General features: G+C 34.1%; 6 protein-coding genes across 11 annotated transcripts; 3 read left to right on the forward strand and 3 right to left on the reverse strand.

Annotated features, from left to right (window-relative positions):
* The first annotated feature begins 2,521 nt into the window (after window positions 1-2,521).
* Window positions 2,522-14,146, forward strand: LOC139864556 (uncharacterized). The gene is made up of 4 exons (XM_071853138.1): window positions 2,522-4,112; window positions 4,776-4,859; window positions 5,463-5,568; window positions 14,086-14,146. The coding sequence occupies exons 1-4, from the start codon at window positions 2,522-2,524 to the stop codon at window positions 14,144-14,146; spliced, it is 1,842 nt and encodes a 613-aa protein (XP_071709239.1).
* Window positions 14,147-16,436: 2,290 nt separating this feature from the next.
* On the forward strand, window positions 16,437-20,663 carry LOC139864816 (uncharacterized). The gene is made up of 3 exons (XM_071853387.1): window positions 16,437-16,605; window positions 18,229-18,266; window positions 20,364-20,663. Exons 1-3 carry the CDS (start codon window positions 16,533-16,535, stop codon window positions 20,475-20,477), a joined length of 225 nt encoding a protein of 74 aa, XP_071709488.1. The 5' UTR covers window positions 16,437-16,532; the 3' UTR covers window positions 20,478-20,663.
* A 16,555-nt stretch (window positions 20,664-37,218) lies between these two features.
* On the forward strand, window positions 37,219-38,717 carry LOC139863030 (uncharacterized). Of its 2 annotated transcripts, none has more exons than XM_071851676.1 (6): window positions 37,219-37,461; window positions 37,652-37,740; window positions 37,808-37,849; window positions 37,957-38,035; window positions 38,143-38,181; window positions 38,311-38,717. In XM_071851676.1, exons 1-6 carry the CDS (start codon window positions 37,286-37,288, stop codon window positions 38,375-38,377), a joined length of 492 nt encoding a protein of 163 aa, XP_071707777.1. In that variant the 5' UTR covers window positions 37,219-37,285; the 3' UTR covers window positions 38,378-38,717. The 2 variants fall into 2 exon arrangements, with proteins under 2 accessions (XP_071707777.1, XP_071707778.1); XM_071851677.1 differs by having other exon boundaries at window positions 37,655-37,740.
* A 683-nt stretch (window positions 38,718-39,400) lies between these two features.
* Window positions 39,401-48,159, reverse strand: LOC139861882 (PH, RCC1 and FYVE domains-containing protein 1-like). 2 transcript variants are annotated; one of them, XM_071850409.1, is made up of 9 exons: window positions 47,878-48,159; window positions 45,993-46,079; window positions 45,486-45,575; window positions 44,326-44,406; window positions 43,960-44,151; window positions 41,733-43,769; window positions 41,097-41,243; window positions 40,099-40,490; window positions 39,401-39,900 (listed from the first exon to the last, which is right to left on the reverse strand). In XM_071850409.1, exons 1-9 carry the CDS (start codon window positions 47,953-47,955, stop codon window positions 39,780-39,782), a joined length of 3,225 nt encoding a protein of 1,074 aa, XP_071706510.1. In that variant the 5' UTR covers window positions 47,956-48,159; the 3' UTR covers window positions 39,401-39,779. The 2 variants fall into 2 exon arrangements, with proteins under 2 accessions (XP_071706510.1, XP_071706511.1); XM_071850410.1 differs by lacking the exon at window positions 44,326-44,406 and having other exon boundaries at window positions 43,960-44,075; window positions 45,548-45,575.
* A 3,545-nt stretch (window positions 48,160-51,704) lies between these two features.
* Window positions 51,705-57,619, reverse strand: LOC139862506 (uncharacterized). Of its 4 annotated transcripts, none has more exons than XR_011764208.1 (8): window positions 57,347-57,619; window positions 55,814-55,921; window positions 54,725-55,366; window positions 54,449-54,528; window positions 53,445-53,864; window positions 52,993-53,108; window positions 52,409-52,580; window positions 51,705-51,836 (listed from the first exon to the last, which is right to left on the reverse strand). XR_011764208.1 is itself a non-coding variant. In XM_071851119.1 (8 exons), exons 1-8 carry the CDS (start codon window positions 57,351-57,353, stop codon window positions 52,511-52,513), a joined length of 1,383 nt encoding a protein of 460 aa, XP_071707220.1. In that variant the 5' UTR covers window positions 57,354-57,619; the 3' UTR covers window positions 52,243-52,510. The 4 variants fall into 4 exon arrangements, 3 of the variants coding, with proteins under 3 accessions (XP_071707220.1, XP_071707219.1, XP_071707218.1); XM_071851119.1 differs by lacking the exon at window positions 51,705-51,836 and having other exon boundaries at window positions 52,243-52,580; window positions 54,725-54,892; window positions 54,953-55,366; XM_071851118.1 differs by lacking the exon at window positions 51,705-51,836 and having other exon boundaries at window positions 52,243-52,580; window positions 52,993-53,087.
* Window positions 57,620-58,114: 495 nt separating this feature from the next.
* Window positions 58,115-58,612, reverse strand: LOC139864557 (uncharacterized). The gene has a single exon (XM_071853139.1). The coding sequence runs from the start codon at window positions 58,610-58,612 to the stop codon at window positions 58,115-58,117; it is 498 nt and encodes a 165-aa protein (XP_071709240.1).
* Between the last annotated feature and the right edge of the window lie 13,477 nt (window positions 58,613-72,089).

Consider the following 72,089-nt stretch of genomic DNA (forward strand, 5'->3'; position numbering starts at 1 on the left):
TCATTGTGAACTAACAACAATGAGTTATAAGTATACTTTGAGACCACTAACTTAAGTTTTCAAAACGATAACTATATGTAACGTTCTTTGACGGGGGTTCGGGGGCAGCGCCCCCGATAAGCGGGGTCCAAGGGGTGGCAACCCCTGGCGGGGTCCAAGGGGCAGAGCCCCTGGCCCGGTTGGACCCAAAATAAAAGCCCGATTTTGAGCTTCTTTTACCGTATCATACTCATCATCCATACGTATTTACTATTGGTAAATACACATCAAATTATTATCCTTATCAGCTTTAGATCTGCCCTAGATAAGAGGGAATCTTATTTGTAAGCTAGCATACATTATTACTCAAAAATTCAACACAATAATTTGTCCTTGTTCCCTCAACAACCAGACTGTCCTATAAGTATCACCATCACCTTGGTTTTTCATTTCATTCTTACAACAATCTTTCTCTAACAAAAAAAAACACACTCTTAGGAACTCTAAGTGTTCTTCACAATCTCAGCAAATACTCATGAAGAACTAGCTTCATGAACAACCTATAATCATCATAAGAAAGTTTGATCAAGATTATTTTCTATCTTTTCCAGTAGCTTTATCCAAGTAACTTGAGGTAGTAACCTTATTCATAATCTTATTCGATTCATATTTATATAGCTATCTTATTTTGTGTTATAAAATTTTTAACAACAAGAACATAGTTTGAATGATTTCAAACCTGTTCGCAAACTAAATAGATCCTTCTAATTTGATTTTTAAAACACTTCAAAACCTATAATATATCATATTATGACAAAATCGGATTAATCATATCTTGGCTAATTAACATAATATTTAATATATATTTACTTATGATTTGATTTTATATATTTCAGGACCACCCGTAAACAACACGAGAAGATTAATCATAAGACCTCATGATTGTACGCAACACGTCATCTGACAACACGGTACTTTATGTACGCAACACGTCATTTGACAACATGGTACCATGGATCGAGATTAATTCTGATCAATACGAATACGATGGGGTCTTTATTTATTTTATTGAGCAACTAATTGTGGACCATTAACAACAGACTGCTAACTACGGACTAAGAAAATATTAAAAGTATTATAAGTATATATATATATATATATATATATATATATATATATGTAACGATTACTTGAAAAGAAAATATGTTGATATATTATATATATGGTTAGGTTCGTGATATCTATCGGAGACCAAGTCGAGTTAAATACCTTCAAGGAAAAGGTGAGTATATAGTCCCACTTTTAAACTCTAAATATTTCGGGATGAGAATACATGCATTTTATGATTTACGTTATGGACACAAGTGATTAAAAATATATATTCTACATTGAGTTATACCACTGGCATACTTCCCTGTAACTTGGTAACAATTATTTACATGAGGTATTGTAAACGCGAATCCTGTTGATAGATCTATCGGGCCTGACAACCCCAACCGGACTGGACGACCAGTATTCAACGGTTGCACAGTACTTCATTTCGGTAACTACACTTGGTACGGTGTAGTAAGATTTCATAATAAAGGGAATATGCGACGTTGATTAAATGTTAAGTATGGTTATCAAGTGCTCAACAACTTAGAATATTTTTATTAAAACGTTTATATATGAAATCTTGTGGTCTATATTTATAACGCTGCCGGCATTAAACCTATATCTCACCAACTTTATGTTGACGTTTTAAGCATGTTTATTCTCAGGTGATAACTAAAAGCTTCCGCTGCAACATGTTGAATTTAAGCAAGATCTTGAGTATGCATATTTGTGTCAAAAATAAAACTGCATATCGGAGGATTTGTAATGTAAAATATGTTGGAGGTCGTATTGTTATTATTTCATGTAAAGTTTGTAAGTATAAGATTATCGCTAAACGATAATCATTATTAAGTTGTTTAAACCTTGTATTTGTAATAAAAGCTATGGTTTGTATTGTAAAAACGAATGCAGTTTTTGAAAAATGTCGCATATAGAGGTCAATACCTCGCGATGAAATCATATGTTATTGTATTCGTCCTTATGGTTAAGGTCGGGTTATGACAGGTCACATAGCCAAAAATTGTAGAGTTACGATTCCCTCAACTCAAACTTCTACAACCAAAGCTAATGCGACCATTCCTACTTGCAATATATGTGGAGGAGGGAGTCACCACAAGCATTAATACCTGAACTATAAAAAAAAATGGATCAACACAAACCCTCCATTTCAAAGAAGAACTGATAATCCTCAGGATTTTCGTTTCGTCCATTATGTCTATTTCATTTATGTAAAGGAATTGTCTACCGTACTTCTCATTTACTTCTATGTGTAATAAGGATGATTTATCCATTCATTGTTAATAACAAGTTAAGTGGTTGTTTTTATATGTCTTGACTTATCTTGCCATATGTGTGTGATTATGTGATTATTATTGATGATAATTACAGATTATAATTATTGCACCATAACTCTTCAACTAATACAATAATTATGTATTGAAGAACAATGGCTGGAGAACAACAACCAAGTAATAACATCAACTCTCCTAACGTCACTCTCACAAATGAGCAATTTCAACAACTCCTTGTTGCCGCTCAAGGCAGCAACAATAATCAAAACAACAACAACGAAAATCGAAACTCTCCGAACTCATGCTCACATAAAGAATTTATGAATTATAAGCCACCAAGCTATAAAGGAACCGAAGGACCAATTGAAATAAACCACTGGTTCGAAAAGATGGAATCTGTGTTTCGTTTGTATAACTGCGGTGAAGCTGACAAGGTCAAGTATGCTACTAGAAATCTATCTGGTGGAGCTTTAACTTGGTGGACTGCATATGCTGGTACAGTTGGATGGACTGCTGCCCTAGCCATACCATGGGAAACATTAAAAACCATGCTGGCTGGTAAGTATTGTCCCAGGAATCAAGTCCAGAAATTTGAAGTGGAATTCTGGGAGTTAAGAATGAAAAATCTAGAAGTTGAAGAATACAACAACCGATTTCTGGAGCTAGCTGCTCTATGCCATAGTATGGTTACTCTTGAAAGCAAGAAGATTGAAAAGTATATCATCGGTCTTCCTCCTCAGATTCAGGGGAATGTTATAGCTGCTGGTAAAGAAACTATTGAGGCTATGATGTTGATGACTCAAAATCTGGTTATGGCTGCGAGAAGAAATACCAAGAAAAAACAGACCGAAGTGAAGGCTACTGATAACAAAATAAAGTTCGAGCCTACTCAAGGTACAGGTCAGAATTCAAACAAGAAGGTTGGTGATACTACAAAAAGTGGTTATATTGGAACAAAGCCGCTATGTAATCGCTGTGATACGCATCATTATGGGTTTTGCACTGCTGTGTGCGGAACATGTAAGAAGATTGGTCACTCGGCCAAGAATTGCAAGGTTGGTCTGCCTACTACAAATACAAATCAAACCGTGCCTACTTGTTTCGGTTGTGGGGAAAAGGGGCATTACAAAACCAACTGCCCTAAGAACAATACTGCAATAACTGGAAATGCTAAGGGAAGAGCATTCTTCATGACTGATGAAGAAGCTAGGGATGAAGATGACGTCATTACTAGTATGTTTCTTGTCAACAACTGCTATGCTTCTGTTTTATTCGATACTGGTGTTGATAGAAGTTATGTGTCTACTGAATTATGTGCCTTATTTAACGAGAAACCTCAAAACTTAGACACTAAGTGTGTTGTAGAAATGGCCAATGGGAAATTTATAAAAGTTAACCGGATCTACAAGGAATGTAATCTGATTCTAGCCAATAAAACCTTCAAGGTTAACTTATTGCCGGTCGAACTAGGAAGCTTTGATGTAATCTTAGGGATGGATTGGTTATCCCCAATGAAAGTGGGTATCCAGTGTTTTGATAAGACAATTAATATTCCTCTCGAAACTGGTGAAATTCTTGTTATCCAAGGAGACAAGAGTGGTTCCAAACTTAACCTTATCTCATGCATCCAAACCCGAAAGTACTTTATGAAAGGATGTCAAGCCATTTTGGCTCACAAAAAGGAGGTCAAGCCAGATGAACGGCGTATTGAAGACGTCCCTGAAGTTTTTCCTGATGAACTCCCTGGTCTTCCACCACAAAGACAAGTTGAGTTTCAAATCGATTTGATCCCCGGTGCTGCACCTATTGCAAAGGCACCATACCGGCTAGCTCCATCAATGAAAGAGCTATCTATGCAACTACAAGAGCTTCTGGAGAAAGGATTCATTCGTCCTAGCTCATCACCGTGGGGAGCACCTATATTGTTCATCAAAAAGAAAGATGGTCCGATGAGGATGTGTATCGACTACCGTGAACTAAACAAGTTGACCGTCAAGAATTGTTATCCTCTTCCTAGAATCGATGACTTGTTTGATCAGTTACAAGGATCAAGCATCTATTCCAAGATCGACCTGAGATCTGGATATCATCAACTTAAAGTTAAGGAATCCGATGTTTCCAAGACTGCCTTCCGGACTCGTTACGGACATTACGAATTTTTGGTAATGCCCTTTGGGTTAACTAATGCTCCTGCTGTGTTCATGGATCTCATGAACCGTGTATGCAAGCCTTATCTAAATAAGTTTGTGATTGTTTTCATCGACGATATTCTCATCTACTCTAAGAGTGAGAAAGAACACGAACAACACCTCCAACAAATTCTGGAATTACTAAAGAAGGAACAGTTGTATGCAAAGTTCTCCAAGTGTGAATTTTGGTTAAAGACTGTCCAGTTTTTGGGACATGTAGTTGACAGTGATGGAATACATGTCGACCCCGCAAAGATCTCGGATATTCAGAACTGGGAAACACCTAAGAACGCGAAACACATTCGTCAGTTCCTAGGACTTACCGGTTATTATCGAAGAATTATCAAAGATTTCTCCATTCTTGCCAAACCACTCACTAAGTTGACTCATAAGGATAAGAAGTTTGAGTGGTCTAGTGAGCAGGAATCTGCGTTTCAAACCCTGAAAGAAAAGTTGACAACCGTACCAATCTTATCACTACCTGACGGAACTGAAGGCTTCGTAGTCTATTGTGATGCTTCAAACCAAGGTTTTGGGTATGTATTAATGCAACGCCAGAAATTCATTGCATATGCATCCAGACAATTAAAGAAGCATGAGAAGAACTATACTACTCATGACTTGGAACTAGGAGCTATAGTATTCGCATTAAAGATATGGCGACACTATCTTTATGGAATAAAATTCACCATATTCACCGATCATAAGAGTCTCCAGCACATCTTTGATCAAAAGCAACTGAACATGAGACAAAGACGTTGGGTCGAATTACTAAATGACTACAACTGTGAACTCAAGTACCATCCTGGTAAGGCAAATGTTGTTGCTGATGCACTCAGTCGGAAGGATCGAGTCAAGCCTATCCTAGTGCGAGCTTTGAATATGATCATTCAAACAAATCTGACAGCTAAAATTCGGGAAGCACAACTAGAAGCTATAAAGCAAGAAAATATCAAACATGAAGGACCTTCAGGATTTGAAAACCAATTACAAATCAAGGAGAATGGAACACGGTATTACAACAACCGTATCTGGGTTCCTCAATTCGAAAATCTGCGAAAGCTAGTCTTGGATGAAGCACATAAGACTAGATATTCTATTCACCCAGGCTCCAGTAAGATGTATCACGATGTGAAAGAATTTTATTGGTGGCCTAATCTAAAATCTGATATTGCTGAATATGTGAGCAAGTGTCTTACTTGTTTAAAAGTTAAGGCCGAGCATCAAAAACCGTCTGGTTTACTGCAACAACCGGATATTCCGCAGTGGAAGTGGGAATGTATCGCTATAGACTTTATTACTGAATTGCCCAAGACTTCTAGTGGCAATGATACTATATGGGTCATAGTAGATCGTCTTACTAAATCAGCTCATTTCTTACCGATCAAGGAGATCGACAAGATGGAGAGATTGTCACAACTGTATATCAAAGAAATTGTCTCTCGTCATGGTGTTCCTATATCAATCATATCCGATCGCGACAGTAGATTCACTTCCAGATTCTGGAAATCCTTACAAACTGCTCTTGGAACTCAACTCGACATGAGTACTGCTTATCATCCGCAAACCGATGGTCAAAGTGAACGAACCATTCAAACATTGAAAGATATGCTTCGCGCTTGTGTTATCGACTTCGGCAAAGGCTGGGATAGACATTTGCCTTTGGTTGAATTCTCTTATAATAATAGTTACCACTCGAGTATTAAGGCTGCACCTTTTGAGGCCTTATGCGAACGAAAATGTAGATCCCCACTGTGCTGGGATGAATTAGAGGACAGACAGTTAACTGGTCCTGAAATCATACACGAGACAACCGAAAATATAGTTCAGATTAAGAAACGAATAGAAACTGCCCGCAGCCGACAGAAGAGCTATGCTAATAAAGGTCGGAAAGATTTGGAATTCCAAGTTGGTGACAAAGTCATGTTGAAAGTATCCCCTTGGAAAGGCGTCGTTCATTTTGGTAAACGAAGCAAACTAAGTCCGCATTTTGTTGGACCCTTCAAGATTACTGAAAGGATCGGAACCGTGGCTTATCGATTAGAATTACCTGCAGAACTTAGCAGCGTACGCGACGTATTTCATGTCTCGAATCTTAAAAAGTTTCTCGCTGATGACACTCTCGTTATTCCTTTGGATGACATTCGCATTGATGATAAAATGCACTTCATAGAGGAACCCGTAGAAGTCGTGGACAGATCTGCTAAACGCTTGAAACAAAGCACCACACCTATTGTTAAGATCCGTTGGAATTCACGACGTGGCCCCGAGTATGTGACGACCCGGGAATTTCTGACCAAATTTAAACTTAATCTTTATATGATTTCGATACAATAAGCAAAGTCTGTAAGATTGCGTCTCAAAAATTTTGAACTATTTATATATTCAATTGACCATTGACTGCTCTTGACGATTCACGAACAATTAACTATAAATAGATATGTGTGTGTGTATATATATATATATATATATATATATATATATATATATATATATATATATATATATATATATATATAATTGAAAATATAATTGAAAATATTATATGTTGTTATTTTTAAAATTAATGATGTAAAATAAAATAAAAATATGATATTATGATAATTATTATATAAAATATATGTATGTATATAATGAAAGTATATTAAATATATATTTTGTGATTTCGAAGTTATTTAGTAAACAAAGGTAACGCTCAATTGTCATTCGATTGATAGTAAACGAGTTAAAAAGAGACTTATGTGATTTTAAAAATAAACGGTGATCCGAAAATGAGTTCTATAAACTATACACTTATTAAAAATGTATTTATGAGCTGTTTATTAAATTTTAGAATTTTTTTATAATTTACCCAGAATTGAGAGGGATAGTTGATGTAATTTTTATTTAATAAATTAATGATCGAATTTTATACCATAATGACTGAAATAAATAAAGGAATTTAATTTTAAAATTTGGGATTTTTCCAAATACTTTTATCCGCCACTGAGTAGCAACTGAGTACGAAATAACAGTATGTGAAGAACTGTCGGCAGAGATTTAATCGTTATCTACACGTTTCCTTTTCATTGTTTATTTCTAATATTTAATTATCATTGTTTTGTTTGTGGAGTACACATCACCACCAGTTAATGTTTTGATTCATTATTGACATTTGACATATATCAACTTATGTTAATCTCTTGTTGTTTAAAAACCACGTACTCAAAACTAGTATTAACATTCTTGTTTCTTTTATCCCAAAACACATACATAAACCCATCATCAAACAACAAGATTTCATGTTCTATTTTGTGTTTAAACCCGTACACCCATGAAACACCCATCACCCTCATTTCGTTGTTTAATCACCACACATTTATCATCACCACCTTTCACGGCTATAAACCATCACTACCAATAACCACCATCACGGTCTTGAACCTCCATGACCACCACAACCATCGTGATACATCACCAAGTCTATCATAACCACGGCCATCACTATTTTTTTTTTACAATCACCATCATCGAGCCATCATCACCTCACCTCTATAAACCATCATCCATCGAGCACCTCTATTGCTTTTGTCTTCAACAATCACACAACCACAGCCATCTCCTTGGTACTCGACAAACACCACACTACCAACCCAACCAACAACCACCATCGATTATATATCTTGCTGTTTCTGTTTTCAATTCACAGCCCAACCAAAACCTTACTCGATTCTTTATGTTTGCAACCAACTCTCCACCAACCCACAACCCATCTCCACCACCTTCATAACACTTACAACCGTCACCACCAAAACACGCATATAACCGCCACAAACCACCACTTCCTCTCTCTATTTTTCTTTCTTTCTTTTCCTTGATACTAGCGATTGTCGCTGCTATCCCTTTTGTAATACTCGAACATAAATGGTGAATAATTATTATGTTTAATAATGATGATGATTACCAACCAGCTTTTTCTTTTCTTTTTATTCTCTTGTCCCACCAATACAACCAATCCAAGTATTACGTCCATTATTACTAATTGCGTTTTAAAATAAAAAGGGGAAAAGAACAATCGTGGGCTGTTATGAACCTGATGTCATATTGGGCTATGATTTTATATTTGCAACTTAGGCCACGTTTTTGCTGTTGGACTAAGATCCAACTTAATATTTCTGATGGACGTACCGTTTCCCTATTCTTCATTGTAAATTCAAACGTAACAAGATGATAAAGTGATAATGAAAATGACGAATGGATTATGATGTTAATATATTATGGATGGCGGAGTATATGATGATGATGATGCATGTATTATGTTGATGATGGTACGTATATGAAGATGATGGTGATCGTAATGATTAGATGATGTTGAATGATCATGATAATGGAAGATGTATGATGATCCATGATGAACGATTATGATGATATGTATATTTATGATGATGTTGTCGTGAGGCTAGTTATGGCGATTGAGAAAAGATGAAGATGATCACAGGAAGTAGGTTATAAGAGTTTAAATCCTTATTATTATTGAAAAGAGGCAGCAGAGCAACAGTTGAGTGTTGGGTGTTTAACCGAGAGGTCTCGGGTTTGAGCCCGGGCGGAGACACTTTATGTTCTTTATTTTTTTTGGAAGCTTTTTCTTGAGGTAGCTATGATTATTATTATTATTGTTGTTGTTATTGTTATTGTTATTGTTATTGTTATTAGTATCATTTATTAGTTATTAGAATTATTATTATTATTAACCTAAGTATTATATATATAAATATTAGGGTTATTACTATTATTATTAACATGTGTATTAGTATAAATATTATCATTATTAGTATTGTTATCATTAAAAATTACTGTTTTTATTATTTTCATTTTTACTAAAAATATCATTTCTATTAAAAGTATCATTATTATCACTATTAGAAAAATTATCATTTTTATCGAAATTATTATTATTATTATCATCATTATTATTTCGACAACAATATTATTTTTTATATTATTATTGTTATTATTAATATTAGTATCAATATTGTTATCATAATAACTATTATTATTATTATTGTAAAATAAAACAACTTTTTATTTATTTATCATTATTATCAATATTATTTTATCAAATAACTATTAATTATATACAATCATATTTACTATATATAACAAAACTATAGAACAAAACTATGGTAACACTTTTATAATAAATATTAATATTAATGAATGTAACTAATTAGGTTACTAATGAAACACATAATTAAAATAACAGTTAAATCACTAATAATATATAAATTTGTTTGATTACAATTATATGTATTAATATATACCTGATATAGGTTCATGAATCCGAGGTCAACCCTACACTTGTTAACTGACGTTATATGTATTTTTACTACAAAATACAGTATGTGAGTTCATTTGCTCCCTTTTACTCTTTACATTTTTGGGACTGAGAATACATGCGCTGTTTTTACAATTGCTTTATTAAATGCTTTTGAAATGCATTTTGAACTGCGAATACATGAAATGCTTTTATAAATGTTTGACGAGATAGACACAAGCAAAACATTCCTCGAATGAATTATGTGGATGTGATAATTGTCACATTTGAATTATGTGGACGTGATAATTGCCGCAAGTGATATGAATATTTTTCCCCTGATTATTATTGCTTGGTAACCTAAGAATTAGGGAACATCACTAATTTTGAGAATTAGTGCACGCCTAATTCACGCGAATCCTAAAGGTAGCTACCGGGTTTAACACCCCCACCCAGAATGTTCACTAGACGGAAGGGCTAGTGGGCGTGGTGTTTAGTACTTCGAAGTTTATATGATTATTATACAGACGAGATGTTCTGTTTTGGGGATATTATTATGCGCATTATATGTTAAGGTCGGTTATCAAGCCAAACTATGAAAGCAATGAAAAGTGAATGTTATGTATCGAGAGAATGATTTTATACGCAGGTTATGTGTATGATATTTTTGTGCACTATATATGTGTACGGTTACTAAGATTTATGAAAGATGATTTCGTACACGAGAAAGGTGTACTGTATTTAAAAGATATCGCATGGATATCGCATGGATATCGCATGTACATTACAGGTGGGTATAGGATTCGGGCACATTTGTACCATGCATCATTTAAATCTTGTGGTCTATCAAAATGATAAATTTTATTGTTTTAAGATAAACCTATGAATTCACCAACCTTTTGGTTGACACTTGAAAGCATGTTTATTCTCAGGTATGAAAGAAACCTTCCGCTGTGCATTTGCTCATTTTAAAGACATTATTTGGAGTCGATCATCGCAATGGGACCAGATGTTGGTGACTTCGTCCAGATGGATTAGGACGGGGTATGACAGAGTATACCTGGGAACCTGAAGACCAAATGAAACAGAAATATCCCCATCTCTTCTCAACCGCTGATGCATCCGAGAAGTCTACCTAAAACTTCGGGACGAAGTTTTTATTAACGGGGAGGTACTATAACAACCCTCACTTTTCGACTTCTAAATTTACTGAATTAACCCTAGAGTTATCTGCCTGACTATATGTATTAAGGGTTGTTATATACAATTAAATATTGACCGAATAGTAATTTTTAGTCAACAACGTACGCTTAAATAAATAATATATTATTAATTTATATAATTTGACATAATTTAACTAAGTATATAAACTTTGTATCACTTTTATTATTTAGTTAATGCATAATATATTTAACTATATAATAAATCCAATTATACATAAATGTAATAATATTTACAAACTTACTAAAACTATAGTTTAATAATTAAAATCATAATTATTATTAAAAATACAAAATACCGAATTATTTATTATTTTTATGCAAAATTCGTATTCATTAATTAAATAAAAATAAAAAAATAAATTGACAAATATTCTTGAAAAAGTACTAAATCAATTTGTTTATTTAAAATATATATATATATATATATATATATATATATATATATATATATATACATATATATATATATAATCCTTAAAATAAATGAATTTTAAAAAATAAATAAATAAATTACTTTTTAATTAAAAATTATAATGAAAAACTACTTTTATTATTTTATTTTGTGCATTATCCCATGACCTAATATTTAATACTTTTGAATTTTAAAATCCCATTAAAAATTAAAATATTTCTTTTTCTTTTAATTATTTTATTCTTTTTACCTAATTTTTTCAAGTATAAATACCCCTCATTTCTCATTCAAACTCACACCAAAATTTCTCTCATTCACTCTTTGAAGAATTACTACTAGTAAGTATTCTTTTCTTACTTTTTACTTTTTACTATTTACTTTGATTTATTATTATTTTTTACCGAAACATGTAAATAATGTTATAAATTATATGTAATTAAAATAAAAATAAATAACATGTTATAATTAGTAATATATGTTACTAAAATTATAAAAGTATTTTTATGAATTAATATATAGGAATTTTAATTAAAATCGAATTAATGAATATATATGTATATACGCACCTAACGTGAAGGTTATAATTAAAGATAGCGTACAAAGACTACAAACATCACCGCTACTTGTGGCCTAGGGTGATTCTTGTTACCATTATGGGAAGCTTGTGGATCTCGAATGCAAAGACCTAGATTCTGGTCAAGAGATCCTGGGCTGCTCGGTAACAATAGATCATTCGAGTGACTTGCATGTTAGCAACGAAGTTTGGGCGAGATTGTACAATATCTTTGTTAAGAATTATAACCCGAACATTCTTAAACTAGAAGCTTACTATAAGTGGAAGCTTTCCATAAATAGTAGGTTTCAAAAAATAGAAACTTTTGAGAAATATGAACTTTTCTCGAAAACCATCACTGTCAATATAGTTGCTATATTAATAAACATACTTTATGTCAGTTAGACATTAACTAATCTAACGTTATACCTCTAGGTTGATATCCAGATCACTTACTTGCTTTACTTTCCTTCTTGCGTGGGATACTTCAACTGCTATTTAAGGTGATTTTCATAGCCCCACTTTTACTGTTTACTTAACTATTTATAACTTTTGGGGTGAGACACATGCTTGATTTATAACTTTTTTACGTTTAGACACAAGTACTAAAATGTTATTGTGCTGTCGTGCTTTGTCATGCAAATCCCCACCGTAATATCGTTAATTGCTGAGGTATAAGATGTAAACTTAGTTATTGTGAGTAGCGCTATTGAGAGTAACGTCTCTAACCATTTGACCTCTGGTCTTTGGTTACATAATAATGATTCAACGACACTGACTGTACAAGGTGTCATGGGGTAACTTTTGTTTAATCGCGATATTACAAACTGCAGCAACACTTTTAGATTGATATATTTGGTATCAATCAACCTTAAACTAAATCTTGTGGTCTAATGCATATTATATAAACCTATGAATTTCACTCAACCTTTTTGGTTGACACTTTAAGCATGTTTTGTCTCAGGTGACGAAGAAGGTGATTGCTATGAATGCTACATGATGAATTGAATGCTGCTGCATGGAGTCTTCATTTCATTACATTTACTTTGCATGTTAAAACAAATACTATTTCGGTTTGGATTTGATGTAAAAACTTTTAATGCTTCCGCTATTTTATTAATAAATGTTTTATTCAAAATGTCTCATATAGAGTCGTTCTCGTTTATACAGCTGTGTTATGATATGAATGGTCACAAATACCCCTGGCCCTATTTGGGGGTGTGACAGATTGGTATCAGAGCAGGGTTGTTATAGAGAACCATGATTGCATTTTATGTGTGTCTTATGTGTTAGCTAGGGTGCCTTAGCAATCTTTAGGACTATAGCCTTTCCTGCTTTAGTTTTAATTGCCTATTCCTTATTATCTTGCTATCTGTTATCCATACTTTCACAAATACCCCTGACCCTATTTGGGGGTGTGACAATGATGTAGAAATTAATTGTATACTGCTATTATTAAAAAGGGGTTTAGGTTGATTGTGGAATAGGGACTGTTACAGGAGTTACAGGTGTTGGTGTTCATGAATGGGACGAAATAAGGGCACAAACAATAAAAATTTAAATTTATATAATAAATAAATTAAGAGTATGATATAAGGGCATTTTAGAAAGTTTGACAAAAGAATGGTGGATCTATAAAAAAGAAGTTTGGATTTATCACTTCCCTTCTATCATACTCTTAATTTATTTAATATATAAATTTAAATTTAATTTTTTTTATTGTTTGTGCCCTTATTTCATCCCATTTATGAACACCAACACCTGTAACTCCTGTAACAGTCCCTATTCCACAATCAACCTAAACTCCTTTTTAATAATAGCAGTATACAATTAATTTCTACATCATTGAGGAAGCACCAGATTTATTACTCCATTTAGTCTCGGAATGGATTATATCCAATTTTTCAGTGTGTCAATAAAATTTACTTTTTGTTCTTTACCTCTTTTGATACCTCTTTTGATGGTGACTTACCCGTTCAAAACTTCGACGAACTACTTCTTTGTTCCGATTATGACCACTGACAATGAACATATTTTCTTCAATTTCAGATCTCGACTTATTCCAGCAAGAAAATTACTTATACAAAGTGGGTCTGTTGTAGATTTGTAGAGATATACAGATTTCAAACTTCGTAGCAATTATTGTGTAGGTGTAGTTCAAGAGAAAAAGAAAGATTTAGTTGTAAATTATTATTATTAGTAAAAAAATTTTGGGGAATGAAGGGAAAAGACGAAGAGGGGAGAAGTGCCGGAGGTAGGTGGGAAAAGTAGCTCAGGTGAAGGAAGAGAAATAATGAGATAAGGGCATTTTTAGAGAGTTACTTAAAATAATGGTGGAAGTATAAAATTTGAGTGTGGAAATATCATTACCTCGTAGTAGAAAAAACAAACAGTGAGGACTACTCACTTCGGGTGTAATTGTCTTTTTAAATTTTTTTAACGAACTTATTTAATTGAAAGTTAAACGTTAAGGTTATATTTGATGACAGGTTTTTTTTGAAGCTTTTAGCTTTTAGTTTTTATGAAACAACTTTTATTAAATTTAAAAACTCTGTTTGGTTGCATGAGCTTGAAGTTTTTTAAAGGAGAGAAAAAGTTATAAGCTATTAAAACTAGCGTTTAACTTTTAGCTTCTAGTTTTGTCATCTTACTATTTATTTTAATACTTTCAGTCAAGGTTGAAAAAGACGCGAGACGTGGCCGAAACGGTAGCGACTTCAAAACGTTGCAACGGAAAAAAGGGACCGAGACGGGGTCGAAACGGATGTTGACTAATGTTGACTTTTATATATATAAATATATATTTACACATATTTTAGAGCTAAAAAACCTTTGCTGACAAGTTTGTACCTATAATTGCTATTATCGTTAATATAATACAAAATGGAATACTAAACTAAGTCAATTTTGATTGATTTGACCGACTTATGACCAATTTTAACAGAATTTCTGACTTTTGACCGGCGTTGACCCAATTTTTCCTGCATTTGACCTGACTTTTGACCGTTGACCGACTTATAAGAAAACGGGACGGGGTCGAAATGGTTTAGTCACCAAAGCGCCGCAACGGGCGTCGCAACGGACGCAACGAACGCCGTTTACAATAGTGCTTTCAGTTAATCTGCCAAACCCGCTTCGAGCTACCGGCTAATAGCTACCCGCTTCGAGCTACCGGCTAACAGCTAAAAGCTACCAGCTACTAGCTAACATTCGCCAAATAAAATGCAAATGCGCTCTTAGCGTGGTGATGGTTGTTGCGCCTTCTCATCTGGTCCACCTGGGTTTGAACTCTACGATTCTCCACCGTTTTTTTTATTTTGTGTTTTGACTTTCATCCCTCCATTTTTTTTTTTTTTTGAACGGCTGGTTAGCTGGTTAGCTGGTTAGACACACTCACACGTTAGGTAGAAACCCGGGATCGAACCTCACAACCATCGTCGGGAATTTCACCCGCACCCGGACTGCTTTGAACACGTGCAGCCCACCTGCATAGACAGAATGCGACTACACGTGTCCTGGATCGCCTGCTGGGAAAACTCCCCCCCCAGAATCGAACCTGCGCCACTTCAGTGAGAGGTGAATACGGGCCCGCCCCCAAAGGAGCTGATACCACTCAAGCTGATGCCTCGGTGGTTCTTTCATCCCTCCATTTGTTTTCCATTTCAGCCCTCCTATCCTTACTTTTTTTTTTCTTTTCATTTTGTGTTCTTTTATCTCATTTTTGGTTTTTCATTTTCAACCCTTATATTCTGTTTATTATATAATTTATTATATAATATAATTCTTCCATCAACTTTTTTTTACAAGTTTTTTTCTATAATCTTTTTTTTTCTCTTCTTTTCACGGATTTTATTATTAATTAATAAAATATTCAAATTATGTAGGTTCTAATAAGTCTTATTATTGAAGATTAAATTATGTGAATTCAATTTGTTGAAACAGTTATTTTCTTTTCAGTTATGTTAGGCTCACTAAACTTACAAAATTTCAATTGAGAAAACAAAACCTTTTTTAAACGCACCAACGCACGGCTGACTACATAAAACTAAAAGTCCAACACCTACTTGAGATAATCTAAAACAATACTGTAACATACATGATACATATTTCTGATGAGATGATGAGTTTTAAACTCGAGAATTAGTTATTTTTATATGAATTTTTCTTTTGGAGTGTTGGAATCGTGATGGTTTTAATTTTTTTAATCATGTCTCTAAACCTTTTATTTTCTTTCTCTTCAAGACAAAATAAATAAGGTAAGCTATGCTTGTTACGAAAGCTAATGAAACTTATAAACGTAAAGATTTTTACTTGTACAACAATTATTATATTATATCTCACAATAAATACTCCGTAAATATTAAATATTTAAACTTAAATATAACTAGTACCCACACCATAGCAACCAAGAGAGATCAAAAAGAAACAGGTGGCTATACTTTGTCAAAACTAAAACACTTAAAACCTAAAAATACATAGAAAAGAAAAGAATAGAGATGGGAAGAGATAGCTGTCTAGCAAGAGTAACCGCCGGAGTGGCCGTTGGTGGGGCCGTTGGTGGCGCTGTCGGTAAACCATTATTCCTTCTTATATAACCCTAATTTCATGGTTTCGTTCTTTATTGGATTTATTAAAATTAATTAAAGTTACTCCACTAATTTATTGTTGGTAATGCATATTCGTTGATACTTTTATCTACTTATTGCAATTGAAATGAAAATTGATTTTGCTAACGTTAAATTAATTTTTAAGCTCAAGTATCTACGGAACCCTTGTTAGATTTTTTTTTTTTTTCTTTTTTAAAAAAAAAGCAAAAGGAAAAGAGGTTTGATTAGGAAGCAACCTTTTAACTCTTTTTTGTGTGAAAACTTGGATAGATTAATAAGATTTATGATACTTGTATTACAGTAGTTCGAACTTCAGGTTACAAATTAAAAGGAAGTGTTTTTATAATGAACTTGCTTGTGCATAAATATAATATGTGTGTATTGTGCTGTATATAATATAGTTGTAATTATGATAAATATAAATATATTGAGTATATTGCTGTATTGCTATATTAATTCTGTCTTCTGACCCTAGATGGATGATATTTTGGTTGGATTTAGGCTCAACTCTACAATATCTCTGAATTGTGCATTGTAGACTTGTGAAAGTAGGTTGTTGCATTAGTTGTATAATGTCAAGTATCAAGTATTAATTAAGTATTAAGTATACATATCATAAGAAAATTGAAAGGATTGAAAGGTAAAGATTAATTAACAGTTAACATACTTCTTTAGTGATTAATCTAGGAGAAATATGTAACTCATCAATTAAAAAAGAATTCCTTTATGGTTATACTACTCACTGGGAAACGTATAAACGTCAATAAGATGAAGATCTCATGATTGGTAACGGGGGAGGAGACGCTGAAGGTGAAATATTACATTTTTTTGGAACTCAAGAGTGTTATTCAGGCCATATAGAAAATAAGAAAATACTTGCCCAACTATGCGTGAATTTTTTTTTCCCAACAATATTGACTGATAACTATTACCCAAAAGTTGCATCATGAACAACATTGTTGAAATCTGATTGATATAACACCTGTGCTATAGCTTCTTGAGCTATAGTGGAGACGTGTAGTCAAGCATAAATCAACAGATTGCGAGTCTCTATTATATTTACAACGCATCTAAGAAAAACCCTTGTTGCTATTAATCGGTATTTATATGGGACAATCTGCAAACAAATTAGAAATAAATCTTCTAAGAAAAAACTGTGTTGTTTTATTGAAAATTTTTATGCTGCCTTTCAAAAAAAAAAAAAAAAAAAAAAAAAAAAAAAAGAAAATGAACTTCGCAATCTTTTTTACAACTGCTTTTAATTTTACTGCTTCTCTAGCCCATTCTTTTCATTCGGTTTCCCCCTTTGTTGTGTACTTAACTAAGATCAGAACTTGGAAATTGGCTCATACCTTGATCTTTATGCATCTGTTTGCTAGATGTGTATTGATCATATCTTTATGCATCTGTTTGCTAGATGTGTATTGATCATAACAAGTAGGACTTGCTTAAGGATAGACTTTTATCTAGTGTATATAAATTGGCTTGTTGTTGGGTATTTTTATTTTTGCTATCATCTTGATGTTCGAGCTTCATTTTAGAAAGCTTTTAGTGTTTATCTGATAAGTTATATGTTGATATACAGGTGCTGTATATGGAACTTATGAAGCTGTTAGGTTTAAGGTAAGGTCTTATCGTTGCTATTTAATCTCTTAGGTTACAAACCTAAAAAGTTCCTATTGTCATTATCACTGTCTCGATTTTGGGTGTTCAATTTTAATGGGTCAAATAAAAGGCTTCAAATAAAGGGAAAGTGTCAAATGGGTCGAACATGCTGAAAGGCGCCAAAACGTATAGTTTTTGTGATCATTCTTCAGACACTTGTTATTTCCTACAAGCCAACATAATTTTGACGATAAATAATTTGTAGACATTTTGTTGGGCTTTGTTGGTGAAATAAAGATATATATATATATATATATATATATATATATATATATATATATATATATATATATATATATATATATATATATATATATATATATATATGGATCAATGGGGAAGTAACCAAGCGGGGGGAAGCAAATTTTTTTTTTTTTTTGTTTTTGTTTTTTTTGGAATTTTTTTTTTCCGGCATCAAGATCACACGAAAATATGAACATTTAGAAGAGACACTTCGTGATGAATGTTATTATTTAGGCGGGAAAACGATCGACAAAAATAACATTCAAGATAATATTGTTCGTGAAGAATATGAACGTTTTTTTTTCATGTTTTGTGAAGTAAAATTTAGCCCGATTTAGAGTTTAGGGTTTTGGGTTTGGTGTTTTGGGTTTTAAAACACCAAAAACCCAAATTTCTAAACCCTAAATCTAAACCCTAAACCCTAAATTTCTAAACCCTAATATCTAAACCCCATAAACCCTAATATCTAAACCCTAATATCTAAACCCCAATAGCTAAAACCTCAACATACGCTCGAAAAAGACGAGAATTGTTATATATTACTTCTTCGAGCGTTTTCCCGCCAAAATAAAAACATTTATCACAAAGTGTCTCTACTAAATGTTCATATTTTCATCCCATCTATAATGTTCGTGAACAAGGTTTTTTCAAAAAACGGAAAAAAAAAAGTTTTTGCTTCCCCCGACTTCCCTCTTGATCCTACCACTATATATATATATATTGTGTTTGGTCAACCTGACCTGCGCATTTTGTTTCTACATGAACTCATATATATATATATATATATATATATATATATATATATATATATATATATATATAGATTTAATTAAGAGGGAAGCACTTTTTTGGGGGAAGTGGGGGGAATTAATTTTTTTTCGTTTTTTGAAAAAACTTTGTTCACGAACATTATAGATTAGATGAAAATATGAACATTTAAAAAAAACACTTTGTGATGAATATCATTATTTTGGCGGGAAAACGCTCGAAGAAAAAAATAAAAACATTCAATGCATTGAATGTTTTGCTGCTGAGTTTTTTTTAAGGGGTTAGAAAGTAGGGTTTAGAAATTAGGGTTTAGCTATTAGGGTTTACAAATTAGGGTTTTGGGTTTAGAAATTAGGGTTTAGGGTTTAGATTGAATATTTTAACACGAACGGTTTAGGGTTTTGGGTTGAGGGTTTACGGAGTAAACCCGAAAACCCTAAACCCTAAACTCTAAATCGGGCTAAATTCGAAAAAAACACTTCACACAAGATGAAAACAAAACGATGCAAATAAACTCAGCAGCAAAAATTGAATGTTTTTATTTTTTTTCTTCGAGCATTTTCCCGCCAAAATAATGACATTCATCACAAAGTGTCTTTTTTAAATGTTCATATTTTCATCTAATCTATAATGTTCGTGAACAAAATTTTTTCAAAAAACGAAAAAATAAAAAAAAATAATTTGCTTCCCCCTTCCCCCAAAAAAGTGCTTATATATATGTATATATATATATATATATATATACACATATACATATATATATATGCACACACACACACACACACACACACACACACACATATATATATATATATATATATATATTATATATATGTATATATATATATATATATATACACATATACATATATATATATGCACACACACACACACACACACACACACACACACACACACATATATATATATATATATATATATATATATATATATATATATATATATATATATATATATATATTCTACATGAACTCATACATATATTCTGCTTTGTAATATATGGATATGATAATGGAAATGCAGGTTCCGGGGCTTATGAAGATCAGATATATTGGACAAACAACGCTAGGCAGTGCTGCAATTTTTGGTCTTTTTCTGGGTGCTGGGAGCTTGATACATTGCGGGAAGTCCTACTAAGGGAGACTTGTTTCGGTATTACAAATAATAATATAAATCGTTAGTAAACTTTTATAACTTATTAGTGCTGATGTGCACGTTTCTCTTGTTTGATTTAATTCACAAACAGAGCTTTTTATCAGTTTCGTTAAACTTTGCAAGATGGCCAGTCTCGTTTTCGATTTGGTAGTCATTTTCAGCTGCACACCTCTTTTTTTACTTGTGATTTTTTATTTGAGCCATACTAAGTGGACATTATGTTTATATAAATTTAAAGTCTTGGAGATAGTACTTAAGATTGATGATTAGCTTAGTAATTATTAAGATCAAGGAATGGAAATCACCCTTCCGGGTATTAATACATCTCGAATCAACATAAATTAGTTGATTGCACGAATTGTTTTTCTTTATGACCGCAACTCGTCTTTACAATCCTCAGATTACGAATTTATACACAAAATCCGTCGTAGTCCGTTGAGATATAACATTGGGCTTTTGTATGAGCGATATATACCTAAAATCATGAAGGTGCACAAAATTGACACATTACGATTTATTCTTATAAAATCATAAAGTAAATACTTCGTAATTTGGGTGTTTTAACTATCCCCGTTATTATGTTCGTGTCCCCAATACCTTGATGCTCTTAATTGCAATAAGCAATCATCTTCTCTCCATGTTCTCAATTAAACTCAAATCTCTTTGTATAACACACTTTAAATAATGCTACTATCTTGATCTTTGATTGCTTAGTTTTCGGACCTAAGCCTCTAGATGATTTCCTATACAACATCTAACATATCATTTTCTTAAATCTGAGATAGAGGTACCAAGGTAGCGTTATCAACTTAACACTACGTCGTATGGTACATTGGTACACGTGAAACATGTGAAAAAAACAAGAACTTTATAGCAAGCATAATACAACACAATAACAACACGAGACAAAATCAATACACAAATAACCGAAAAACGACCAAAGAGACTAATATACAACACAATAACAACACGAGATCAAATCAAGACACAAATACCATAATGACCAAAGATACTAAACGATCCTAGCCAAACAAAACCAAAAGAGCCTAACGCAACAAAACAACTAAGGAACAAATTCGAACCAATACCCTCACTAAACAAGAACCGAAAACCTAAAAAACAAGAAGCCAACATCCTACAACTTCACATACCATCGACTTTCAATTTCTTGAGCTCGACACTAGGACCTTCTTGATCTTAACCTTTTTTGGTTTTGGACCCAACTTGGAATTAGAATTAACGAGTTCACCTTCCACCCAGGAGCCCTCAAAATCTTTCATGAAATCGAAAAAAAAACCCAAGCACTTTCTAGTGAATGGCCCACCATCGCCACCCCCTTATTCGCCAGTAAAAAGCGCTTGAGAAGCTTCACCTAAAGTGACATCTTCTTCAAAGTCATATAAACACAAAGAAACCTTCTTGCCCGCCACTTTCGATTTTTCATTCTTCGATCCCGAACCAACTTTGACCCCGCAACTCTTAGAAGCAATCACTGGCGATGTCAGTTTTTTAAGATTGTTCCACGCACCATTACACTATATTTCGCATTCCTTACCAAGTAATGGATACAATTCGGGCCCACCCACCTCACTACAAATAGGCCCAATATCTTGAACAATCGGGCTAGGCATAACAGGCTCCACCAAAGGAGGAATACAACACGCATCAGTCTACCATCTTCAAAAAATTAGGTTGGGGTTTTTTTCTTCATCTTCCCCAAATCAAATCAAATCAAATCAAATCAAATCAGTTTCTTCAACCGAGCGCCACAATCCACCATGTCAGATACGAGTGATATGAGTGTGGAGTGGACGGTGTCAATTGTTTGTTCGGACGGTGTGATATCAATTGACACGAAGCCCTTTGTCAGGGAGTCTAGAGTGCTCAAAGATGCTTACAATTTCGTAACTGATTCCATAAAAGTCGAATGCAATTGCGAAATCTTTAGGAAGGTTGAATTGTTCTGTTCGAGACGTACGGAGATTCGGAATGAAAACGCCGATAATGAAATCCTCCTTCAACAGAAGTTGAACGAGTTCAATTCGGAGTTTCACCGAAATCATCAGAACCTGGCACTTGATCTTATGTTTGTACGCCTCTTTTTTCTTCTTCTTTTTTAATTCGTTCCTGTTAGATTTTTTGTTTGATTATAAGACCATGAATAACCCTGTCTGTGAAGTCACATGCAGATCGTTCACTTTTTGGCCTAAAAGTGCGATCTGCCTCTGACGTCCCATTACATAAAATTTAACCATTACATAAAATTTAACCATTTTACATAAATTTAACCATTCATGGTGCGGAATGCGGACTGAAGGTTCCAAATATGCTCAACTAGATCATCGGTTAGTTGGTCGTGCACCGTCCTATCTCTTATTTCTCGGATGATAATGTCTTGATCCCGTCCTCTATTCGGTATCCGTTCTGGACGATTCTCCATATCTTCGGTAATGAACTCTTCCTCCCAATCACTTAACGCAAATCCTTGATCTTCCAAAATCATATTATGTAATATGATACAACAGTCCATAACTCTCCGCATCTTGTTTACCGACATAGTGCGTGCTGCTAACCTTAAAATATGAAATCGACCTTGAAGAACCCCAAGTGCCCTCTCTACATCCTTTCGGGCACTAGCTTGAAACCTAGTAAACTTAATCCTTGGATCATCTGTCGGACACGCAAAACCTTTGACTAGAGTAGCCCAGTCAGGATATATACCGTCAGCTAGGTAATAGCCTTTTGTGTACTGATTACCGTTTACCTCAAATGGTGCTAGTGGAGATGTTCCTTTTTTAAGTTTATCAAAAACATAGGATTGATTCAAAACATTTATATCATTGTTGGAACCCGCCATTCCAAAAAATGCATGCCAAATCCACAAGTCATACGAAGCAACTGCTTCAAGCATAATGGTAGGTTTCTTGTGATCACCCCTAGTGTATTGTCCCTTCAAAGCAACGGGACAATTCTTCCACTCCCAATGCATACAATCAATACTCCCGAGCATACCCTTAAAACCATGTTTCTCTTCATGTTTACTATATAATCGTTGAACATCATATGCATTGGGAGATCTCATGTAACATTCTTTGTATAATGTAATAATACATTTACAAAAGTTATCTAAACAAAGTATTGAGGTTTGCTCACTCATTTTTAAATATTCATCAAACATATCGGCGGCAGTTCCATACGCCAATTGGCGTAGAGCCGAAGTCATTTTTTGCAATATTGTAAAAGTCGGCCGACCGATAGCATCAAAACGTTCTCTAAAAAATCTAAAATGCTCGGGAGTATAATGAGAATCGAAATTAGAAATACCTTGCGATATTCGGAGAAATAGTTCAATCCGCATACGAAAACGCCTTTTAAATTTATATGGCGGAAACACGGGTGTGTCACTAAAATAATCCTTCCATAAGTTTTCTCCAGCTTCTTCACGATTTCTTGGAATATAAATTCGTGATCTTGGAACACGCTCGGATTCGACTTCGTCATCATCATCTTCTAAATGTTGAATTAGTGCAATAATACGCTCGTCTTCCGAATCGGAATCGTAACTAAGTAAATACGATGCCATGAAAGAAAAATAATTGATAGTTATGAGAGAAAATTGTATGATTTTATTGATAGAAATGAAAGACAAATAAAGAGAAATGGTGTGTTAAAAGTGTAGAATGTATGGGTTTATATAGATAAAAATATAATATAGGATTTAAAAAAAAAAAAATTCAAAAAAACACAAAAATAGCCGTTTGCCAACGGCTTTATTTTTCAGCCAATCCGCAACTGACACGTGTCCCTGACGCTACCTCACTCTTCCGTGAAAAACTTGACTAACGCCCCTCTCGCGTCACCGGTAACGCCCCACTAGGGGCGTCAGGGGGCGTCACCCAATGCCAGCAGGTCTGACGGGACCCCTCTGACGCTGCGTTAAAATTGGTCTAAGGTTCGGAATCTGTGTGATTAACCTGTACCTTAAAACCTAGGGATTTATGTATGGTTAATTAGTTAATAATTTTGACGTTAACTTATAAATACAAGCACTTTACCCGTTTTATTTTCTATTGTTTTTTTTTTGTTTAGTTATCATTTTTAATTTTTAATTAATATTCTGTTTTCATATCAGCCTGCTTTTGATTTGGAGATAATAAGCCTCGTAAACTTGTTTATGGAAGACGTTGCTGCCATGTTTGCCAAAATGACTAGTGATGAGGTTTACGAGATTTTTACCGTGAATTTGAAAGAGTTTAATGCACTTTTATTTCAAGCGATGAAATATGATCTCCGAGAATCCAATTGGTTTTTTAGAGAGCTTCAGTAGGTACGGCTTATTGCTGTTGCTGCTGCTGCCACCTTTGTCCTAGTTGTGGATTTTTCTTTATTTTTTTTTTTTGCAAAAAATAGGGAGACCGTTTTTAACGGAAAATGTTTTCGAAAAGGAAACGAATTCAACAAGAGATACAAGAGAAGCTCGTACCTAGAAAACGGCTAACAAACGAACAATTTAAACCGAGCTTCACTTAACCTAAACCGAAACAAAAAACCACTACAAAATGTTATCGAAAATGATGATGGTAACACTAAGTGCCTTTTAATAAGTTGTGTTCGCCTTTATTGTAACTAGCACAAGCTATTGCGTTCTAGTCTTTGTCAATATTATCTTCATTTAGTATGTCAAGCTTCGTCTTCTTCCAAACAAACTTTTTGTGCTCCTCATTATTCAAGTTTGGGTTCGGGTCTGTCTTGTACGGGCAAATTTTAAGCAAAAAGACCGAAAAACTGAAACCGAACTAGTATCGAAAACCGAACCGACAGGGATTCGTTTTCGGGTCTTGGTTTTGGGAGTAGTTCGGTTTCGGTACAATCGGGATCTGTACAGGTCGGGAAAACAACTTATCAGCGCATCCAAACATTAAGTTTTGAACCTTTTGAAAAGAGCCATTGCAATTCCGGGTGTACTACGTTTGTTTGCAACCACCTCTAAGGAGGATAGGGTACACCACTAATTATATTAGAAGTTAGCTTCCCATTAGAGTGCTCCTAATCAACACATACTTCCTCTCCAGGACAAACTGTCACATCAGCGTCACATTACTACTTCCTTTTCTGGATTAAACACTACCAACAATGACATACTCTCTCAAATAAATTGGGACTCATTTAAATTATTCAATTAAAGAGTTTACAAACTTTAATACTAATGGTACAAATAATATATATATATACAATTACATCCGTTCACAAATATTTCAAAGAAACACGAGAAGGAGGGATAAGGGATCTGGACTAGCCCCTGGACAAGCTGCTGCCAATGGTGTCGTGGGGAGGGCTAGCCTAGGCGGGACTCAAGACCCAACCATTAGGAGCACCCTTAGTTACCCATCAACTTGAACAAATTAAATTGCTTCTTTTACTTACTTGATGGTTGCTGCAAATACCCTCTTTAATGAATGAGTACATAAAAAGTCAATTTATTTGTAGGCTTGGCCTTCTGCTCGCATCTTATCAAAGAGATTGTGTGCATCTACACATCGTCTATCATAAAACTATCCCTTTATTAGGGTGTTGTATGTGATCGTATTGGGGGTTCAGATCTTTTTTAATCAATTCGTAAAACATATGCATGGCCTCTTGTATATTTGAATTTTGCAAAACCCATTTAGTAAACTGTTGCAAGTAACAACAACATTAGCTCTCAATGTGATTCAATGAAAGACTGTACCTTTGCATGATCTCCTATACCTTGTTTGCAAGAGACATCAACTAATTTACACATCCGGAAAGTATCTATTATCCTCCATTTCAAAGTGTGTTATATAGAATTTTGACATTACGCGGGGTCGTTTCTTTTTTTTTATTTTTTATTTTTTTGGATGAGCGAGGAAACCCCCTATGAATGAGCACGTTGACTCTCATACAGGGTAAACTTCGGGTAATCAAGCCCCCCGAGCGCGAGACCTGGTATCAGGTGAATGCGCATTACGACATTACGAGGGATGCCTTCTTGAAAGACCATCGCTTTCAATAGCTTGAAAGCGTCATCTAAAACTTTTCAGGAATAAACATGAAATGCCCATTTATATAGATGCATTGTGCTCGGTAAACCAATATTGATATACACAAGAGTAATTTGTTACATAGGACAGCATGACAGGGCAGGCCAACAGCTGAAGCTGCTAGCATGAATTCATCATAATCCATAACGATAAACAGCTGTGACTACAAAACAACTAAAGAAAATGAAATTATACATTTAAAGAAGCACCACGAACGAGAAATCCATCAGTGGCTTCTTTTTTGGCCAGGTCAGCTGAATATTTACCATTCACTAATTCACTAATGTGAAGGTAAAATAACACATTATGGGCCACGTGAATTCTTATAGTAGCCTTCAAAATGAGAATATGTTTGTCATTTTAAGAGGAAATGGACTTTAAGGCACTTAATTATTCTGACAAGAAATAAAGGACACGTGTACCCTTCATCTGGTTGTTGAAGAGAAATATATCGTACGGGAGTTTTATTGAACCATTAAGACCATGATTAACAGTGGCGTGTTGGGCAATGTGCTTCTAGCACAAACTCAACACGCCACTAACACGCTCAACCATTTTGGAGCTTGGCGTGCTCATTTTACCACGGGAAAGTTTTGTGGCGTGTAACATTTATATGCTTATTTTGATTTGATATTTGTTTAATATGTTTTAAATAATTTTTATCCTTTTTTTCACCTAACTTTCAACCATATTTTGACATATCACTCAACACGTCACCCCATTATTTACCAGGTTACCAGCACGTCTGTCAAGCACCTCACTCATGCCCATCAACACGCTAACATGCCCGTCATTATTAAAGATGGTCTAAAATCAAATTGGGGAAAACCCGAAGTCGGAAAGAAACCGGGAAAAACAGAACCGGTAAAACCGGTTTTCTATGAAACAACGATTTTAGAAAAATACTCCGTAACTGTTCCTTTAAAAACAGTTTATTTTCTAACTGGAATGGGTTAAAAACCGGTTTTATGGGGATTATAGCCAAAATGCCCATTCCCAGCAAGTTTCTTGAGCTGGAGCCAAAAAAAAAAAATTTGCCAGGTTGCCCTCGCAAGACGCAAGGTGCCTTGCGAGTTGCCCTCGCAAGGCGCAAGCTTGCGTCCTTGCGTCTTGCGAACTTGCGACCTTATCTGATCAGATGTTGGATTTTCAGATAAGATTTAGTAAGATTTCTTAGATTTTTGTCGGATAAGATTTTACCCTATTTATAGTATGACCCTGGAACTTTGATTTCACAGTCTCATAAAAATTCCATCCTTGTGCAATTCATTGATTAAAGGCACTTTAAGGTACTAATTTAAGCATTTTTCTTCACTAATTATAGTATTTATTATTATTTGTTTGTATGTTGATTATTTTTAATTAGTTTGTTATTTACAGTTAATCTCAGTTAATATCCATGGACAGAAGAGCTAGAGCTTCACACCGACCATCACAAGGAGAGTCATCACAACAAGTTGCTGAAAGACGACGACTATTAGCCGACCGTCCCATTCTTCCTGGTATTAACGTTGTTGCTCAAGGTGGTTTTTTCGCGTAGTGGCGGGGAATAGATGCTGGAGCTTTTCTATATCGTCAAGTTAATGAGTACTATCCCAGACTTGTTAGGGAATTCTATGCTAACTATGTGTTTGATCCACGTAAACTGAAATGTGTTCACGTGAACATGTTTGGTTATTCCTACGATTGGACGTTGGAGGAATTTGGTGAGATTCTGGATATTCCAGATGGAGATTTCAAGTTTTTCAGTCTTAGCAAGGATGTGAAAAAGACCCCGAGGAGGTCAGCTACAGGAAATTCATTCTCAGCTTCTGGGTTTGTTTCGGGACTATGTAAACCTAGTTTTTACATGCCAAATAGTGATCCTGTCATTATCAGGGAGGAAGATATTCAGGACCAGTATCAACAGATGATGAATGTCATCAAGAAGAATGTCATGTTTCGAGATGATGCTGATGTGGAGCTATCTGTAACTGAAGTTTTGATTTTGATGTGTTTGTTCGAACAAATCCCAATTAATCTGGCATATGTGGTTGCTAATCGGATGGCAGGATTGCCTGCAGCTGGTGGGAGTGGATTGCCGTATGGCATGTTGTTGAACAACTTCTTTGCTGATGAAGACGAGTTGGTGTATCCTTCTGATCGAGAAGTGTTGAATGCTCAGATTATGTATGCTGCTCCAATTTAATTAATCTTGGTTGATCATGTAATAAAGTAGGTCGTAGGGCCTTTTGTACTACTGGTTAATGAAATGGTATTTTAATTTTAGCCTATCTGTTTTATTGGTCATTTTAATTTTCAGTACAAGTTCAAGGACGACGGGAGTAATTTGGTCAATAACTTTTATAAACTTAAACTTAAGCACTAGATAAATATTTGTAAACATAGATGGACATATACATTAACAGTAGTTAAACAAATAAAAAAAAAACTCAAACAGCAGCAACATAAAATAGTAATCATAGCATACGCAAAGACGCAAAACAAGCCTTGCGAGACGCAAGACGCAAGACGCAAAGTTTGTGGATCTTGCGTGCTTGCGTCTTTGCGTCTTGCGTTTTTTATTATTAGGTTATAAACCTAATAATAACATTCACTTGACACACACACACACTTCGCAAATACGCACAGACGCAGAGAAGCAAATTACGTGAAACCTAGCCAAACGCAAATACGCAAAGATCCATCATCTTCTCTCTCGTTCAAACAGTAGATCGTAACCACCATCACCACCTGCACTACCACCAGTTCATCCATCGTATTCACCACCACCACCACGTACCAGCGTCTACGTCACCAACTACGTCACCATCGTCTTCGTCTGCTCCATTTTAACTACAAAATAAATCAAGATCTCAACCTAATAACAATGGCAAATCCGCAGGTTAGTTATTCCTTCACTATATATGTTAGTTATTTGGGAGGTGTATATCAATTTCATATGTTCATATATAAATCTGAAAATGTGCACACCAACTGTTCGATGAAATGTCTCTGTGATAATCATCATTATTAAACCGTATTCTTGCTTTTTTTTTAATAATGGGGTATATTATGTCTTGTTTTGCATAGTGTTTTGGTGAAACAACAATTTGTTGCTGGTCAAATTAATTTGACTGTCCAGGAAAAATGGTCGTTTTGCGTCCTTGCGTTCCGGACACAATCAAGTCACAAGACCGTATTTGCGACCTTGCGTATCTGTAGTTTAGGACGCAAGACCAATTTTGCGTATTTGCGTATCATATACTGATGTTGTTATTGTTAATTTTACAGGGATTGGTTGAAGGTAAACTGACGATGAAGAATAAAATAAGTATTATAGGTGATGTGAAGAAAGTAATGACCGAAAATCAAATAAAAATATATAAACAAACGTGTTTTGGTGTATGGTTAGATCTTGAATACATGGGAAACGATCTCGGACTTGTACATGCAATGCTCCAACGTAAAACTGTACGGCCGGAAGCTATTGATGATGATAAGTACCCCAAGGAGCAAGATGACATATGGTTTAGATTTAAGCCTAATTTTTCTATTAGATTTGGTCGCCGTGAATTTTGTCTAGTAACGGGGTTTTTGTTTGGTACCCGTACGGATATGGCACATTACATCCCTAAAAATTATGAAAAAGAGACGGCTCCAATTAGACAACGTTTATTTCCGTCCATTAAAGAGAGCACAAACATTTTGATTGGTGATATTGAAAAGAAGCTTCTAAAAAGTAGTCGGTTGGTGTTTCGGACGATGATGTGGTTCGACTAGCAATCATATTAGTTGTAGAGAGAGCTTTTATGGGTAAACAATCTGCCCATGTGGTGAACAAGAAGTTCTTATATTTAGTTGAAGATTTTTCAAGTGTTAATAAGTACCCATGGGGGTCTCGTATATGGGAACCGACTTACGAAGTGGTTAGTGAAGGGTTTGGTGTTCGGGAAAGCCAATTAGAGAGCGGCAAGGCGTACACTTTGACGGGATTTATGTGGGCATTTAAGGTAACGACATGTTTGATTTCAAATAGTTTTATTATTTAAAGATAATATATATATTGATATTGTTTAAACAAAAATGATTTGTAGATTTGGATCCTCGAGGCTTACCGTCGTACCATTAAATCCTTTGCTACAAAAACGGACAAGAATGGAGTACCGAGGGCTCTTTTTTGGAAGCGTACAACAGCGGAGACTTTTGGAATCTCTGATTACATTAAACTCTTAGATATTCAGGTCAGTGGGCTTTAATATTTGGAATTACCATTGACTGGTAAATGACTGTTGAAACAGAGAGGAAATGGCAAGGACGCAAGACCATTCATGCGTCCTTGCGTCTTTGGTAAGCGTGGTCGCAAGGTTGTACTTGCGTCTTTGCGTACGTGCTACTATGGAGACGCAAAGAATTGTTTGCGTCCTTGCGTCTGTTTGACCAGAAAAGTTCCAAGTATTTTTTGTTATCTTGTGTATAAAGTCGTGTTTGATTATGCAGGATGATTGTCCCAAGAACAAGAGACCTATACGTGGTCTCTTCCCCACTGATACAGAGAAGGAGTGTCAATGGTGGATTGATAGTGACGCGTTATTTCTTGGAACTTTAGTTGAACAGGAGATCCAGCAAGAAGAAACCCCAATAATTTCAGAAACTGTAGAGGAGACACAGACACAGACACCAACACATCAAAATACCGAGGTACAAGAATTACATCGTGTGGTAGCGTTGTTGACCGAGCGGGTATCCAAAACTGAAAAAGAATTTAAAGAGCGGTTGGACAAAGGTGAAAATGAATTAAGTGAATGTAAAAGGAAAATGTCGGAATACGAAGAAAACCCTTTTCCAGAGCAAGAGTATCCGGTATATTAAAATTTATTAATTATTTTTATTTTTTGCATTTGAATATTTGTTCTCAATGAATTTATATAATTTTTGTTTTTTATTTGTTATTTGCTTAGGACGATACGTATTATGAGAAATCTTTCTCTGACAATGAGATTGTCAACCCTTCTCCGATGCAAATACGACGTGAAATAAGATAAAGACGACCCACGCGTGCATTAAGGTCCCCGTTTACTTCACCTGGATATAGAAAACCAATTGAGAAGGTAAATTGCTGCATTATAATATTTTAATTGTGTTTTTTTATAAAAAAATTCATAAATATTTGTTGTTCTTGATTCACTGATGTGGACGCAAGGTTATTCTTGCGTCCTTGCGCTTGGTGGACGCAAAGTTTGTCTTGCGTCCTTGCGCTTTGTGGACGCAAAGTTAGTATTGCGTCCTTGCGTCTGTTGTTTTTATTAACCAGATTTCCTGTTTTGCACAGCTGTCCAGACATGTCATTGAGAAGGTGGAAAACATGAATGCGATCAACCTAGATACAGAAGAGCAATGTGTTGATGAGCAAATGGTTGATCAGAAAGTTGTTGATGGACAACCTGATGCTATGATAGTTGATAATGTTGCCCCTGGTGAAACAGAAGGACCAAAGAATGTAAGTGATAAGGATGTGAAGGTGAAGGTGACTTTTAAGAGAAAAAGGAAGGAAAAGGACTGGGCTAGTGAAGAAGAAATCTTTGCCATGATCGACAGACTTATCAATGATCAAGGTTGTCTTAAACCACCACCTACTGGAGCATGGAGAGATCAGAGAAAGCATGCACCCCCTGCAAAAGATCCCACGACAATTATACAGAGCAAGCAAGAGACCCGTTGCATGTTCATCTTTCAAAGTGATCAGTTCATTTACCTTGGTACGGAGTTTTGGATTCGCTTGCTGGGGTTAGGAGAGGCAGGATATTTGGAGAACTTGGTGAGTGATCTTCTTAATGTTTTATTTATGACATGAATTATTGTGTTAATATCTTAACCTGTCTTCTTAATTTGTAGCACATTGATGGCTGGGCTACATTTCTTTTAAGATATCGTCAGAGATTTCTCCCCAGAGCAAGCCAGATGTTTAACACTCATGAGTTTCCACATGAGGTGGTTAAAACAAGTTCTCGATGGACAATTATGCCATCTGGATTCCTGGCTCAGCTTGCAAACTTTAAAGAATTTTGGGGATTAAGTCAGAAGGAGAAGGAGGAGAGGTTGAAGCAAAAGGAGGAGAAGTTGAAGCAGGCCAAGGCCAAAGATCCTAATTTTAAAGAGAATGAAGGAATCACTACCTTTAGGGAACCAACTTACACTTATATAATTGCTGTTGGGGATGGTAGTGATGAAATGTATCCAGCTTGGTCTTCATGTGATCAGGTAAGCATTTTAATTATCAATCTGGTGTTGATTAAAATTAGTGATCAGTTGATGTTTTTTGTAAACTGGAACAGGCGCAAGGTCTATCTTGCGACCTTGCATCTGGTTATTTACTTGGACGCAAGGTTAGTCTTGCGACCTTGCGTCTTTTATTTTGCTAAGACGCAAGGTAAGTCTTGCGACCTTGCGTCTTCGTGTTATTTGGACGCAAGGTGCATTTTGCGTCCTTGCGTATGGATGGTTTTCTGACTAAACGTTCTTTCTGTTTCAGATCTTGATCCCAGTACACTTTAGAGTCCCAGAACATTTCTTGCTGCTATCATTAAAGTTAGAAGAAATGAAAGTTTATGTGTACGACAGTTTACCCGGTCTTGCAAGTGAACAGCTACAACATGTTGTCACAATGTTGTGTGAAAACTTGCCCGTCTACTTGCACGCGATTGACTACTATAACAAGACGCCAGAATCACAGCTTGAAGATTACTACCAAAACAATGAGAGTATGGAGTTGATGATTGAATCTGGGCGTAATGTGCCAGTGCAGGCAGGTGAAACCGGTGACTGTGGTGTTTGGGTGTGCATCTATATGGAGAGACTGGTGTTTGCACAGGAGGGGCTTGATGACATTGGAGATCCAAAAAAGGCTGCACAGGAATATAGGAACAGAATGGCAAGGACGTTCTTCCGTGCACGTTTTGATACACTACCACCACCACCAGAGGAAAAAGATGCGACAAGGGATGCTAAAAAGGCTGCACAGGTTGTATGATTGTACCCTTGTTGATATGTATATGTGTTGTTTGAACTTGTTGTTTGTAATTATATGATTACAAGTACTTACTAGTAGGTCTATATAAATGTGACTCTGATGGGAAAGAATAGACTGTAAGAGTAGCAGTATGCAGAAAGATGGACTATCTTGTGATTTGACCAGGGTTTGGAAGAAAGATGGACTATATTGCGACCTTGCGTCTGTGTTAATGAGGTCGCAAGGTCTAACTTGCGACCTTGCGTATGTGCAAAAGGTCGCAAGGTCTATCTTGCGACCTTGCGTATGTGTACATGATTGGACTCAAGGTTTAATGATAGCATACATAAACCAAAATATAGATTATTATTACACATAACATAGATAAACTTCTAGAATTTATTACAACGAGAAGATATGACATAAAAAACATACAATAGGAAAATAAACCGAAACTTGGAGATTGGTTTACTAATTATCGCTCCCTAGATTGCACGTTGCATAAAACTGAGACTAATAAGCATGAAACGCTTCTTTGTCAGTGAGTTTCTCCTTACCCTTCTTCGACTTTGAAGTTGAGGCCGATGTTTTTACTACCCTTTTCGTGGTTGGTTCAACAGTTCGATCAACTGAAGATTTGCACGTATCCCTACCATGACCTGGTTCTTTGCAACGAGTACATGTTCTTACTGTTTTTTCAGTGTCTTCACCCGTTGACGGATGACGTTTTGTTGATTTTGGGCGTCCGGGAGCTCTTTTCGGCTTAATGGGAGGGTTTACAATTGGTAGGACGTTGGGCCCCGGATCCGACCATTCAGACCGATGGGGCAAAGGAAGGATGTGTTCCATATACGTACTTATATAAGTTTCTGTCGTGAACCAATGAGATACAAATTGAGTAACATCAGCTACTCCAAACAGTCGTGCTGCTGCAATAACATGTCCGCAAGGTATGCCTGATCCCTGCCACTGCCCACATGAACAAACTTTATCTGCTAGATTAACGAGGCCATTTTTTCGTCCATCGCGCACTTCTACTAGATTGTTTGTCGATGGAATTGCTTGCCATCTTCTTGACTTTTTCGTCCTCTTGGCTAGTTTATGTTCAGCATATGGAGTAACAGTTGAAGTAAGACTAACTGATTGGTTGCGATGTTTGAAATACCAATCTTGTACCGAAGCGCGAAAAAATTCCAATAACATGCAAACAGGTAGTTTTCGAGCATGTACGGATAGTGCATTAACAGACTCTACACTGTTGCTAGTAAGGTATGAATACCTAACATGTTCCGCTCTAATTCTAGACCATTTGTGGAACCCGACATCACTTAAAATTTTGTAAGACGCTTTCAATCTTCTTCGAAATACATCAAGATGATCCTCAAAATCCGACGCACGATAAGCTTTGACCATTTTCCAATAATGCCATTCAAAATATTTGAATTTGTTCGATTTACTTTTAATGCTTGCAAACAAATGACGAGCGCAGAAACAGTGAAACGCTTCGGGGAACACGGTTGAAACACCATGTGCTATTGGCAAACCTCGATCCGAAATAAAAGTAAGCTCTGACATACGATCACCCACTCCCCAAGTCATCAAATGGTCTCGTAGGTTGCCCAAAAACCAATCCAAAGACTCGTTTGTCTCGCCGCCAGCAATTTCATAAGCCAATGGCAAACTTCCATTATTGCCATCCATCGCAACAGCAACTAAATTTGTACCCAAATATCCTGCCTTCAAATGCGCTCCATCGAGGATGATTATCGGGCGACAATGTTGAACAAATGATCGAATCTGCAGGAATGAACAATGTTAAAACAAATATGTTTTTAATTTTTTAATCGATACGCAAGGAACGCAAAATTTAAAATATACATATTAAATGGTAATAGTGATACTTACAACTACGCCAAGGGAATAATAACACATCAGAAATCTATTTTCTTTGTCTGTGATCAAATTCGTTACGCTTCCGGGGTTGTGAATCTTAATGTTATGTAGGTAAATTGGAAGCATTTGGTACGACTCTTCACTACTCCCACGAAGCATCTATAATGTATGACATTTGGCCCTCCATGCTTGATTGTAAGATATGCTGACACCAAATCGGCTGCCTATATCCGCACGTATATCGTTTGCTTTATATTCCCGGTTTGCAGATTTGAATGAATCCACAAGCATACTACCCAACACCTTTTTGGTTGCATGTTTATTGTTTCCCATAATTAGTGTGCGTGAGCATGTGTGTACGTCATGCAGTTTCTTTACCATAAAGTTTTCAGTGAATCGTATTCTGTAAGCACTACATTTCCACTCACAGTTTGGCAACACACATTTAGCGGTGTATCGAGATTTGTCTGACTTTACAGGCTTTATTTGGAAGTTTTCTTCAAGACATTTTGTAAATAGGGTGTTTATAAACTCTTCTTTGTTCAAGAAAGTTTGACGGACTTTAATTAAATCTGACACCCTATACGTGGTTGGTATTTCAGTCGTCTGTTCGCGCTCTTCCTCATGCTGACTCAAAAGAGTTGGCATATTCCAGAACGGATCTTGCTTTTCTTCTTCATATTGGAATTCTGCGTCTCCGTCTTTTCCTCCATCTGAATCACTATCTTCGATAAGAGGTACCTCAAACGGGTGGTCTAATTCTTTAATTTTACATACGTTTTCAAGACCATAGTTATGCAAATCAAACTCTTCTGTGTTAGGAAGTGGCAATTCAGGTTCTTCCGCTTCCAAATTGTTGCTTGCAAGGTTTTCTTCGGTATCATTTTGTAGTAATAATTGTTGTGGTTGGTGTTTTGGTGGTTTTGGTGGTTTTGGTGATTTTGGTTTTTTTGGTGTGGGTGTTTCTTGGTTTTGTTGTAGTAGTGGCTGGTTTGTCGAGAATTTTGTTTCTGGAATCCGTTGTGGCTGATGCATTATTACTCTATCGACAATATAAATATCAATAGGAGCATTTACAATTGCATATTGTAAAAACTCTAGAAAGTCTTCATCATCATCAGTAATATCAAAAACTTGATTATTAAAAACGTATCTCATTGAAACAGCTGCATTCGGTGGGAATTGAATTTTTTTAAGAACATTTTTTAACAATATTCTCCGATTCATTAGTTTTACGAGCGCAATTGGGAGTCTTAACCGAATTCTAAAACAATCTCGTGGCATATATATGAATATGTTGTTAATGTACTCAAAAGAACCCCCACAACATATATTAACAACAAATTTATCATCATTAACACAATTCATAATGACAAAAATTAGTAAAAAAGTGGTTAAAATAGTACCTTAACGTGGTTATAAGCTCTGCATTGAAAAATTTTGAAATATTTATGAGACTGTGATTTCAAAGTCTCAGGGTCAATCTATATATAGGGACAAAATATTATCCGTAAAAATCTAGATATCTGACGAAATCTTATCCACAAAATCGTATTTCTGATCAGATAAGGTCGCAAGCTCGCAAGATGCAAGGACGCAAGCTTGCGCCTTGCGAGGGCAACTCGCAAGGCACCTTGCGTCTTGCGAGGGCAATCTAACAATTGTTTTTTTTTTGGGCTCCAGCGCAAGAAAATAGATGAGAATGGTCATTTCGGCTATAATCCCTTTTATGTCCTAATAATCGGCAATGCAGTTCCCCAAATTGACTTTTTCTATTCATCATAGGCTTATCAATTTTCAAGATTAGAAGACCCCAAATTCCGTCCAATTAAGCCACCCCAATCACCATGTCTTTTTCTTCCAAAGACAAGGCCCCAATTACATCATCATGCAAGCTAATTGATCTCAAAAATTCTGATTTAGAACTCTTTGAAGATGAAAAAAATGCCCCACCCAATCTAGTACCAACAATCAAGCATATGAGTGAACATGATTGTGCCGATACTAGTATTCCCATTCCAAGGTGCGTTAATTTTATTTTACATTTCTTTGTCTCTCTGTTCTTTATTTTAGTCAATCAATTAATTAATCCCAATTGATTGATTGAGGTTTAATTTATTTTTCTATTAACATTTACTTGGATCATTTAAAATCGCAGTTGATTAAAGGAGGTTTAATTTATCATTTTGTGTGAACAAATTGAATGATTGCAGCAGAAATGAAACATTCAGGGATGAACTAATAACAGCGATTGATGATGATGATTCAAAGAAACTAACCCATAACAAAATCCAAAGAAAAGGTGCATTATTATTATCATCATTATCATTTATCATTATTATTGTTAACTTGATGATTTATTGTTGCAGAAAACATGCAGGATAAACAAATAGTAGCAAATCCAGAAAGAGGCAAGTACATTACTTGCATACTTATTTTTCTCTCTTCATCTTCAATTAAATAATTTAATCCTCATTATCAAATATATTCCTATTAATAACAACTTGGTTGATTGTAGCCAAACAAAAAAATGATTGGGATCCTGAGTTATTAAGAGTGCCATTCGATAAGTATGAAACCCTAACCCCTAAACAACAGTGAGTTTACTGTACTCTTTTGGTACTTTTTAGTGGTTACTATCTTATTTACATATACATATAAACCCAGCCTTATTGTGTTTTCTTTTCGAATTGATATGTTGTAGACGACAGTGGCTATGTGCACATTTCATTGTAAGAAGACGGTGAGCATTTTTTCTATCAGTTTTTACGTATTATGTTTCCAATTCTATGTAATTCTACTTCTTCTTATATGTTACCGATCATACATACGTTTTTGTTTACTGACGATGGTGGTGGCGATTTCATTGTAGCGCTAGTGCCCACCTGTATCAATTTAAAAGTGATGAAGATGAAGATGCTTACCAGCTGTATGATTAAAATTCTAATCATAAAGTTGACGGTGGTGGATGCATGCCTCTTGGACCAGAAGAAGTAAACCAGTTGGTGGCGGACATTATGTTTATATAGATTTTTAGTCTTGGAGATGGTACTTACGATTGAAGATTAGTTTAGTAAATTTTTAAGTTGAAGAAAACGGAATAAAGTTCATCTACAAACGTCGATATAACATATTGGGGCAAATATTGTTTTTGCTTGTGATTTCTCAACGAGGAAAGGAACGATGAGTTTCACACTTGAGGGTATCAGTAAGTTTGAATTAACAAGAATTAGTTGATTGAGCAAATTGTAATTTTTTTCCTGGACCGCAAACACAAACACGTATAGTGAGTGTTACAATCCTTACATGATAAAGATTGAAACGAGAAGTTCTATGATAACCTTTTTCACCTTTAAAAGTAAAGATTTACGGAGTATATCGAAAACTTTTTTCAATTTACCTGGGTTTGGCAACGTATCAAATTAGAGATAGTAGTTCATATAGTTACAACTTGAATTAGAGAGAATAATTAACACATGAACACAAAAGTTTCAATGACTTAAAAGTAGAACTCATACCTGCATAAATTATTGTGTCCCTAACTCCCTATCAGTCGAAATTTAGAGTATATAATTCTTGTTAAAATGTGTCCCTATCGCTCTAAAAATGTTTGAAATTATACTATAATTCTCTTTTAAAAAGCTTTTTTTTCAATTACTTTCGTATAAAAATACATTTAGTTTAGGAGAATGCTAAATAAAAATAACACATAAAAAGTTAAAATTCAACGAATGAACAATGCCTTTATATTCTAATTGTTGTCTTAATTTAAAAAAAAAAAAGTCAAATAAAAATAAGGTTAGAATCTTTTTCATACTTGTCGTTATTTAATCAGAAAATCATGACATGTAAATGTAAGATTCATAATATTCTTAAAAAAATTTATTTGATGTAGAAATAATAATAGGAAAGAATAGAAAGTTTAATGAACCATTGATATATGCAACAGACAATAAACTATATAATGGTTAAACTCATCATTGCATACTCGAAAACTACAAAGCAAACTATGTTATTATGCATTTACATGGTATGAGACTAGAAGCTAAAAAGCCATATTACTACCACCACCTCCAATTTTCCTCACCCTAAGCCCTTTTAAAACCAGGTATTCAGAGTCAAAAGAATATGAGTTGATGCAAACGATCAAGAAAGAACAAAAATGGCACAACCAAATCTGCTCTTTCAGGTGTTAGAAAACCCCTTGCTTCCAAACTGTTAATCAGAGATATAGTAGCCACAACTCATATGACCACCATTTCTTCATGATTGATGATGAATAAATGCAGAGGAGAATCAAGAAAATTCATTTACATATATGATGATGTGTGTTCTTACATGTCAATCATTTGGGATGCTTAAACTTGACTTATCAAGCATTCGAACATTGTACTGTTGGTACACCCTTGTCCTGTTCTCTGCCCACCATTTTTCTGCTTGCTTCTCACTGAAACGCTTCCGGCTGCATTATTTATTCAGTTAACATCATGGTAAATGTTCTCTATTCAGATCAGGATATTATTAGAGAACACAAAATTGGTGAATAACACAACAAGATGGCTCTTTATTTTATAGTAATAATCTTAGTTCTTTATAAAAAGGTGCAAGTGATATATATATTAGAAAAAGAAAAAAAAGAAAAGAAAAAAAAAAAGCATACCTGAAGCGGACTCGTTTAAGATCTTTGGTGCCTTCGGGTAACGAAGTGAATGTAATATAGACACCGGGTTCATCCTGCTCCACCCATTCGTCATCAACATGAGGTTCACCATTGTTGATTCTGCTATTGTTTCTTGCGGTTGCTTCTGAAAGTGGAGGTTTGTTGTGGCCCAAACTGAGGATATTAAGGTTATTGTTGGCATTTGGCTTAGACTGGCTGTTTGAGCCGTTATAATCTGGTTCTTCATTTGGTGTTATTTGACCAATGGGCCATTCAACTGGGACATTTGCTAAAGTGTCACTTAAAGAGAGATTGGATCCAAACGAATTGAGAGAAGGAGACTTGATGTTTCTGGCAGCTCCCACTGGCAACCGTTCCGCCATGTCTTTCAACTATTATTACATACAAAATAATATTAAATAAAGATTAGCTTAATTTTCACGAGAAAATTTCGATGCATATAATAAAACGTTGGCAGGACCAGATAGTTGTTTCGATAAGAATTGACATCAATAGAAAGATTAGTGATTCCAATTTGAAAAAAATCATATTGAACAATATATTCTAAGGAAAAATTTGACATTCATATATAACTAGGAGATGAAACTTATTACTAATAAATACAAACTTATTACCGCAAACCAAATTTGCTCCCTCCAGCTCAAAGAAAACATATAATTTCCACTCAATGTCCCCAGACAACGGACGGAAAGATTAATTTTTTGGTACAAATTCAACTTCTTTTTCAGTTAATAATCACAGTGTGATATTGGTAACTTTGATGTTCATATACAAGTTCATTTACTTTGTTCCTGCTTAAGGGTAATTCAGGTATTTGTCCTAAAGATGGAACATAATGAACACTCTTAACGGGTTCAAATATAAGAATGTATTCACTATTGACAAACATGCGCTTGAAAATGGTCTAAACTATTTAACAGGCGCTTGAAAATACCAGAACCTACCACATAAAACGTAATAAGAAACACTATTCTTACCTGGGCAGTAAGTGACTTAATCACTTCCTTTGCTGCCTTGCATTTTGAGCTCTCGTCCCCTGCAATAGCAATTGCTTCCTTCAGTTGTTTAGAGGTTTTTTCCAGCTCAGTCTCTTGAAGTTGTACTTTACGGCTAAGGTTTTCTACCTGCAATTGACAATCATCTTTAAATTAAATTGGTTGACTTAACAAAGCCTAACAAGTAGATGAATTGTACTGCAGTTTAAAGGTGAAAATTGTGATACTTTTATCATAAAATGGGTCATATGGGTTGAGCTGGTTGAAAAGTCAGCCCAAGTGTAATCAAATGAATACATTCTCCAAATTGGTTTATGAAAGAAATTTGCATATTTTCCAAATTAAATGTAAACTAAATTACAAGAAAAGATGCAAAATTTATTTGAGGCTACCGAACCTAGTAATTGTTTATACATTAATCATCTACTAATTACGAAAAAGGACAAAAGCATGTTAGTGGAATGGCCTAACTGACCCAGCCTGTCAAACCCATATCTGTTTTGAACCGTTATCCAACGAGGCCAAATTTCCAACTCTATTGTAACGGTCGTATAACCAATGATCATATTCAAGTAAAAAAGATATCGTACAAATAAGATACAAGAATATATTTCATACCTGTGCTCTTAGTTTTACGACTTCTTGGTTAATGGCATCATTGGTCCTTTTAGCATTATCCATTACAATCTTAGGTGATGAAAGTCCACCCAAGGTCGGGATTGGTGTAGTTGAACGCGGAGGGCTCGTACGTCTAGATACGGGAGATGTTGCACGAGATACAATTCTTGAACCCGGTACAGAAGCCGAAAAGAATTTTCTAGAAGATTCAATAACCGGGTTGAGAGACTTTGAAATATTAAGACCTCCCCATTGATAACTCCCATTAGGTATAGGAGATACACGACTGTTATTAAACTCTAGTTTCTTGTTACTTTTTGAAGTACAATTTTCAACTGGTTTCAAAGATTCCAATGATGCAAACCTAGCAAGACGTGGGCCATCATCTTTTTCGTTTACCTCAGTGATACCTGGATTCAAACTTCCTCTTCTACTTGCAGAAGACTGTGATGACACGTCAGCATCTATGGTTTTTTTCAACTTATTTACACAGTTATCACAAACACGATAAGGTTTGCTTGGATTCAAAGCCATAGAGGCTTTTAGTGATTTCTTGCTGCTGCATGAATGGCAGAAAACGAGTCCACAATTATAACAATTATGTCGTTTTCTTTTAAAATTAAATGGTAAATGGCAGCCCGAACACATTGACTGATCAGTACCCGAGACCCATTTATGAAGACATATAGCTGCAGTAAAATTCGTACCGCAAGCTATACTTTTAACTTGTTTATCTCTTAAACCTTCTACTAAAGTAGGTAAATTTCTATCATTTACATCTCCATGACCAAGTTGACCATTACTACCCTTACCCCAAGTAAAGACCTCAGTCCTTGAAGTCAAAACTGCAACATGGTAGGCCCCACAAGCTATTTCCTCAACAAAACTTTTAGACAATTTTCCTTCAACATGAGTTGGGAGTTTTCCATCGGCTTGAGGGTTACCGAGTTGACCATAAACTTGACTTCCCATTGTGTACACATGACCCGAAGTTGTAAGTGCAACCGTCATGCTATGTCCACACGCAACATGACAAAAATTCGGGTCAACAAGTGCAGCAACACAAGTGGGAACTAGTTTAGTTTCCTTATCACCATGACCAAGTCGATATTTATCACCATCTCCCCATGTAAATAATTTACCCGAAGAACAATTACTAGAGCTTGAATTACCGACCATAACTTCTACAACTGCAGCAGTGTGCCAAACACCACAAGCGGCTCGCACAGTTCGAAGTCCCTTAAGAGATTCGACTTCACGAGGTTTTGAAATACTACTTCTATCTCCGTGTCCTAGAACGCCAAATGTCCCATCACCAAAAGTAAATAATTGACCCGAAGAAGTGACTATAGCCGTATGGTAGGGTCCACATGAAATAAATGACACATGTATACCCTCTAAGGGCCCGTTTACTCGTTTTGGAACCCAATGGCTTACTTCGTTACCATGCCCGAGAATCCCGAAATGGCCATCACCCCATGTGTAAAGATCGCCGGATAACGTTACAGCACATGTATGATACTCGCCACATGCTACAAACTCAATGTTTGTATTGCCGAGGGAATCGATAAGTTTCGGTTGCAAAACGTCTGAATCGACACCGTGCCCGAGTCTCCCACCAGATTCTTCGCCCCATGAGAAGATTTCACCTTGTTTGGTTACTAATGCAGCATGCCTACCACCACAAGCAATATTCTGAACATCAAGTACTACTGCAGATTCTAAAGCTTTTGGTAAAAATGTATCAAATTTGGCACCAACTGAACTTCTAACTCCGTGGGGTCCACCATCACCAGGGATATCGCCCCAAAGAAATACGTCTCCTAAGGCATCACCATCATCATGACCAGAACCTTGACTTGAGGAGCTAACAGCACTTGATAAGCTTACTCTAAAGGCATCTACACCTAATACTCTCGTGGGCCCATGGATGCTATCGGAACCTCGAGATGACAATGAATGGATAGAACTACTAACAGAAATGTTTTTAGAAGGGCTTTCGAATGGACTTTGAAGTGGGAGTTGATCGATGGTGTCCTGAATGAGGAGATAAATTATGATTAAGTAGACTAATTATCTGAATGTAATCAGGTGAATATGTAAACATCAACTTGGAAAATTACGCGTTAAAGAGGTGTTTAAGAACATATAATGGGCATACAAGAGTATATAAGCATTCAATCTGTTTCTATTCTAGTATATAGAGATAAAAGTAGAGAAGTTGTACCTTCTGAGTGCTATCACTACTACCGAATGGAGAATGTAAAGGCGAGCTTCTGCGTGTGTAGGTCCCGGGACTAGTAGCTTCAGATGGAATTCCATCACTCGATTCTGCTCTCCATTTTCTTTGATGGCCACGTGATATTAATGCTTTAAGACCACTAAACCATACCTCGGCTTCATCCTTATCCTTGCATATCTAGATAACATTTAAAAATAAAAATAAAAAAAAAATAAAAAAAATAAAAAAAAAAAATTTACTACTAAGTTCAAGAGTATTATATGAATCACCAAAACTTGTTTCTGATTGATAATTAATAATATAACTATGGAAAAAACCAAGATGTATCAAGAAAAGGGATGAGAATCTTACCAGATCTAGAGATCTGTCGTTATATAGTAACGAAAACGATTGATATTCTTTCTCAGGCCGCGGATACCTTTGAAAGATTGGCTATACAAAAAATCAAGTCAAAATGGTATGTTAATTTAAGGTAAGAGAAAATGATAGAATTGTACATTTAATTTCACAACTTCCAAGTAAAACGGAAATTTTAATACTATGAAAACATGTGTGAGTTGTATAAAGGTCCTAAAAAATAAAACCAAGGGAAAAGCAAAATTTTCCATATGACCATGATCACTCTATGTATACCCACATATACGTAACTTGTATTTAACTGTCTGTCCTCTGCAGTGTTACTTTTGACTATCTGGTAGAAATAATCAACCCAAAGACCGTCAACTTTGATTGACTAAAGATAAACCTGAAACCAATAGATGGTAGGAGGCAAGATATGATAAAGGGTTTTCCCTTTGAAACCACTAGCTATCATAACTAAAACAGTTGAACTTCTTAGTTGCCACATCAGTGCCAGCGCCACATCAACACTATACACTATAACTAACTCATAACTAACCCATAACACAACGTATCATAACTAAACAATGCCCACAAATAAACCCCATATAACTACAAATACCACACATAAAATAAATAACAAAGGAGAGTGAACTCGTGAGGCAGAGAACGGAGGGGGTTATGGTGGAAGCCATAACCCCTCCATGCCTATGGGATTATGCTCATGGTGAACCAAAAATGTGTTTAAACAAAACCATAAGCCAGCATAGGAAGTGGTCTGAGCACATGACATACATTTTACCATATTATATCATTAGCAATTAAATCTGAATTCCCAAGAATCAATGAGGACTTACGGTAAATTTAGATGATATGGACACATCTAAGAGAAGTTGAATTTTACAATAAACAGGCACGTATTTGTTGAGGAATTTAATTGCATGATGATTCATGCAAGTTTATCATCAGGAGAATCCTATTGAATATATCCTAGTGTATGCATGCCATAAATGAAAGCATATATTCACTACTTATTCAAAATCAGTTACTTAATTTTACAGAACCATCAACTGAACAGCTTTCATTAACTAAAAAGAGTTACCAACAATTTATGGTAATGGTACTGCCACAGATAACAGCAGTCAAAGAAAGAGTTCAGTAAAGGAACTTACGGTTCGCTGCCCTGAAACAATTCTGGAGACATGACTTAGTCTAAGGTGCTTTTCCTCTTTTCCAGAAAACCATATAAGAACCGATTCATCCTGAAAAATCATATCAGATCAACATTTGAGTTTATTGATTAGTGAGCTATAATAATATGATTACATAAATTTGAAAAAGGGTGAGTAATGATTGCACCAAGATTCGACAGCAAACACCTAATGTGCATATTGTAAAGCGTAAATTTTCACATGCACCTATAGGTTGTACTGCATGTTGAAAGCACGTAATAGAGCATTCCAAAAGAGAAAGAGTGAAAAAAATAAGACTAATATGCATGTTGTAAGCATATATTTTACACACTGTAAAGAAATTTGTATCAGATTTTATCACACAGTCTAAACTGAAATTCTGACTAGGGAAGCTTTGAAATGAAGATGTAGACTGATTTCATGCTTTGAAATAAGTAACAAAAAATAGAAAGGACACATAAACCAGAAGAAATACTTTTAACTTACATTAGCTAGCCTGAAGGGACAAAACTTAGGCTTCCCTCTTCTCCCATATTTGAGAAGATAAGCCCCCTTCTTTAGAGCAGTAATTGCCTGTAGTAAAAATCAGCCGGAAATTACGTTAAAAGAATACATCCCATTTCAGTAATAAAGAAAGATATACTAGAACGTGCATATTACCAGTTAAGAGAGTAATATCATAGTATACTAAGATATACTAAGATGCTTATTTTGGATACCAACAGAAGTTACTACTTGAACTGCACAAAGTTCATTTAACCTACTAAAACCAGAAGTTAATGTGAAGACCTGAATAAGTTTCGCTTAAATAGTAACAAAAATGCAGGGGAAATTTTTTTGGGTACAGGAAACCTATCAAATTTTGATGTAGATACTAGACTTTAAGGTAATTGAATGCCCACCATGTCCAACTAATATGGCATGTTTTGTGAGCATAGGTTCCACTTGAAGCATGTTATGACAAACTATCATTTACTCTTCCTTGCCTTCATTTTACTTGGTTATTGTGTTAGATTACTTAGATATACAAACGTGATCAGGTCTATCATGACCAATAAAAGAAAGTAGGACAGTTGATATTGGCAGAGTACTAAAGAACAGCAATACTAATAGTGCTCCGGAAAAGGCAAAGTATCTGACTGTCTGCCCATCTCATTAAAACCTATATATGTACTTACAAACCACCTGTCATATATTCGGCTTCTTTCTCACCAAGCAGTACCCATTTAACCTTCAATTCCCAACACTATAGCTAGATTGACACTTGCATTGAATACAAATTTGCAACACTTACTTTCATTGTCATTTCTTGGGTATCACAGATTAAGTCAAAATCTAATGGGATCCTATATTTTCTAGATCAAGTTAACATGGATGATTCTATAGTTTGCATCGAATTATCTTTGGTCCTTTGGTGGTACCTTACGGTACAGACATAGGGAACAAAGAGACGTTGCGCTTTGGAGTAAGTAAAAATTTTGATTCCCTCCATCCCATAGAACAACACATTATATGGATTTATATATACAGTTATACGTCATGTGCATAAGCATATAACTGTTACACATATCTATTTTACAGTAATATTGGTTGTCATTAAGCCTCCCTTTAAATCTGTTTGTAGTTTGAGGCCTAAATTTCAAGAAGATGGATGATACGGTACATGAGAAAGCAACTAGAGGACTACTCTTTTCCATTTAACATAATGTATATAATTAGAACTGCAAAGTGACTTGTATAGGCAGAATTTGTAGAAACATTCCAACTAAATGAACCTAAAAAGCAAGTAGAAAAAGCTACTACCGGAAAACATGTAGTCAAAACTTTGGCGCCGTCAACGTAATGCATTTTGTTGAACATTTTCAAACAAAGAACAAAAATCCAGGGGCATTTAAAGACTCGAAACTATAACTCTTTCCTATCTGCAATTTCTTTCTAGACCTAAGAGTAACAAAGACCCAGCAACCATATCACATATCCTTTAAAGCATCTAAAACTGTTAGACCATTAGTCAACACGCAAGAAACACCCTTCTCACTTACCGTTAGGCATAAGAAAATGAAAAAGGGGGAATCACAAAGCCTTATATTAGCAGCAAAAGCCTAAAACACCCTGCATTATATCCGAATTACGGACAAGATCAAATCACATAAAAAAGGAATACACATTGTGTTTACCTTCTTAATTAAAACCTAACGAATCAATTTACATTTATTAGGTACCACAAATCCAAATGTAATACCAAAACATCACTGCAACATGCTCATATAACACAGAAAAATAAACTATCACTACCATAATTATCTAAGAATAAAACACAATAATATAATATTATTTATTTAATCATCAGTAGAGTAATAGTAAATTATACCTGCTCAATGTCCCTTTCAACTTGACCACCAGTCCTACTACCATCATAAATCATCCTTGGAGTTTGCATCAGCATCATCTGAAACTATAACCTAACTACAATTTCCTAAATTAAACTGATATTTCATCTTAATTAACTAACCACATGCATTACAATCACAATCATTATTGATTTACTCACATCATAACACAACTTCCTAACCTAAGCAGCTCAGACGAAGATTATTCTATATATAAATCAATTACTGTTTTTTGTACCAATTTTTGCGATAACAGTTTTGATCACAATGAGAGAAATTAAATAAATAAAAATGGCTGGAGCTTCGATCAAGATGACGAAAGTGAATTAAATGTTTGTTAATGAATTTGATTCTGTAATCAGCTGAATGTGTGTTTGTGGGAAGAAGAAAAATCAGAGTGCAGGAAGAAAGGAGAATATAGATATAGATATAGATACACGCCTTTAAAAGTAGTAGTGTATCTATATGAGCTTGAGTATGCGAGAGAAAAAGGTGCTTACGTATTTATGATAGAATAATCAAAAATCAAATTCTCTGAAGAAAGATATTAAAAAAAAAAAAAAAAAAAAAAAATCATAACTACAATTTAATTATTAAATACTTATAATAAATTTTGTGTCTTTGAAATATTTTTCATTCAGTCAAAGGAATTGTATTTATTGAAATTAAAAGGTTTACTTTTGATTTTCTGTTTCTCTTTTATATATTTTTTTAGTAAACATATTTAATACTTGAGTTGACTAGTTAGACCCGATATTAAATGGGAATACGTACTAGATTAGTTTTCTTGTAAGACCTCTTTATCCTTCATTTATCTATAAATACACGAATGTGTATTTCAAACGTCTCTGAGAGTTATATATTACCGAGATGGATAAAGGATAGAATGGATAAACTTTATCTTTTGTGACTGTAATAAATATATCTTAATTGGTTCTTCTAAAAAATTGATAATCAGTCCTTTAATCATCAAATACAAGTGATCTAAAGGTATAAAATTTGAAAATATTATTTATGTGTTTATAGGAAGTTAATTATCTTTTAAGATATTTTAATAATTATTATTTTTTTTAAAATAGAATAAACACACGTCATATTTTAATTTTATAGTACACATCAAGTTTTTGAATAAAAATATTCTTTAAAAGATCTCTAGATTAGGAAATTCTAATTAAATTCTATTACGGGTAATATTCATTTGATTCAAAAAAGAATTAAATTATTGTTTAGTTCACTATATTTCTAATGCCAGCATAGATAAATACTCAAAAATAGCTTATTCCCTTGAAGGGGAGTTTTTTCGTTTCTTGTTTGATACTTCAAGCTAAAATACATTGGCTTTTTGATGATTGAAAATACTATTTATGATGGGTGATTTTTTCTTTTCACGTTATAGGTATTTCAAGCCGATTATATATCTATTTATACGGAGTAACAGTCAAGAAAATACATATTTCTCCGATCTATCGACTTCATCCGATCGATCCATATTTCTTCATTTGCTTCTCTATATAGTGGTAACTTTCCGTTTTTCAAAAATTCAACAATGAAATTTGAAAGATGCGATTGTCATGAAGTAAAATAGGCCTAAAATTGAGAGATTAACATGTCAACTTCAACTAATAGAAAAAGAAATTATATTTATATTAACTAATTAATTCATTAGACCTACTTTTAGATTTACTTAGACCATATTTAATGTCGTGTGATGAGTGGGTTTTGGAGCATCACACCATTGATCATGTCACAATGGAGCGTGATGCAAAGGAAAAAATGGTGGCGTAATGTTTGCATCACGGGAAGAGGTTTAGCGTGTTTGAGATGAATACCAATCAGAACCAACCATGTGTTCTTTTTTATTTACATTTTCTATATTGATTTTAATTTTTGATACTTTATGATTGTGTGTGGATCTCTTTATCAGTTAAACGATGAAGATGAAGATGAAATAAAGACATTTACACAAAACCCTCTCGACTTTGTTTGAGTTTACAGAATAACTAAATAAAAGACTAAAAATTATGACGTGAATTGAAATCTTGGAGTAGAGTTGTAATCCCTTTAATCCAATAATTTGTTTGAAATCCAACGGACCAATCAGAGCGTGACATGTGGCGAGACAATCACATGTGATTGAAAAAAAAATTCAAATTTTATTTAAATATTTAAAAAAAATTTTAAAAATTTTAAAAAAAAATAATTAATTTTTTTTAATTTTATTTTAAATTTAACATTTCAAATCCAATCACATGTGATTGTAAAACCCAATCACCAGTGATTATAGAACCCAATCACCTGTGATTGTAAAACACAATCACATGTGATTCTGCATGTCAAATTCAATCACATGTGATTGAAAAAAAATTCAATTTTTTTTTTCAAAAACAATTTCAGCTAGAAACAGACTTTAATTTGGTGATTTGATCAAGTTTGTTAGCGTTTCGTAATCATATCTTCAAAATTTCAGACTTTAATTCGGTGATTTGATCAAGTTTTGATCAAAACTTGGTGTTTAAAGGTTTTAGCACAAACTTACTGAAATTCGTCATTTTAGTAAAAAAAAAAAAAAAAAAAATTCAATCACATGTGTGGATTTGACATGCAGAATCACATGTGATTGGGTTTTACAATCACATGTGATTGACATGCAGAATCACATGTGATTTACTGCATGTCAAATCCAATCACATGTGATTGAAAAAAAAAAATTAAAAATTTCGAAAAAAAATTTCGAAAAAAAAATTAAAATTTTTTTTTTAATATTTTTTTTTCAATCACATGTGAATATCATGCCACGTGTCGCACTCTGATTGGTCCTTTGAATCTCGACTTAAAAGTTAGTTTCATTTGAATATTCCTCTCTTGGAGCAATATAAGTTTGTCAGTTTGTGCATAAAATAAGAGTATGTGTAAATATGTTGACATAAATGTTACTTTCAATTTCATGAACCATGAATAGATGATCATAAACTAAACAACAAACTCATATTTGATCACGCCCATGAATAGATGATCATAAACAAAACAACTAAATTTATCTGTCTTATGAAGTGAATTACTAAATTAATACTCCGTAATTAATTGCTCGGGAGCACAGAACGCCATAGCAAAGTGGTGGAACGCCGAATTTTAGTTATTTGGAGTAGAACTTTGTAAATATGAAGCAACCTTGACATTAGTTCCTCTAATCCAAATTTTCTTAATTGGGTCAAGGTTCCATTACCTTTTAACTGATGACCTTTTACATAAATTATCTAATTATTAGTTTATTATTTAGTTCTTCGTACATATAAATTAAGCAAAGTTTAGGTGTGCTAATTAGCTAATAAGAACATACATCATTATAAAACTTGATTGCATCTAACAAAAATTGATACTTAGAACCTGTTTTTTTCATGATACATCATACATGTCACAATAATTCATCAATCCTTTTTGGGCATTCAAATACCACTGAAAGAGAACAACACTATTGGGTGATGAGCTTTTATAAAAAGACTTTTTGATTGCTTAAAAGGAATAAAAAGGCATAATTGTACCCACACTAAATGGTCCTTCTTGTTGACATGTCCATGTTCATGCTCCCATGATATGCCTTTTCATAATTTTTCAAAACTATACTAAACATGACCACACCCATAAAAGCAAACTTTTAGTCTATTCCGTTTTCTCACTTTCTTTGGGACATATGTTACGTTATAAAAGTATCTTATGTATTATAAGTCCCAAAATAAATATCAAGTATTTTTGTTACAAAAAGATTATGTACCTAATTAGCAAACCCATTATACTCGTATGTTTTTACAAAGAGTACATCCCTCAAAGTAACGATAAAATAGAATGTTTCATAAGAATTGCATTCCAAAAAATAACATCTTTAAAAGTATAAGCACCTCTTTGTTGCGGTGACGGTGGTTTACTCTTGACGACTCCGGGCTACCTGTTAAGTGAGTGATCGCCCTGAGATTAGTCGGGTCGCAAAATGGATCATACTAGGTTAATCCAAAAGTAAGTTATAACCATTCATATATAAATTTATCGGTGTTAACTGTTAATAATACTTGCACCCCTTAAGTCATCCGGAGTACAATTTTTATAGCATTAGTTGTACCAAAACAAAAGTAACTATTCAAAAACATGCTTGACTATCAGCATGAAAAATCAGAGGATAAATCCACTAATGTTTCAAAAACCTAGTGTAACTCATCTTGTTATATAGAACTCAACTACTAATCATCAACTATACAATCATAGATGGTGGTTTAAACTTTGAATTTTCAACTTCCTAGTCTTTCTAGAGGTATCAATCAGCTCATTAATATAATTATTACTTATACTACTTGTTCCAAAAGAATAAAAAAAAGCACTTCAATTGAACATCATTAATCTCTATGTCAAATTGTCAACATACTTTTAACAAACCAAGCTTGAAACTTTTCGACAAAAAACTGATGATATATACAACCTCAATCAAAAAGGTTAAGCAGTGCAATATTAGTTGCAACTTCAAACCTGAACAAGTTATGTATGATGCGTACAAAGTCACTACCGGATATGTCTCTCAGAGTTTTAACTATTTAACTACACTTCTTTCGTTCACGACAGGATATCATCTCAACCGCTTGAAGAAGCACTTCCTGCGGTCTCATCATCACTAAAACTAGTGGTCATCTGCACAGCTGACCTGAAAATATATGCGATCTCATGTCAGATAATATATTTATGGCATTATCCTATCCCCGGAAACGAGAACTTATCAAAACTTATAAACTGGTCAAATGAGAGAACCCTTTGGGTATGTTTGGCGCGAAGCTTTTAAGAGCTTTTAGTTCTTATAAGAAAACTCCTATTTAATAAAAAGCTGTGTTTGGTTAAAGGAGCTTAAAGGTTTTAGACGCAGGGAAAAAGCTAAAAACTACTGGAACTAGCATTAAGCTTTTAACTTCTAGCTTTTTGTCATTTTTCTCTTTATTTAACAGATTCATATAAAAAGCTATCAGCTAAAAGCTACCTCTACCAGCTACTAGCTAAAAGCTACCAGCTGGTTTTGCCAAACATACCCAAAATCTTATAGCCTACAAAGTACAAACACTGGCCTTATATTCTTGTTGAATACTGGAGGAACATCAACCACCGTCTGTTTCCTTGGATACGCGTTATGCATAAAATCGTCCCTACTTCTCTTAGTAACCTTTAGTTGAAGTAAAACAAACTTTAGACATTAACCCATACACAAAACATTCATTAGCGCATCTCTTTACGAAAACAGTAGCAAACCTAGAGATGGCCAATTTATCTCCAAGTCACATGGATACTAAAACACTTTGAGTAACAGAAACAGATTAAAAGGTTTAAAAGTCACCTACAAGTTTTTTAATGCATAAAATCTCAAATTTATGAGCTTTTTTACATTTTTTAACAATAAAGTGTTTCAGGTCTACCCAACCCAATCCAACCTGTTTACCCATTTTGACCCGTTATCGAACAGTTAACTTCCCGTTTTGCCACCTCTAAAATATGGTAGGAAACTTTAAGTTTAGATTAAGACCTTAGATGTCTTTCTAGACAGCCCTCTGTCCTCAAATTCACGTTGCTTGAAGGTCAAATCAGAAGTCAAAGGTTCAATACGGTCTATATAGTTGACCTTTGGGGGTCCGATATTGTGGCTACGTGGGTAATTCTCTGCTTGATTCCCATTGGAATTTTTCTCAAATGCAACTAAATGACGATTAGATAGAGAATCTGGTCTCCTTATTCCAGGACCATGCTTCATTCTGGGTTCAAATTGCTCCCTAAGATCATGACCCGAAACTTCATCATCAGAATCATCATTGACTACCATTTGTGAATGCTTAGAAAAACGGGGCGTTTGCTTATATTGGCTATTAGAGTATTTTTCATGATGCTTTAATGCATGCCTCGTCTCTAAACCCGATTCATCCATACTCGGATTGTATCTTCCATACATCTAATAATCATAAAAGGAGACAAACGTTAGATTTTAAAATTATAGTACGAGTAGCTGATAATATATACAAAATAAGAGCATATTGTAGCTGATAATATATACAAAATAAGAGCATATTGTAAAAAGCATCTGAGGTGGCAATTTTGGCCCATATGTCTATAATTTAGTCAATCCAGTTTATATGTTATTACTAACATAGTAACATGTGCAACATTTGGAATCAATTTAGCTTGAAACATAACTAAGTCAACTGGGTCAAGATTCAAACAGATTAGAATGGAACCAAGTGTATTTTTAATACATAGAACCTCTTAAATTTATTCAATTAACTATTTTGTATCGGAACTATATAAACCTTTGAAACGAAGTTAATTAGTCATAGTTATAGACAGGAAGTGGTTAGGGGTCAACCCGATTAAGGTGTACCAAAGTTTACCCACTTTGAACCCTTACCTAACCTGCCCAAATCACCCATTTATGCCACCTCTGATTATCAGAATCCAAAACAAATCAGTACTAGTAATTTAATATTCTTAACTTGATGAGTTACATTTCCTAATATTCCCAAGAGGGTTAGACAATACCTTGCTTGCATTAGAAGGTTGGAATGTTCTAGAACCTTCCAAAGAGTGAAGTGCAGTGCGGTCACTAACGTAGTACGATTCTGAAAGAATATCAACAAGAGGAAAGAACAATATAAAGCTATATCAACCAATTATAAAGCTACAAAAAGATTGTTACCAAACTCTAGTCATTTTGACCATTGAAGTCAAAGTAGGACTCTTTTTTCAGTTATGGGAAACATATATTAACATTAGTGGCATCCATATGATATGATATAACAACAACTATTAACTTACGGTTAACTGGATCCTCAGTTGGGTTCTCAAATGCACCAGGAGGAAGTTGCTCAAACTCAATACCAAGTGGTGGGCCATCCTCTCGATAATGCCTACCCAATTGCCTTTTGACAGCTGTAATTGCAGCATTCTCGGCTTGACCTTTAACCTTTAAATATCCAGACGGACCTGTCCGACCCGTTACACTTATTACATCATTTTGAGTCAAGAACTTTGATGTTACCATACCTGAATGATCCATATTTTGAGAATGTAAATGATCCTTTAAGGGTGAGCTACTTCCTGAAAATGTATCATTATCCATATCCATGATGATACTGTTATGTTGAATTCCATGTTCATACCGAATTTCTGTTGGTATAAAACCTTCATTTGTGAATCTTTTACTCTCAACTTCTTTTGGTTCAAACTGTTTATTATCCCCTTGTTTTGTGCTCCCACAAGAATCTTGCTTAAGTCCACTACCAAGATCTTGTATGACCCCACTTGACCGATCTTGTTTTCCATGCGTTTGGACTTCGCCATTTGATAATCTTTTGTCCTTTAACCTTCTGTGACAAAACCATCCAGAAACTTGCTTTTCTGTTAATCCTACTGCCTCTGCAAATTCTAATTTCAATGCCTCTGCAGGGTATTTATGTTCTGCAACAATTATGATAAAAGTTTGTTTTATAAATGATAATAATAATATAATAAAAATAACATATATATTCAACACTAAAAAGTAACATTACCAACCCATTTTTATAATGGGTCAACTTGAGTTATGATCTATCTCCAATAAACCCGTAATGTTATATACATTAGCTTCAAGGAGATGCCTTAAAAGGGTCACAAGTCACCGAAAAGGTATTATTAATGCATGCAACTCTTAAGTTATGCAAAAGAATTATTGAAATAAGATATCGTCTGTAATCGTATTTGTCAGCTAATCATTCAAAAGAGAAGAAAGAAACACTGGAGAATAAGGGATCCAGGTTGACCTAATCCAACCTGATTTGACAAGTACAAATTTACCTATTTAGATCTGAACCCATTTTCACCCATTATTACATACTTTATACTGAAATGCAATAAAAACAAGCATACCATTATAAAAGTTTTCTAGTGCTGCAAGTTGCTCTCGAGTTTTGAGAATTCTCTTATGTTTCTTCTCTGGAAGAGCACTTTTATCCTCGGTATGTAATTCTTGAGGCTCTACAATACAAACCATAAAAAGAACATAAAATTACTATACTGATTGTAACATAATACACGAAAAATAAGGTCATTCTGCGTTAGTCTTAAATCCCAATTCTTAGCCCATGAAACATGCATAATGCATTCCATTTAATTAAACCAAGTGATAACCATCATTTAACATCCTGAAATGATTGTCCACCACTGATCTGGCATGGTTAATTAATGAACAAACGAAGTACCATTCAAATAGCTTAATTTTATAGTTTAACCTTTTACCAGAACAAGCAAACACTACTTAAATATAAGATGTGTCAACTTATCACAAAATATTTAATTTTTGCGGTCATTACATGTAAGAAAGAAATCATATGTCTTAATAGCTGATGTCATCATGATCACTGTATAAGTATACTAACAAGCAATTGTACTTACCAGTTTCCAAAAGATTATTTATATGGACATCTATAATAGAAGGAACACACATTTTGCAATAGTTAACAGCATAGAACGAGAACCCACATTTACAACATTTACACTATTTCAGGTCTTTAAATTGATGGATCAGATATTAAGAGATCCTACTCACATATGCGTAATATTACATTATATTGTGAATTCATGTCAATTAGAAGTGAAATTAAATAATATTAATAATTATTATATATGCCAAATATGCAGAATTTGTCACTTATTTGGTAAACAAGTAAATTACAACCCTTGTGTGACCATGCCAATTTCCCTTTGGGATAGCTTTACATGGTTCAAATGTGGTAGTAGAATCCTTGTTAAACATGTAAAGCGATCATGCTTATTAAACATCATCATAAAACTCATTATACAAAATCCTTTTTATTATATAATATGAAGTCCTCAAACCCTAAAACAACTCATTCTCACCAAGATCTGGTAACTGATTCAAAAAATCCAGATATTAAAGGTTCTCATGTCAATAAAACATAACAATAGCCCTAATTTTATCAGTTGTTGCACCGAGTTTAGTATAAGAAGAGCATTTGTTTCAATTAATACAAAAAACAAAGTATGAATCACCTTCATGACCCTCAATGAATCACCTTCCTATTACGTAAAAACAAAGTATGCGAATTAGGTTACGTAAACTTACATACTTCCATTACAAAGCATAATCTCACATTCAATCAAGTTAAGGAAATGATTTCTATGCCCTAACTACACATATCTAACAAGTTAAAGCAATTGAGAACATTTCATATAAAACCCCTACATACACTTATGAACTATGAGATCAAACCTAATAACAAAAAACTGAATCTTATATTTTATACTTGTTCATATACAGTTTCCAGTAGGAAAATCAGATATTTGCCCTAATTATTAATATTCACCCTGCGAATGCGAACAAAAAGACTACATAACAAAACTGAAAAGTAACTAAGAGTGATTTGGAATTTAATTCAATACCTTCCATAACTGATAACTGTGAACGAATTTAGGGGTTTTGTTTGCTGAAAGCTATTATCGAAGTCTCTTTTGCGGTTGATTCAACATTACAAAAGCGGAGAATGCGAGAAATTGGAAACGTATGCGAAGGATGATTGATCGATTGATGAGTTTTATTATTTAATTGTTTAGAATATTAATACGGAGTAATAAAATTAGGGTTGTATTAGCAGGTTAATTGATGTCTTGATGATGATGAAACGTAATTAGGAAATATATAATTTGGTGCGAAATTGAAAATTGGGGGGTTTTGATTTGTGGGATAAAAAGAAGAAGAAAGAAGACCAAAATCTAGATGTTGATGTACGTTGTTGTTTCTAATTTAATTACAAAATAATTATATACCGTATTTTTTCGTAGACGATATAAACATTTCTGCGTTTTTATTAAAATTAAATATATATATTTACTACTATGATTTTTTATGAGATTAAACTAAACATCAATATGATCAAGTCATGTAGTTTCATTTTATAATAATGTTATATCATAATCATAATAATTTTATTTTCTATGTGTCACTAGCAAACTAACATTATTATGGATCAATCACTAAATAACGAATACAATATATGTGAGTGAGTGTTAATTTTTTTTTTTTTTTTTTTTTTTTTTAAAAGCAAGAAATATTAGATAGCACAATATGATACAATGTTTAGATCGTACAAATATATATCGGTTTGCAAAGGAAGCAAACCATATCAGAATTCTCGAAGCACTAGCCTACGTCTAAAGATACACACTAGGATTATGTAACCACGTTAACCAATCTATCTTTGTTTTCTTCAATCTATTTGAGATCCAATCGAAGGACTTGAGCTGGATTTCGTTGAGCGCGACTGGAGCGGTCCATGATTTGCCACGAAACACTTTCTCATTTCTATTTTTCCATATCAAGTAGGCACAAACCCACTCAACCGCTTGCCATATTTTGGTCCCAAGTATCGATGATGACAATGGACATTTACCACGAAGAATTTCACCAAGGATTAAATTAGACATATTCCCGAAACCCCACCATGCGAACACCCGGTCCCATATATCCAACGAGAGCTTACAAAAGATCAATGAGTGCTCCACGGTTTCAAGGTCATCGTCACACAACGGGCACCTAACACTATGCAAATCTACCCCCCGCTTATCTATCTCGAACAACACGGGCAATCTTTTTTGACAAGCCCGCCAAATAAATATTTCTAGTTTTTTGGGAACTAGATTATTTCTCATAGTTTCTTCAACATTTGTGTCTTCCGCAATTAAATGTTTATCAACAAGAAGGGATAGAGTTCGTACAGTGAAGGTGCCGTTATGCTAGATGGACCAAGAACATGTGTCACACCCCGAGTTGATGAAGTTGTATTCCTCAATTCGTTTCGTGAGCTGCTCCAATTCGTCCACAGCCCTGCCTCTCGGTCCTCTAGCCCAATTACTGCACAGTTTATACCTCGTACCTTCTGCTGCAACACGATCACAAATCATAGCCTGCTGGTCGAGATCAAGCTTGTATAGTCTCGGATATAAGTCCTTCAATTTTGCACTCGATAGCCACTGATTTTCCCAGAACAGCAGCTTCGAATTTATACTCACTGTTTTGATGAATGACTGATAATGCTAAAAACGAACATATATTTCATATCATTATTCCTCAAGAAAGACAAGCTTTTAGTTGCAATTGTTCTATTTACAAGTGATATTCGTTTAAATAATAAAAGGTGAAGACAAAAGACAGATTCGACGAATTGAAGACGCAAACGACCAAAAAGCTCAAAAGTACAAAATACAATCAAAGAGGTTCCAATTATTGATAAGAAACGTCTCAAAATTACAAGAGTACAAGATTCAAAACGCAAAGTACAAGATATTAAATTGTACGCAAGGACGTTCGAAAATACGGAACCGGGACCAGAGTCAACTCTCAACGCTCGACGCAACGGACTAAAAATTACAAGTCAACTATGCACATAAATATAATATAATATTTAAATAATTACTAAAATTATTTATATATTATATTTATTTATATAATCCGTCGACAAGCTAGGAGCCAAGGTTTGGTGAGCTGTAAAAACAAACTCCGCGACTTGCGGAGTTTGAAGAAGAAATGGACCGCGAGTCGCGGAGATCCCCTGGACGAAAATTCCTATAAAAGCCAGCGCAGTTCGACGTAAAAAATATCCATTAATCTATCTCTCTCTCAATATATACGTAATATATATATAGTTATATTTTAATTTTAATTTTAAATCCTAATAATAAGGGTATGTTAGCGAATGTTGTAAGGGTGTAAGTCGAAATTCTGTCCGTGTAACGCTACGCTATTTTTAATCATTGTAAGTTATGTTTATATTATTTTCATTAATGTCTCGTAGCTAAGTTATTATTATGCTTATTTAAAACGAAGTAATCATGATGTTGGGCTAATTACTAAAATTGTGTAATTGGACTTTGTACCGTAATTGGGGTTTGGAAAAAAGAACGACACTTGTGGAAATTACACTATGGGCTATTAATGGGCTTTATATTTGTTTAACTAAATGATAGTTTGTTAATTTTCATATAAAGATTTACAATTGAACGTACCTATAAATAACCATATACACTCGATCGGACACGATGGGCAGGGTATTTATATGTACGAATAATCGTTCATTTAACCGGACACGGGAATGGATTAATAGCCACTAGAATTATTAAAACAGGGGTGAAATTATGTACAAGAACACTTGGCATAATTGTTAACAAAGTATTAAAACCTTGGGTTACACGCAGTCGATAACCTGGTGTAATTATTAAACAAAGTATTAAAATCTTGTTACAGTTTAAGTCCCCAATTAGTTGGAATATTTAACTTCGGGTATAAGGATAATTTGACGAGGACACTCGCACTTTATATTTATGACTGATGGACTGTTATGGACAAAAACCAGACGGACATATTAAATAATCCAGGACAAAGGACAATTAACCCATGGGCATAAAACTAAAATCAACACGTCAAACATCATGATTACGGAAGTTTAAATAAGCATAATTCTTTTATTTCATATTTAATTTCCTTTATTTTATATTTAATTGCACTTCTAATTATCGCACTTTATTTTATTGTATTTTATTTCATCGCACTTTTATTTATCGCAATTTCATTATCGTTATTTACTTTACGCTTTAAATTAAGTCTTTTATTTATTTAATATTTTACATTTGGTTTTACCTGCAACTAAAGTTTTTAAAATCGACAAACTGGTCATTACACGGTAAAAACCCCCCTTTATAATAATAATATTACTTATATATATATATATATATTTGTATTTTTTTAAAATAAAACTAATATAGCGTTAAGCTTTATTTAAAGATTTTTTTTTCCCTGTGGAACGAACTGGACTTATTAAAAACTACACTACTGTACGATTAGGTACACTGCCTATAAGTGTTGTAGCAAGGTTTAAGTATATCCATTCTCTAAATAAATAAATATCTTGTGTAAAATTGTATCGTATTTAATAGTTTTTCCTGTAAAAATATAAGCTATTTTATATATACCTCGCATAACATCAAGTATTTTTGGCGCCGCTGCCGGGGAATCTTAAAATCTAGCTTAAAAGCCGGAAGCGCATCGCTATATATATATATAAAAAAAAGATTTTTATTTTTAGTTTACTTTTATAAAAATACGTTTTTGTAAAAATACGTTTTAAATATTCGAAAACATAGAAAAGAAAACAAAAATATAAATATTTTTAAGAGTTTGTTAAATATTTAAGTTTTATAAAGTTTCTTTATTTTTATTTTATAAAAATATAAGTCTTATTTAAATATTTTGTTTTTATTAAAAACATAAAAAAAATCGAAAGAAAATATATATATATATATATATATATATATATATATATATATATATATATATATATAAAATAAATCTAGTTTTAAGATTTTTATTTATAAAATTATAAAATATTTCTATTTTAGTTTTTAAGTATAAGTTTTTATTATATAAAGATTTTATTTATTTATTAATATATATATATATATATATATATATATATATATATATATATATATATATATATATATATATATAATTACGTTGAACCTGTCAAACAAAACAACCTGATCTGAAATTTGAAATCCCGCGACTCGCGGAGTTTTCCAGCTTCGAGAACCGCGACTCGCGGAGACACTCTGACACGGGTACACAGAACCTTAATATCGCATTAATTACGGGTTTTTATTTTTATTATTTAAATTTAACCCTAATTAGGTTTAATTATTTTAATTAATTTAGTTTAGTTTATTTATTATTTTGTATTTTTAATTTTAATTAGTTTAATTAGTTTATAAAATTAATAGTTTTATAAAATAAATAATATAAAAATAATATATTTATAAAAATTGTAATTTTTACAACTTTTAGTATATTTTTATAATTTGTTCCTTTTTATTCATTTTAGCGTAACTTTTGTACTTTTCGCTCGTATTTAGTTTTAAGCTTAGTTTTTGCCATAGTTATTTTTATTTCTAGATTTTTAGGCTTTGCCGTAAAATCCCTTAAGTGCTTTTTCTTTAGACTAAGATTTAGGTGCTTTAGAATTTTTCGACGCCTTTTACCTATGTATCAATTATCACTCCAATTAGTAATCTCAATTTGCGATTATAATTTTAAGTTAGTGATAGTAATAAGGTTGGGTTAGTCGAGTGTTTTTAAGTTTTATAGTCATTTTTTTCTTTCTTATTTTTCGACGCCTTTTATTTTTCGATCTTTTCTTTTTCGACCTTTTTCGACGCGCTCTTTTTCTTTCTTATTTCTCGCTATTCTAGTTTTTAGGACTTAGAATTTTCTCTACTTCTTATCTAAATTTCTTAAAATTACGAAAATTTATTTAAGTGGTTAAATTGATAGACATCAAAATTTTATGGTTCGTAGTAATAGTTGGATTTGTACGTGGACCGGGTTATTGGAGCCAAACAGTCCTCAATTATATTGAGACCAAACGAATCCTGCCCCTCTGCTGCATCTTTTGGCTATTCGAAACGTGGGCAAAATCAGAAAAGTCTATTAACTTGATAACTTATATAATTTTTCTTTCCTTTTAAAAAACTAATAGGATATTCAGTGAATGCACCGAGCAAGACGTTCACCACCTTTTGTACGTTCACCACCTGTAACTCGATCAAGACATCTAGCTAATATTGTCGCCGTTAATTTTTCTTTAGAATCGTCATCCAGTCGACCAAGTACTCTAGTTCAAATTTCCGATAATCCATTTTTTGAACCCGACCTCACAATTGAGAATCCGGAGAATATTCAGGGACAATTCATAGATCCTGAACCATTAATTTTTCCTCCGGAACCACCAATCATTCAAACAGAGATTGTTGAGGAACGAACCATTAAATCAGAATCCTCTAGTGATTCCGATTCAACAAATTCAATTATGGAGAATCTGGAACCTTTAAGTATGGAAGACCGAATGAGAGCTAAACGCACTGGCCAAGGTCACGCAATTACTCATCCTGACATTAATGCGCCAGATTATGAAATCAAAGGACAAATTCTACACATGGTGACTAATCAATGCCAATTTAGTGGTGCACTGAAGGAAGATCCAAATGAACATCTTCGTACCTTTAATAGGATCTGCACACTATTTAAAATAAGAGAAGTTGAGGATGAACAGATATATCTCATGTTATTTCCCTGGACTTTAAAGGGAGAAGCCAAAGATTGGTTGGAATCGTTACCTGAAGGGGCGATTGATACATGGGACGTTTTAGTTGAAAAATTTCTTAAACAATTCTTTCCGGCATCTAAAGCCGTAAGACTTCAAGGAGAAATTGTTACGTTCACACAGAAACTGAATGAAACTCTATATGAGGCGTGGACAAGATTTGTAAAGTTATTAAGAGGATGTCCGCAACATGGTTTAGACACCTGTCAAATAGTACAAATATTCTACCAAGGATGCGACATCACTACAAGGAAAGACATCGATTGATAATGCTAAAAACGAACATATATTTCATAGCATTATTCCTCAAGAAAGACAAGCTTTTAGTTGCAATTGTTCTATTTACAAGTGATATTCGTTTAAATAATAAAAGGTGAAGACAAACGACAGATTCGACGAATTGAAGACGCAAACGACCAAAAAGCTCAAAAGTACAATTTACAATCAAAGAGGTTTTAATTTATTGATGAAAAACATCTAAAAATGACAAGAGTACAAGTTACAAAACGCAAAGTACAAGATATTAAATTGTACGCAAGGACGTTCGAAAATCCGGGACCGGGACCAGAGTCAACTCTCAACGCTCGACGCAACGGACTAAAAATTACAAGTTAACTATGTATATAAATATAATATAATATATAATTAATTATATAAATTATATATATATTATATTTATATAAAAATCCGTCGGCAAGAAAGGAGCCAAAATGGTGTGAGCTGGAAATACGAACTCCGCGACTTGCGGAGTTCAAAGAAGGAAAAGGCCACGACTCGCGGAGCTCACCTGGACGAAAATTCCTATAAAAGGCAACGCATTCTGATCGTAAAAATCCCCAATATCAATCTCTCTCTGATATATAAAATATATATATATATATATATATATATATATATATATATATATATATAATATATAAATTAGTTTAGTTTTATATTAGATTAGTTTGGGTTATGCAAAGGTTATTTTACGGGTTTTAAAGTCGGAGCTCTGTCCGTGTAACACTACGCGATAAATAATCAATGTAAGCTATGTTCTCCCTTTTAAATTAATGTCTCGTACTTAAGTTATTATTATGTTTATTTAAGACGAAGTAATCATGATGTTGGGCTAATTACTAAAATTGGGTAATTGGGCTTTGTACCATAATTGGGGTTTGGACAAAAGAACGACACTTGTGGAAATTAGACTATGGGCTATTAATGGGCTTTATATTTGTTTAACTAAATGATAGTTTGTTAATTTTAATATAAAGATTTACAATTGGACGTCCCTATAAATAACCATATACACTCAATCGGACACGATGGGCGGGGTATTTATATGTACGAATAATCGTTCATTTAACCGGACACGGGAATGGATTAATAGTTACTAGAATTATTAAAACATGGGTGAAATTATGTACAAGGACACTTGGCATAATTGTTAACAAAGTATTAAAACCTTGGGTTACACGCAGTCGATAACCTGGTGTAATTATTAAACAAAGTATTAAAATCTTATTACAGTTTAAGTCCCCAGTTAGTTGGAATATTTAACTTCGGGTATAAGGATAATTTGACGAGGATACTCGCACTTTATATTTATGACTGATGGACTGTTATGGACAAAAACCAGACGGACATATTAAATTATCCAGGACAAAGGACAATTAATCCATGGGCATAAAACTAAAATCAACACGTCAACCATCATGGTTACGGAAGTTTAAATAAGCATAATATATTTTATTTCATATTTCCTCGTACTTTTATTTATTGTCATTTTAATTATTGTTATTTATTTTATATTGTTATTTAAATTTCTTCATTTACTATACGCTTCGCTTAAAATATAAATCGACAAACCGGTCATTAAACGGTAAACCACCTTTTATATATTATTATATATAATTATATATATTTTGTACAAATATAGTTGTTTAAAAATATAGTGTGCAATAAGCCCGCTCCCTGTGGAACGAACCGGACTTATCCTAACCATGAGAGGATCTGTCTTGTAAAATGGGGAGGGCACCATGCAAATTAGCTTGATAAGACTAATGAATCAGATCCCAGAAAGGATAATCTCCTCAAAGATCAAAAATCAGCTTTTAAGACTGATATTACTCAATCCTTGAGATTGACCTTAAAGATTGAGAATTCAAACTCATGGAATTCAATGATATCTAAACTCGAGCTTGAACGAGAAAATATTTTGATCAAAATTAAAATCGATTTGTTTTCTGAAAACCGATTTATTTTAGTTTTTATTATTATTTTGTTTAATTAGTTTAATTAAATTGTAAAATTAATAGTTTTAATAAATAAATAACATAAAAATAATATTTTTATAAAAATTGTACTTTTTACAACTTTTAGTATATTTTTATATTTTGTCTCTTTTTAATTGTTTTAGCGTAATATTTGTGTTTTTCGCTCGTATTTAGTTTTAAACTTAGTTTTTACCATAGTTATTTTTATTTATAGATTTTTAGGCCTTGCCGTAAAATCCCTTAAGTGCTTTTTCTTTAGACTAAGATTTAGGTGCTTTAGAATTTTGCGACTCCTTTTTAAGTTTTAGTTCTTTTTTAAATTATTGCCATTTGGGATATAGTTTTACTTGTAAGCTTTAATATTTTTAGACGCAATTTTTAGGTTTAGTTTTTAGTTCCTTTTTAAGTTTCAACGCGCTACTTTCTTATTTTTATTTTTCGACGCCTTTTACCTATGTATCAATTATCACTCCAATTAGTAATCTCGATTTGCGATTATAATTTTAAGTTAGTGATAATAATAAGGTTGGGTTAGTCTAGTGTTTTTAAGTTTTATAGTCACTTTTTTTCTTTCTTATTTTTCGACGCCTTTTATTTTTCGATCTTTTCTTTTTCGACCTTTTTCGACGCGCTCTTTTTCTTTCTTATTTCTCGCCATTCTAGTTTTAGGACATAGATTTTTATTCTACTTCTTATCTAAATTTCTTAAAATTACGAAAATTTATTTTAAGTGGTTAAATTGATAGACATCAAAATTTTCTGGTTCGTAGTAATAGTTGGATTTGTACGTGGACCGGGTTATTGGAGCCAAACAATACTCAATTATATTGAGACCAAACGAATCCTGCCCCTCTGCTGCATCTTTTGGCTATTCGAAACATGGGCAAAATCAGAAAAGTCTATTAATTGGATAACTTATATAATTTTTCTTTCCTTTTAAAACTAATAGGATATTCAGTGAATGCACCGAGCAAGACGTTCACCACCTTTTGTACGTTCACCACCTGTAACTAGATCAAGACATCTAGCTAATATTATCGCCGTTAATTTTTCTTTAGAATCGTCATCCAGTCGACCAAGTACTCCAGTTCAAATTTCCGATAATCCATTTTTTGAACCCGACCTCACAATTGAGAATCCGAAGAATATTCAGGGACAATTCATAGATCCTGAACCATTAATTTTTTCTCCGGAACCACCAATCATTCAAACAGAGATTGTTGAGGAACGAACCATTAAATCAGAATCCTCTAGTGATTCCGATTCAACAAATTCAATTATGGAGAATCTGGAACCTTTAAGTATGGAAGACCGAATGAGAGCTAAACGCACTGGCCAAGGTCACGCAATTACTCATCCAGACATTAATGCGCCACATTATGAAATCAAATGTCAAATTCTACACATGGTGACTAATCAATGCAAATTTAGTGGTGCGCCGAAGGAAGATCCAAACGAACATCTTCGTACCTTTAATAGGATCTGCACACTATTTAAAATAAGAGAAGTTGAAGATGAACAGATATATCTCATGTTATTTCCCTGGACTTTAAAGGGAGAAGCCAAAGATTGGTTGGAATCGTTACCTGAAGGGGCGATTGATACATGAGACGTTTTAGTTGAAAATTTTCTTAAACAATTCTTTCCGGCATCTAAAGCCGTAAGACTTCAAGGAGAAATTGTTACGTTCACACAGAAACCAAACGAAACTCTATATGAGGCGTGGACAAGATTTGGAAAGTTATTGAGAGGATGTCCGCAACATGGTTTAGACACTTGTCAAATAGTACAAATATTCTACCAAGGATGCGACATCACTACAAGGAAAGACATCAATATAGCAGCTGGTGGTTCTATTATGAAGAAAACCGAAACTGATGCTTATAAAATTATTGATAACACTGCTTCCCACTCACATGAGTGGCATCAAGAAAAAGATATCGTTAGATCATCTAAAGCAGCTAGAGCCGATTCTAGCCATGACTTAGATTCCATTTCCGCAAAGATAGATGCTGTCGAGAGACGAATGGAAAAGATGACTAAAGATATACACTCAATAGAATTAGTTATGAGCAGTGTGGAGGACCACATTTGACAAAAGATTGTCTCAGTATTGAACTAACAATGGAACAAAGAGAGAATATTTCATACATAAACCAAAGGCCTGGAAATAATTATCAGAATAATTATCAACCGCCAAGACCGATTTACAATCAAAACCAGAACTATAACCAAAATGTTCCATACAACAACCAATAAGGTCCTAGTAATCAACAAGTATCCAACAATACTTACAACCAGCAAAGACCTAATTTTCAAAACAAACTACCACAAACCGATGATAAAAAGCCGAATTTAGAAGATATGATGACAAAGCTAGTTGAAACTCAAACGCAGTTTTTCACATCCCAGAAACAAACTAATGAACAAAATGCTCAAGCATTTAGAAATCAACAAGCTTCTATTCAAAATTTGGAACAAGAAGTAAGTAACCTAGCAAGGTTAATAGGTGAAAGAAAACCGGGAAGTTTACCTAGTGATACAAATGCTAACCCCCGGAATGAAACAGGTAAAGCCATTAACACAAGAAATGGTACAACACTTAAACCACCTGAAATACCTGTAACTTCTGATGAAGCTATTCCTACTCCACAAGAACCACAACCTGATCAAGATAAGGAAAAAGAACCGGTAGTTGAAAAGGTTAATGAAGATAACATAGTTAAGGCTAAACCTTATGTTAAACCATACCAACCACCACTTCCTTACCCAAATAAATTGAAGAAAGAGAAACTTGAAGCCGAGCAATTCAAATTCTTGGATATGTTTAAACAGATAAATGTAAATCTTCCTTTCATTGATGTAATTTCAGGAATGCCTAGATATGCTAAATTTCTGAAAGATCTGATCACGAATAGAAAGAAAATGGAAGAACTCTTGGCTGTTACTATGAATGCTAATTGTTCAGCAGTGCTGTTGAATAAGATACCAGAAAAATTATCTGATCCAGGAAGTTTCACAATTCCATGTTTTCTGGGTAGTCTTAGTTCAATAGAAGCATTGGCAGACTTAGGTGCTAGTATAAATTTAATGCCGTATTCACTATACGCTAAACTAGACCTTGGAGAATTGAAACCAACAAGAATAAGTATAAAACTAGCCGATAGATCAATAAAATATCCTAGAGGGATAATGGAGAACATGCTAGTTAAAGTTGGTACTTTAGTATTTCCAGTAGATTTTGTTGTTCTGGACATGGAAGAAGATTCTCAAGTTCCTCTCATATTAGGAAGACCATTCATAAACACGGCTAAAGCAATGATAGACGTGTTTGGTAAGAAATTGACCCTAAGTATAGAGGATGAGAGTGTTACCTTTTCAGTTGATAGAGCAATGCAACAACAGCAATCTGCAGATGATACATGTTATTATATTCAAACTATAGATTCACATGCAGAATTATTAGAAGAATTTCCAGAATTACAAGGAACGGGAGAATGTTCTTTAGGAGATGGAACTGAACCAATTGATGAAGCAGAAATGTTAGCTACACTAATAGCTAATGGATATGAACCAACAACAGAAGAAATTCAAATGCTAAAAGAAGAAGATAGATATCGATACAAATCATCGATAGAAGAACCTCCGACATTAGAGTTAAAGCCACTTCCAAACCATTTGGAATATGCTTATTTACATGGTGAATCTGAATTACCTGTAATAATATCGTCTTCTCTTACTGAAAATGAGAAATCACAACTCATTTCTGTGTTGAAAGCTCATAAACCAGCTATTGCATGGAAGATTCATGATATTAAAGGAATAAGTCCTTCGTATTGCACACATAAAATCCTTATGGAAGAAGGTCATAAAACGTATGTGCAACACCAACGAAGACTAAATCCTAATATGCAAGATGTTGTTAAAAAAGAAATAATTAAACTGCTAGATGCAGGTTTAATTTATCCAATTTCTGATAGTCCATGGGTAAGCCCAGTTCAATGCGTGCCTAAGAAGGGTGGCATGACTGTTATTACAAATGAGAAAAATGAGCTTATTCCTACTAGGACTGTAACAGGATGGCGTGTATGTATTGATTATAGAAAATTAAATGACGCCACCAGAAAAGATCACTTTCCCTTACCTTTTATTGATCAAATGTTGGAAAGATTAGCCGGAAATAGTTATTATTGTTTTCTTGATGGATTTTCCGGATATTTTCAAATTCCAATAGCACCCGAAGATCAAGAGAAAACCACGTTCACGTGCCCTTATGGTACTTTTGCTTACAAACGCATGCCATTTGGACTTTGCAACGCCCCTGCAACTTTTCAAATGTGCATGATGGCGATTTTTCACGACATGATAGAAGAATGCATGGAAGTTTTCATGGATGACTTTTCAATCTTCGGTGATACTTTTGAAACATGTCTAGTTAATCTGGAACGAATGCTTATTAGATGCGAACAATCAAATCGAGTACTTAATTGGGAGAAATGTCATTTCATGGTTAAAGAAGGCATCGTTCTTGGTCATAAAATTTCAAAGGAAGGAATTGAAGTGGATAGAGCTAAAGTAGATGTAATTGCTAAACTTCCACATCCCACCAATGTTAGAGGAGTTAGGAGTTTTCTAGGGCATGCCGGTTTTTACCGACGTTTCATAAAAGATTTTTCTAAAATTGCCACTCCTATGAATAAACTCCTAGAAAAAGATGCTCCATTCATCTTTTCAGATGAATGCATCAAATCTTTTAATATTCTTAAAGAGAAACTCACTAATGCGCCGATCATGATAACTCCAAATTGGAATCTACCGTTTGAACTAATGTGCGATGCAAGTGATTTTGCAATGGGAGCTGTTTTAGGACAAAGGATTGAAAAACGATTTCAACCTATATATTATGCTAGTAAGACGTTACAAGGAGCACAAACAAATTACACAACTACTGAAAAAGAACTCCTTGCTATTGTCTTTGCTTTTGACAAATTTCGTTCATATCTCGTTCTAGCAAAAACGGTGGTCTATACCGACCATTCTGCTCTTAGATATCTATTTTCGAAACAAGATGCCAAACCAAGATTAATCCGTTGGATCTTACTCTTACAAGAGTTCAATATTGAAATCCGAGATAAAAGAGGAGCAGAAAATCTCGCCGGTGATCATCTTTCTCGTCTTGAAAATCCCGAATTAGAAGTTCTAAATGAATCGGTCATACAAGACAACTTTCCTGATGAATATCTATTGAAGATAGATTATAATGAAATTCCATGGTTTGCAGACTATGCAAACTACTTAGTATGTGGATTCCTTGAAAAAGGATTGTCGTACCAAAAATGAAAGAAATTCTTCAGTGATATAAAACACTATTTCTGGGAAGATCCACATTTGTTTAAAAGTTGTCCAGATGGAATAATACACCGATGTGTATTCGGAGATGAAGCCAATCAAATCTTAAACCATTGTCACACAGGACCAACAGGAGGACATTATGGGCCTCAACTAACAGCAAGAAAAGTTTACGATGCTGGATTCTATTGGCCTACAATTTACAAAGATGCACACCTTCTTTGCAAATCCTGTGATGCTTGTCAAAGGGTCGGAAAAATAAGTCAACGTGATGAAATGCCACAAAATGTCATTCAAGTATGTGAAGTATTTGACATTTGGGGTATTGACTTTATGGGTCCATTTCCAAAATCTCATAATAATCTCTACATTCTCGTTGCCATTGATTATGTATCTAAATGGGCGGAAGCACAAGCTCTCCCAACTAACGATGCACGAGTTGTAGTCAACTTTTTAAAACGTCTTTTTGCAAGGTTTGAAACACCGAAAGCTTTAATAAGTGATCGGGGAACTCATTTATGTAATAATCAACTTGAGAAAGTTCTTAAAAGATATGGAGTAACTCATAAAATCTCCACCGCTTATCATCCACAGACAAGTGGACAAGTTGAAAATACCAACCGAGCATTAAAACGTATTCTAGAGAAAACCGTAGGATCAAATCCGAAGGAATGGTCCATTAAATTGGAGGATGCACTCTGGGCTTTTAGAACAACCTACAAAACTCCAATGGAACCACACCTTTTAAACTCGTTTACATGTCATCTTCCAGTAGAAATTGAACACAAAGCATTTTGGGCTTTGAAGACAGGTAATCTTGATTTACATGATGCTGGACGTCTACGGTTAAATCAACTAAATGAATTAGAAGAATTAAGACATGAAGCATACGAAAATTCATTAATCTATAAAGAAAGAACGAAGAAATGGCATGATAAAAGAATCAGAAGTTTAAAAGAATTTAAAGAAGGCGACAGAGTTCTTCTTTTCGATTCACTATTCAAGCTATTTCCTGGAAAATTGAAATCAAGATGGTCTGGACCATTCATAGTCAAAAGAGTTTTCCCATACGGAACAGTAGAATTAATAAATTCAAATGGGATTGAATTTAAGGTTAATGGTCACAGAGTTAAACATTACATACATGGTCCGATGGAAGTTGACAACGAAGTTAATCACAATTTCGATACCACGGCTAACTAAGTGTGGGGAGAATCAAGTCTTTAAAGGTTTATGTATTTCTGTTAGAGTTAGATTTTTTGTTTTCGTGTAGTTCTCGAAAATGGAATCCGAATGGTCTTTCCCTAGCAGACCCTAAAGAACTAGTCTTCTCCCCCCATTCTGAATTTTTATTTTTTTAGGTTTTTA

This window comes from Rutidosis leptorrhynchoides, chromosome 8, assembly GCF_046630445.1.
Source record: "Rutidosis leptorrhynchoides isolate AG116_Rl617_1_P2 chromosome 8, CSIRO_AGI_Rlap_v1, whole genome shotgun sequence".
Lineage (NCBI taxonomy): Eukaryota > Viridiplantae > Streptophyta > Magnoliopsida > Asterales > Asteraceae > Rutidosis > Rutidosis leptorrhynchoides.

Excerpts from the sequence above, each read along its gene's own strand:
- LOC139864556 (XM_071853138.1), top strand. The coding sequence starts at position 2,522 with ATGGCTGGAGAACAACAACCAAGTAATAACATCAACTCTCCTAACGTC. Across the intron at positions 4,113-4,775 it reads TTTTCCTGATGAACTCCCTG|TTGACAGTGATGGAATACAT; the intron begins GTCTTCCACCAC and ends TGGGACATGTAG. Across the intron at positions 4,860-5,462 it reads TAAGAACGCGAAACACATTC|CTAAAATTCGGGAAGCACAA; the intron begins GTCAGTTCCTAG and ends CAAATCTGACAG.
- LOC139864816 (XM_071853387.1), top strand. The coding sequence starts at position 16,533 with ATGGGAAGAGATAGCTGTCTAGCAAGAGTAACCGCCGGAGTGGCCGTT. Across the intron at positions 16,606-18,228 it reads GGCCGTTGGTGGCGCTGTCG|GTGCTGTATATGGAACTTAT; the intron begins GTAAACCATTAT and ends GTTGATATACAG. Across the intron at positions 18,267-20,363 it reads ATGAAGCTGTTAGGTTTAAG|GTTCCGGGGCTTATGAAGAT; the intron begins GTAAGGTCTTAT and ends ATGGAAATGCAG.
- LOC139863030 (XM_071851676.1), top strand. The coding sequence starts at position 37,286 with ATGTCTTTTTCTTCCAAAGACAAGGCCCCAATTACATCATCATGCAAG. Across the intron at positions 37,850-37,956 it reads AGTAGCAAATCCAGAAAGAG|CCAAACAAAAAAATGATTGG; the intron begins GCAAGTACATTA and ends GGTTGATTGTAG. Across the intron at positions 38,036-38,142 it reads ACCCTAACCCCTAAACAACA|ACGACAGTGGCTATGTGCAC; the intron begins GTGAGTTTACTG and ends GATATGTTGTAG.
- LOC139861882 (XM_071850409.1), bottom strand. The coding sequence starts at position 47,955 with ATGATGCTGATGCAAACTCCAAGGATGATTTATGATGGTAGTAGGACT. Across the intron at positions 45,576-45,992 it reads GTCCCTTCAGGCTAGCTAAT|GATGAATCGGTTCTTATATG; the intron begins GTAAGTTAAAAG and ends ATGATTTTTCAG. Across the intron at positions 43,770-43,959 it reads GTAGTGATAGCACTCAGAAG|GACACCATCGATCAACTCCC; the intron begins GTACAACTTCTC and ends CTCCTCATTCAG.
- LOC139862506 (XM_071851117.1), bottom strand. Across the intron at positions 55,367-55,813 it reads ACTAGAAAACTTTTATAATG|AACATAAATACCCTGCAGAG; the intron begins GTATGCTTGTTT and ends TAATTGTTGCAG. Across the intron at positions 52,581-52,992 it reads GTATTCAACAAGAATATAAG|GTCAGCTGTGCAGATGACCA; the intron begins GCCAGTGTTTGT and ends ATATATTTTCAG.
- LOC139864557 (XM_071853139.1), bottom strand. The coding sequence starts at position 58,612 with ATGAGAAATAATCTAGTTCCCAAAAAACTAGAAATATTTATTTGGCGG.